Here is a 72,089-nt window from a genome sequence, read left to right as displayed (position 1 = left end):
ATCTGTTGAACAAAAGGGAATGTGCCTTCAAAGAAGAAGCTACCAAACTAAAAGCTCAACTAGAGGAAGGAAACAAGGTAAGGAAGTTATTTAAGGACAAGGAAGATCAATGTCAAAAGTTGCAGGATGAAGTGACATCATTAAGAAATGAAGTCATTGAAAGAAGCACAACAATCAAGAAACCCAGAGATAGATCCAGTTACTATGAAAGTATTGAAGCTACGATCCTCTCACTAAAAGAAGATCTTGAAGAATCAAAAAGGCAGAATAAAGAACTACTCCAAGCTCTTGAAAAACAATAAAACGAATTTCTTGAACTAAGACATCAGTTGGAAGAAGGAAGAAAAGCTGAAGAAAACATGAAGAAGTAGTATCATGAAAAGGAGGAGCAACATCAGGTTGAGGTAAATATTCTTAAAGATAACTTAGAAGAAAAGGATAAGCTCTTACAATTTCAAGAAAGTACTAAGATCTTGGATGATATTCTTAGTAGTCAAAGGTCTCCTGCTACCAAAATGGGTCTTGGTTTTCATGAATCTGTTGAAGGAGAATCTAGTTCACAAAGTAAGACAAGGGACTCTAATGTAAAATCTGAAATGCTCGATAAGGAGATGAGAGGTCAATCCCATAAACAACCAAGGAAAGAAATTCTTTTATTCCTAACTATGGAGATAATAGTCGGTCAATTCCTCAAATGAATAATGTTGAATGTTATGTATGTCATAATCTTGGACATATTGCAGCCAGATGCAAAAGAAGAATGGTTCAAGACTATCACTCAGAAAGATCATCACGTTCCAGGTACTTTAAGGGATATTGTTTTTCGTGCAATATGTTTGGTCATAGATTCATTGATTGCTATAGAAGGAATATGGAACATGTAAGATGTTATGCATGTAACAAGCTTGGACATATAGCAAAGGAATTCAGGAACAAATTACAGGCACCATACCAAAAGGAGAAAACATCATCACACTTGAAGATATGGAAGAAGAAGGAAGTACAGTCAGAAATATGTGGCACAACACAATATATAGACATAACAGACTCAGAGGGACCTGAAAGTGCAAAACTGCAGTGTCCTAAATCTCATACACAAGTTTCATAAAGGGAAGTCGGGTATATACACGAGTTGGTTACTACACAGTCGCGCATATGTTAGTTTGAGGCAAATCAGTGGGATAGGCTCACGAAAAGGGGTCTGATATGATTTAGTCCATTATTTGCTCTGTTTCATAATGGTTACAATCTATTGATGTTGTGTGGAAATGTCTTGATACTTGTAAGATGTTTAGGGATGATTTGATCTTAACTTGTGGATGATGATACTTCTTGCTGATATATGCATGATCAGATCTGACAGTAAGCAAGATGGCACAGGTTCAGGGAGAGCATATGCTTTTAATAATACATTGTTGGCATTATGGTGCTTACATGGTGATCTTCATAAGGATAAGGAGAAGTACAAAGCTTGAATGCACTTGATGATGAGTCACTCATATGCTACTGTCGTCATATGCTTAAAGATCATATAATACAATTATGATGCAGGATTCCTATAGTTCTTGGCATTCATGTGGATGAGGATTTTTGTTGTTGATGATATCAAGAAGTCTTGACAAATGATCTTGAGCTCACGATACATAGTGCTGGATACATGAATGTTTACTCAAAGTTGCATTGTTGGAGACACGATGATGATAAGTTCTTACCTATATGATGATAGGTTGATACTTACATATATTAATTGATGCAAATGTTCCCATGTGATGGTACTTGGATCATGCAGATCTTGATGTTGATGAGATGGCTATGATGTTTTTCACATATGACGTAATGTGAATGATTCTATATGTCATATGCAGAATTCTATTCAAAAGAACGAGTTGATGCAGAAATACCTTGCTGCTGGTCTAGAGGTTGTTTCCAGATGATTATGAAGAAGATCATACATTGTGTATGATAGTTGTTGATGACTATCATGATCTTAGTTAGATGTTTGTTCTCTGTTATAAATTTCATGTAAAGGTCATATCAAGACTCATGATGTAATAGTTCGTAGTCATTTGATGAATCCCTTTTGGTCAGATGATGTAATTTGTACCCCCTCTATTCATGGGAAGGATGCTATAATAGTTCAGTCATGTATAAACATTTGGTATCTGGCATATCCCCACTTGGTTGGGTGGATGAGTCAATATTGGTATATCCCCACTCGGTTGGGAGATGGATGTATGTATGAGTCCTTGGTGATAGGGAGGTCATTTATGATACAATCATGTTCTTCTTGTAGAACATCGTTTTATAGACCTTGCTTACAGTCAGGGGGAGCATGAACAACACACTTCAGTCGAGTAGAGACTTCAGCATGTACTCAGAGGGACCATGGTTAGATTGGTACACCTTGGCACATATAAAGGGGGAGCTCAATTCGAGATTTCAGCAGGTACTCAGGGGAGCATGGACAGTAGGATGTTTATCAAGGAAAGAGAATATCTTAGTCTTCCCTTTGCCCTTGATGTCAAAGGGGGAGAGTGATTTGGGTTGTTGCCACCATGTCCAAAGGGGGAGATTGTTGGCATTATGATACAAGTGTTGTCCTTGATGGCAACTCACACAGATGACAAATCATAGTGTAGTAGGTTAGTAGCAAAGAATTGAAGATCAGACTACAAAGAATGAAGAAATAAGAGTATATACGCAGGTTCACTATATACCAAGTCGCGTACACATGTAGGTTATACGCAGGTTCACTATGTACCAAGTAGTGTATATATGCAGGTTCGCTATTTACCAAGTAGGGTATACACATAGGTTCACTATATACAAGGGCATGTATACACGCGGGATTGCTGATCAAAAGTCACGTATGCGTATGCACGCACTTTCATGCACGGAAAAGTGCGTACATGTGGGAAAGCTTATTTTTGGGTCCATGGTATTTAGACCTATGGTTTTGGTCCTTGGTATTGCATCCAAAGTGTTGAACCCGGGTATTGGATCCCTAGTATTGGTTCTCAATGGTTTTGGACCATGGTATTGAGTAAGGCCTAAGACTATAAAAGGAGAAGAAGATCATTAGGCAAGGGCAATGAAGAAAGTCTTGAATATCTGATGAAGCATGAGATCTAGTATGCAGGTTATGGGTTCTTGATGCTTTGCTTTATCTGAGCTAAAGAGGAATCTCATCGGTTGATGAAGAACAAGATCTAAAGATAGATTGGGATCTAATGGCATGGAATGAATAATCTCTATACGGTTTGATCATGTTTATACTAGATCTATCTACTGATGCATGTAATGTTCTGATCTGGGTATAAATTAAGTTTGAAATAGTTGCAACTCATGAATGAATATTTACAGATGTATACGCTGGTTGACTTTGACAAAAGCGCATACATACGCAGGTTATATACATCTAAGTAGCGTATACCATATAAGTTATGATATTTGAAGTTATAGGTGGTTCTGGTTGTTGATGAGTTCTGACGACTGTTTACTGGTGTCAGTATTCTACATATTCAGTTTGGTTGATTGTGTTTAGCTTCAGTGCTGATGGATGAGATCTATAATGGATCAGGATCACAATGACTTATCTTTATGTGATCTGATGGACTAGATCTGGTTGCTAAGATATGTATATGTAATGATATGGGTTCGGCTCTTTCAAGTAGCGTATGCACTTTGATGCATGATTTTTGATGATACAGTTAGATCTGAATGTTGTTGTAGAGTTCTGTGTTTTGCTCTGTGTTCTGGTGACTGCAATTTGTTGATAGGGTTTCAGTGATTCAGTATTGGGTGATTCCGAGATTGATGATGCTAGTGTTGATTGGTCATGTGCTTCAATGATATTGATGGGTCCAGTATGAACATTGGATGAAACGTGGCCTTCAGATTATGATGTTGTGTTCCATGAGTATCCAGTCTGAAAATTTATGAAACATGGTACCTGGAGGAAGAAAGAGAAGGTTGTAGTCTTCTGTAGGTCGGCACCTATGTACTAGTACATCAGCTAGTACGAGAACTAAGGGAGTGGTAGCTCCCTTCCAGTAGCAGCTGGAAAATGAGTGAAGGTTGGAGCATTCAGTAGGCCGACACCTACGTACTAGTAAATGGATTGACTAGTAAAAGAGCAGAGGGGGTTGTAGCTCCCTTCCAGGAGAGTCTGGAGAATGAGAGAAGGTTGTAGACTTCTGTAGGTAGAAGCCTGTGTACTGGTATAAGACTTCACCAGTACAAAACTATTGTCAAAAGAAGTTTCTTACTAAAATGAAGATTGAGACAACTTGCAGCAGGTGGTTTTCACCCACTTTGGGTTTCCACCTTACATCATGGTGTTCATGTGTGCTTCTTGTGTGTGATGATCTGTTCTATTTCACTGCTCCTGTTTACTGTTCATATGGTTAATAATGTTCTCATGCACTCATTAAGGATCAACTAACTGAATCATAAGTTTACTGGATATACGCTTGTTGCATTACACACAGTTGCGTATACACGTGGTTTTCCTTAATGGAAGTAGCGTATATGAATCTTAATATGGAAATGAAAAAGTTTTATTGATTTGATAATACTAATTCACCCCCCCTCTCAATATTATTTCCAGCAGGAGGATGGAGAGATGAAAAACTGCCTCGCTGAAGCTTTTATGGATCAGCTCAAAGAAAAAGATTCAAATAATTCAGGTAAGAAATATTTATTTCTTGATGCTTCTTCTGAACAAAACACAAAATCATTTCAAAGGCACCAGTAGGAACCTGATAGAGTAAGATCAGTTACTCTAGGAGAAGTCAGTCGAGAGATTCATAATTTCAAGACAAAAATTTCTGCAATAAAAGCTCAAATTGCAGAAATGAGAAAAGAAAACATGTTGCAAAAGAAGAAGATGATGATTAGCCATGGAATACTACCTCATATGGTAGTAACCAAGAAGTCCAAATTGCTGAGGGTATGAAAGATCCAAATTTTGGATTCAGAGATATGAGACTATTAACTATCTCATACCAACATCACCATGTTCTGATAAATATCTGCATAAAAGGGAAAATGTTTGAAATGATTGCTCTCATTGACTCAGGAGTATATATTAACATTCTAAACATGAAAAATATTCCAGCAAAATATTGTGTGACTGCAGAAAGAGAAGTGGTAGGTTTGGGTAATAAAAAACTCAGATATGAAGAACCCAAAGCATCTATTTGTTTTGATAGCCATTGTATTTATTTGAAAGTTGCAGTAGCTAACATTCCAGTACACTGCATACTTGGTAATGTCTTTCTTGCAGCAGTAGAACCTCATGGGTCACTCAAACTCAAAGGAGGCAAAGATGGATATTTTATTTCTGTCCCCACTTCCAAAGGGACGAGAAAGAAAATTAAACTTCCATATATCTCCAATCCCAGAATTTCTACAATGGTACACACTATGCAAGATCTGGATAGAGCCGAAGCTAGACTAATAGATCTAAAAGATCTTAAATCAACTCTAAGATTAGAAGAACAACTTAAATCGCACCAGGTCAATACCAGAATTTGAGAATTGAAGAAACAATTAGAAGAGGAATGCTGCTCAGAGGAACCTAATGTCTTTTGGCACAGGAAGTAGCACACAGTCGAAATCCCTTACAAGGAAGGATATGTTGGTAAGGCTTGTAAGAGCAAAGCTATCCCAATGAGCCAAGAATATAGAAATCTCTGCGAGAAAGAAATTCGGCAGCTCCTTAACAGAAGATTGATCAGAGAATATGACAGTCCTTGGAACTGTTATGGGTTCTATGTGAACAAAAGAGCTGAAAAAATCATAGGCATACCAAGGTTAGTCATCAATTACAAGCCCCTAAATTCAGTCTTTTCTTATGACAACTATCCAATACCACACAAAGGAGATTTAATCAAAAGGATAGTTGGAGCTAAGATCTTTTCAAAGTTTGACCTGAAAGCAGGATTTTGGCAAGTAGCCATTGCCGAAAAAGATAAATTCAAAATTGACTTCAGTATACCAGCAGGACATTATGATTGGAATGTGATGCCTTTTGGGCTCAAGAATGCACCATAAAAATTTCAAAAGGTAATGGATAGTATTTTCAAGCCATACTTTGACTCGCTGATTGTATATATTGATGATGTATTAATATTTTCCAAGAATATTTAGGAAAATTTTAAACATGTAAATATATTTAAGAATTTAGTTAAGCACAATGGCTTGGTGCTTAGCAAGAAGAATATAGAGGACTTTCAGACCACTATCAAATTTTTGGGTCATACAATCTGCAATGGGCAGATATCTTTGCAAAAACATGCTTTAGAGTTTGTAGACAAGTTTCCAAATGCCATAACAGATAAGAACCAACTGCAAAGGTTTTTAGGCTGCCTCAACTATGTCAGCGATTTTTACTAGGACTGTGCCAGTGAAAGAAGGATACTGAACAAAAGGCTAAAGAAAAATCCTCCACAATGGACAGAAGTCCATACAAGAGCAGTCCAGAACATCAAAGTAAAGGTAAAATCCTTGTCTATATTGTATGTTGCTGATGATCTTGCTTACAAAATTGTTGAACTAGATGCAAGTAATATTGGACGGGGTGGAGTCTTGAAGCAAAAAGTTGGAAAAGATGAACAAGTTGTTCGGTTTGCTTCTGGAGTATGGAACCCAGCCGAATTAAATTACTCCACAATAGAGAAAGAGGTCAAGGTAGCATGGAACTGCATCAGTAAGTTTGAAGTTTATCTTATTAATACACCTTTTTTATTAAGGACTGATGCATCTGCGCTGCAGAAGGCTGGAGAAGCCAAGCTTGCCAGATGGCAAGCTTTGTTTGTAAACTTTGATTTCCAGGTAGAGCATATCAAAGGTAAAGACAATAATCTCCCTGAATTTTTAAGCAAAGAATACAATAAACCAAGGGATCATGTCATGATGATCATCATTGAGTGGGACTAGCTCCAGAAACAAGAAGTCTTAAGGACTATCCCAGACAACCAAGACTGGGAGACATATAAGAGAAACTGGAGAGCCACTTGGTAGCTGAGAAACACAAAAGTCTTGGATGCCAACTTGCAGCCTCATACTGACATTCAACACTTTGTCCCGGAAAGAAAAGTGTACCCTAAAGGAGGCAAGTGGATTCATGATATGATATATGACAAAGCAATACGAGATGCTGACATTGCACAACAGGCATTGGAGCAAAATTTTCATGACATTGCCACTAGTTGGTACCATGGTGGACCCAGCATAGGAATTCATGAAAGATATGTTTGCATATACAGGACAAGAGATCTTTGGAATGAGCTAGAACATATCAGAACACAACCTACTGCTAGATGGCCAAGAAATGTTCCCAAGATCATTTTTCCAGACATAGTGTACAATTTTTCAGAATACAAGTAGCTCTGGTGGGATTTCCTGAATGTCGATGATAAGGTAGGAACCCACTACACCAAATTAAAATTCAGTACCATTGGCCAATATCAAGGATATCAACAATGTAATTGGTTCAGAGACTGGTGGATTGATTATGGTGTAAGTAGGACCACAATGGACCCAATATGGCATGAAAAATATTGTAAGACCCATTGTAATATATGTAATCATCAAAATACAGAATGTATGCAACCTACTTACAATACTGTCAAAGAAATGACAGAAAGAGAATGGACGACCTACAAGTCATCTCCCAATAATAAATCCCTAGAAGAATATATGAGAGAACATATGGAATGGCTTGTATTAACTAAAGTACAATACCAAAGTGTATTAGGGAAACTGATGATTGTCCTCAGGATTTATACAAAATCCTGGGACGAAATGTTGTATAAAACAGGAAGATTCCTTGATTTAACAGTATTTTGATGGTTCTCATGGGCTTTCCAATAAAAGTATCCATATTGTAAACACATGTACCAATCACAAGGGCTCAATTGTGACCATATTTCTCATGGGCTTTGCTATATTAAAGCCTCCACTATGTAAATAATTCAAGCATTATTTTCTCGTGGGCCTTTATGAAAAAGCATCCACTTTTTCTTGTTGGGTTTATCTTTTCTCATGGGCTTTGATAAAAGTATCAACTGTGTTCTGTTAAAATTATTTTCTGTAAGGTTTACTTTTCAGATGAGAATCTATATTCAGATGATGCTCTGGCATTACCCGAAAGTAATCATTCCATCCATTGGACTAGAATCTTTGTGCGGACATTGCCTTAGCACTATCCGAAAAGAAATGATTCCACCATCCACTTTTAGGACAGTTCATGGATGACCTACAATAATGTTTGTCCCCCCTCATTTCCTATAAAAAGAGGGTAAGGCTCATGACCAAGGCATTCACATTTTGAGTCAGTTAGAGTCTTTGTGTGTTTTAAGTCGAGGGCCTCTCCTGCTCTGCATCTACGGACATTCTGTCTGATCTACTTGCAACACGAGAAGAACTCAAGTCCTTAGGTGATTTGGGAGCCTGCGAATCGGTGTGCTCGGCACTAGTGAGAAACTAAAGTGGCTGAATCATTTAGAGAGTCGTCTAGTCTGTAAATGAGTTGTGTCATATTCTAAGGCAGAGCCTATCTATCGCCAGGTATACTTTGGTAATGCTTGTTCCTTGAGAACAACATAAAGTCCGATAAATGCGAAGATAGTCTGTCTCTGTAAAAAATCTCTTTGTAATCAGTTTATCCATTATGAAATAAAATGAGTACACCATTATGCACCTAAATACCTTGTCTGCGCTCTAGCATTGTCTGCTGCGGTAGTAGTTGTCTTTGTGCTTTCATCCGAAGTTTGTAGGAAGTTCACAGGAAGTTCGCCAAAGGAACGAAGGGACGCAAAGGCCGTTGTTAGGCGAGGAAGCCATTGTTGAGGCTGTAAGAGTGTGAAAGTTCTGAGTAGGTTCACCACTGGTTCACCACTGGTTCACAAGGAGTTGGCTATCAGAGCCGAACGAAGAGACACAACAAGTAGCAAGCTCGTGACAGGAGCTCCGTATTCCTAATCAACTCTTTCTTGCAGACTTAAACAACATACTTCAATGTGCTACATTCAATTCTAGAAAGAACACTCCAATTTGAATTCGAATTCCCCCTCACTCTTTTATGGATATTTCAATCAGAAATTGAAGTTCTCATATCATTTAGCCCAAAATTAATTCTCAATTTCAATTTTAATTTCTATAACTTTATTATTTTGTTTACCTTAAAATTAAATAGTTAATCTCCACCAATCCTATTCCTATTTCTATTTCTATAACCCTAAGATTTTGTTTACCTTAAAATTGAATAGTTAATCTCCACCCGTCCTATTGATACAGAGGCTAGTGGTACGAAAGATTATGTAAGGAACTAGCACATAGAGCAAAACGAGAAAAGGAACATAAGGATCCCCACTAACAATTCATACTAGGCTTTTAGTGGACTGTGATATATGTCATTGTTCCTCGTATGCAACAATTGTAAGTCCAATCATCCTTGATTGCCACGAAAGATTATATAAGGAACTAGCACATATAGTGAAACGAGAAAAGGTTCACATAAAGATTCCCATTAACATTACATATTAGGCTTCTATTAGAGTGTGATATATGTCATCGTTCCTCGTATGCAACCATTGCAAGTCCAATCATCATTTTTAATCATGTAAAGTTTGGTGAAACCTTTTAATCGTTTACTTATTATACCAAAAAAAAAAATACTTGTGGGTTTCTAATACACTTTTATATTTTCGTTTGTTCTTGAGTTACCAAGAGAAAGAGTGAGTGCATTTATAGTAAATTGATTCTCGGTAGTAATTTAAATAGTATTTAAGACATCAAATATATAAATATATGAATTAATAATAATTTTTTATTTTAGATGGAAACTTTGAACATTATTTTTTACACTTATGGTTTATTAATGGTTTTTATTCTTTCTAAACATTCATTTATAAATAGGAGATATTTCAAAGACTTTCTAATATAAAACATATTAGGAAAAACATAGTTTTGTGTTTTATTGAACATCTAAATACATATTTTTATTATTTTATATAGTGAATAATTTTTCTTATATATAGAAATCACTTCATGGTCACTTATGATCATCATTAGGGAGAGATTAATTGTAAATTTTCTAGATATACATTAATTAAGGTATACTAGCCACAAACTTCAACAAAAGAAGCCGATAACTACAAGATTACACCAAACATATATTTATATAGAAACTTGATTAAAAATGTCTCATGGGAACACACAATGAGATCAAAGAGATGATATCATATATCTCTACAAAGTATTAACAAAAATAGACTAAGATAATATAAAATAGGTTTTCACGGCCACAACTAAGTTTATAAAATTTATTTGATAGATCAAGCCTTCCAACTTCCATGGCCTATCATAAAATACATATTGCAAGCCTTTGACTGCACAAATTTGTGGATCATAAGTAAGATTTTTTCTTGCACATCAAGAATCTAATATGATCCATGCAAAAAATCATATTGGGTAATAGAATTAATATTCCTTAAAGGGAACCCAGTGTAACACCCTAATTATTAATATCGTATTGATATTATAATGGTAATTAATTATGTTAATGATGTCTATGTGGGAAAGTAAACGTAGATGAGTGAAAATGGCATGGAGTGACTGTATTATTCATCTTTAATAATATATTGTTAAAGATGAAGAAGAGAGAAACCAATATGGACCTCATTGTCTAAGAGAGAAACTACAAGAGGGTTTGGAGAAGTTTCCCATCTAACCTCGAATTAATATGTTTTGATTTATTACCTGGCATTCGACTAGCTAATTGTCCGTAGTTATGAGAAGAATGGGGAAGTAGTACTAGACTTCTCTGTTGGCATTATGATTCAGGTGTTGTACTTGATGGCAAACGCCTTCAGGTGGTAAATCAAGAAGGACGCAGGAAATTTTGTTTAGCAAGCGCGTCCCCGCAGGTATTCCATACAGAACCCGCGTCTAGGGACGCCGGCCAGCCGTTCAGAAGGTGCGTCCGCCCAGTGCACACATTTCAAGGTAGAGAAAAACTCGTGGGGGCTTCTTGTGTGGTATCTAGCCGACGGTTGCGTGTTTCTCTGGTGTCGGCTCGTGGTATTGTTCCACGCTTTGGGGAGAAGCTTGCCTATATAAAGCAAAGGAGTTCATTTGGATTATGCATCATCTTAGTTGATCATCTCTTGGTGTGATCTAGTCCATATCTTTAAGGGTAAATCTTCTAATGGACTACGATCTATATGGCGCATGATCAGATCTGTGGATCTGAGTGTTTGGGTTGGTTCTGAAGTCCTCTTATCTTCTATATCTAAAGGGACGCAGATTCAGTGAAGGGAAAGTGCGCCGGGACGCAGTACAGTAAAGGATCAGGTGCGTCTCTGAAGCGAAGGACGCGGCGCGACTGTGGTATTGGGTGCGTCTCTGAAGCAAAAGACGCGGCGCGATAGTGTTGATGTGTGCGTCGGTCGCAGACAAGCAAAAGGAACAGTGCGTCTGCACGCAGAACAGCATAAGGTATACTGCGTCCAGTCGCAGGCCACAGAAAGAAAATATGCGTCCCTGTCTCAAGATGATCTGTTAACTGTATATTTCTGTTCATAAGATGTTCTGGGTTGTTTCTGTAATTACTGATCTGATATCTGTAGTAGACTGTATCTGTTGTATACTTGTTGATCATTTTGAAAAGAAGTAGGGGGTTGTAGCTCCCTTCCAGGAGAAGTCTGGAAAACAAGAAAGAGTTGTAGCTCTTTGCAGGTTGCAGCCTGCGTGCTGGTAAAGGACTGCACCAGTACAAAATCATTGTAAAAAGAATTTCTTGAAAGAAGATAGAGACATTATTGCAGCAGGTGGTTTTTCTCCCGCATTGGGTTTCCACCTTACATCTTGTGTTCTTTGGTGTGACTGTCTATTTTCTTTATTCATGCTCATTGTTTTATGGTACTGATATGCAAGAATATTTCAAAAGATCAAATAAGGAAGATTTGGTAAATTGCTAGATAATACTGATTCCCCCCCCCTCAGTATTATTTCCAACAATTGGTATCAGAGCAGGTCCTTCAGAACAGCTTGATCGCTTGAAGGTAGATCGTTCATCATGAGCAACTACGAGAGAGAAGCATCAATCAGGCCACCCGTCTTCGATGGAACAAACTTCAATTATTGGAAGGTAAGAGTTACTGCATATCTTCAATCTCTTGGTACAGAAGTTTGGAACATTGTAGAATCAGGCTATGCCTTTCCTTCAGTTACTCCTACAGATCCAGCTGAGAAAAAGCAGTATGAAACAAATGCAAAAGCAGTCAGCACTCTATTAGGAAGTATATCTCAAACAGAGTTCATGAAGGTCATGCACTTCAAATCAGCAAAAGAGATATGGGACAAAATGATCACTAGCTATGAAGGAGATGAACAGGTAAAAGAAGCTAAACTTCAAACTCTCAGGATTCAATATGAGACTCTCAAGATGTATAATGATGAAAGTGTGGCTAATTATTTTCTTCGAGTAGATGAGATTGTTAATTGTATGAAAAATTTGGGTGAAGAAATAAAAGAGACTATAGTAGTTCAAAAGATTCTAAGATCTTTATCTCCCAAGTTTGAATCTAAAGTATCTGCAGTAGAAGAAAAGGAAAATCTCCGTGTTCTCACTATGTCTCAGCTGCATGGAATTCTAACTGCTTATGAAATGAGAAAGGGAGGTCCATCAGATAGAAGGGAAGCTGCTTTTAAAGCATCAGGCAAAGAAGATCACTATGAAGCATGTCATGTTCCAGAAGAAGAGGAAGAAGAATCAAACTTTGTCAGAAATCTTCAAAGGGGTTCTGGAAGGTTCAGAGGTAAGCTACCTTTCAAATGTTTTGCTTGTGGAAGAGTAGGTCATTATGCTGCAAAATGCTCTTATAAGGATAAAGGAAAGGAACCAGTTAGATGGAATAAGAAACAGGGTACAAATAAGAAAAGCTACTACACCCATGAAGATAGCGATGGCTTATCAAACAGTGATGAAGATGAACAAGGTAACAAATATAGATTGTTAATGGCATTTGAAGATGACAATTATGAGGATGCTATAGATGTGGATAACCTTTATGATGAAATTACTAGACTCAAGAGATGTATAGAAGAAAAGAACATGATTATTGATACTCTACAATTTCAGATTGATGAAAAGGAAAAACATCTTGAAAAATTAGAAGGTGAAATTGTTGGTCTTAGAAAAGAAATTGAGAAAACAAAAACTATTAATCTCAAGTTTGTCAAAGGATCTGAAACGTTGAATGAGATTATCAGTGTGCAGCGATCTCCTCTAAATAAGACAGGTCTGGGCTACAATGGAGAAACTTCTCAAGCTTCCACTTCAAAAAGTTATCTTGATGCCGCAAGAAGAAATGAGCAAGAACACAAGGAAGATCATCAGGTAAAGCAGGGACAAACTTCAAACTATCAGGGGCAATCCAGCTTAAGGGTGAACAAAAGCCACAACCAGCCACAGGTAAAACCTTCTCAATTTGGTTCAAAAATAGATGAAAATAGAAATTACAATCAGTCGGCTGGTAGATTCAATAATCGCAGAAACTTCTTCAATGGACAATGCTTTTCTTGCCATAACTTTGGTCACAAAGCAGCCCAATGTGTTGCGTATAAAACAATCATGACTAGGGAAGCTCAAAAACAAAGAAGCATGACAGGGAATACAAAAAGGACCTATAACAATTTTTCAGCTCTTGAAAATGAAGTTGAATGCTCTATTTGCAATAATTTTGGACATGAAGATGTTGAATGCAGAAGCAGGTTTCCGGAAAGAAAGGTACAAGAACAAAAAAGGGAACAAACCTCAGGCACCAAAACATGGAAAATAAAGGAACCTCAAACAGAAAGATGTGGGATAGCATTCTATGCAGAAGGACAAGAAAATCTATGGTACATTGACAGTGGATGTTCAAAGCACATGACAGGTGATAAAGAAAAACTTGAATCTTATTCTAATTTAGAAAAGGGAAAGAAAGTCTCTTTTGGAAATGATACTCCTGCAACTATAAAAGGAAAAGGTATTGCTCCTTTAAAAGAAGATGTTAAGGCTGGAAATGTTTTGTTTGTTGATGGACTAAAGCATAATCTTCTAAGTGTAAGCCAGATGTGTGATCAAAGAACCGAGGTTATATTCAGATCAAATGGATGTCTTGTTCGTGATCTTGATACAGGTAAAACAGTTCTCAAAGGAAAAAGAACTTCAAATAATCTATACATTTTTGATGAAGAACAACAACAATGCTATTTAAGCAAGGATGAAGAGCACTGGTTATGGCATCGAAGATTGGGACATCTAAGTTTCTCACAAATAAGGAAAGCTTGCAAATATCAGGCAGTTCGCGATCTTCCAGATATCAAAATTCCTGACAACACCATGTGCAGATCATGTCAGTTTGGAAAACAGACTAGAACTAACTTTCCAGAGAAAGAAGGATCAGCCAGTATGCCTCTGGAGCTAGTACATACAGATGTATGTGGACCATTCAGAAAAAGAACACCTAGAGGAGAGGAATACTTGATATTATTTATTGACGATTTCTCCAGGTTTGTTTGGTTGGGACTTATGAAGCACAAAGATGAAGCTTTCGAAAAATTCAAATCCTTCAAAGCCTTGGCTGAAAATGAATCAGGTCACAAGATTAAGTGCCTCAGATCCGACAGAGGTGGAGAATTTACTTCAAATGAATTTTTCGATTTCTGTGATGAACATGGAATAAGGAGAGAATTTTCTACAGCTAGAACTCCTCAGCAAAATGGAGTAGTGGAAAGAATGAACAGAACAGTCCAGCAAATGGCTCGTGCTATGCTTGATGAATCAGGAACTCCTGCAACCTTCTGGGGTGAAGCTGCACATGCGGCAGTTATTATTCTCAACAAGACAAATGTTCGAGTGAACAGCACTCAAACTCCTCATGAGCTCTGGAGTGGTAAAACTCCTTCAGTAAAGCACTTCAAAATCTTTGGGAGCAAATGCTATATCAAAAATACTGAGGAGCAGCTTGGCAAACTTGATCCTAGAGCAGATGAAGGAATTCTTCTTGGCTACTCTCCACATAGCAAAGCATACAAATGCTACAATAAAAGACTTGGCAGAATTGTTGAAAGCATTGATGTAGTGGTTGATGAGAAAGGATACATTCCTAGGCAAATACATCGTGAAGACATTGAAGAAGATGAAAGCTACCCTCAAAGACAGAATGATGAAGAAGAAGAACCGCAAGAACAATTTCAAGACGGACCTCACGAAGAAGCAGAAGAAAGAACAAGAATAGAAGAAAAGACTCCATCCAGATATGTTCAAAAGAACCATCCAGAATCTCAGATCATGGGACAAAAGGAAGCAGGTATACAAACTAGAAGAACAGTTGCAGAAGCTTCAAGTTATTTGGCATTACTCTCCTCTACTGAACCACAAAATGTGAAAGAAGCATGCAAAGATGAATGTTGGGTGAAAGCAATGGATGAAGAACTTGAGCAAATCGAAAAGAACAATACTTGGGAGCTGGTTCCTAGACCAAAGGATAAGAATGTTATCGGAACAAAATGGGTGTTCAAAAATAAATTGAATGAAAATGGAGAAGTAATTAGAAACAAAGCCAGACTTGTTTGTAAAGGGTATGCACAGCAAGAAGGAATAGACTTTGAAGAAACTTTTGCTCCTGTTGCAAGACTTGAGGCCATCCGAATGTTTCTTGCTCTCTCAAGTTGTCAGAACTTCAAAGTATTTCAAATGGATGTGAAATCAGCTTTTCTGAATGGAGACTTGGATGAAGAAGTGTACATTGAACAGCCAGATGGTTTCATTCTTGGAAACGATCCAAATCTTGTATGCCGATTAAAAAAGGCTCTCTATGGTCTCAAACAAGCTCCAAGGGCTTGGTACTACCGGTTGGACAAATATCTTCATCAACAAGGTTTCTCAAAAGGTTCAGCAGATAGCAATCTTTATATAAAAGTTGAAAATGACAAATTACTAATACTTGTTGTGTATGTAGATGACATTATTTTTGGCAGTAATGAAGAAGCTATGAGTCAAAGCTTTGCCTCAGTCATGCAGAAAGAATTTGAGATGTCCTTGCTAGGAGAACTGACATACTTTCTTGGTTTGCAAATCCAACAAAAGAAAGGAGGAATCCTTTTATCTCAAACCAAGTATCTCAAGCAGATTTTGAAGAAATATGGCATGGAAGATGCAAAACCAGTATGTACACCCATGGTCACAGGATGTAGTCTCAGTGCAAATGACGAATCTGCAGCAGTTCATCAACCAACCTACAGATCTATGATTGGAAGTCTACTATATTTGACAGGTACCCGACCAGACATCATGCATGCAGTTGGAATAGTTGGAAGGTTTCAGGCAAATCCAAAGGAGACTCATCTTCAAGCAGTAAAGAGAATCTTCAAATATCTTCAAGGGACTCAAAATTATGGCCTATGGTATCCTAGAGATCCAGATCTCACTCTTCATGCTTATACAGATGCAGATTGGGCCGGAAGCGTGGATGACAGGAAAAGCACAAGTGGTGGTGCATTCTTTATGGGTTCTAGACTGGTATCTTGGTTCAGCAAGAAACAGAGTTCAATTGCCTTGTCTACAGCTGAAGCGGAATATGTTGCGGCTGCATCTTGTTGCACCCAACTTCTTTGGATGATGCAGACTTTGCAGGATTATCAAATCACTTGTACACCTCCTATTCCTATCTTATGTGACAACACAAGTGCAATCAGCATCTCAAAGAATCCGGTTATGCATTCAAAAACCAAGCACATACCAATCAAGTACCATTTTCTCCGGGAACAAGTACTTGAACAGAAGGTCAAGTTGGAGTATGTTCCTTCTAAGGAACAAGTTGCTGATATTTTCACCAAACCGTTGCCCAGGGACACTTTTGAATACCTCAGGCAAAAGCTGGGGGTTGTTGATGCATCATCTCACTGTTGACCATCTTCCTATTGATGGTATAGGCTCAGGGGGAGCACATAATGCATTGTTGGCATTATGGAGAAGGAGATCTTGGAAATAGCTGCAATATGTCTCTGTCTTCTTCATGATGGATTTCTGGTTACAATTCTGGAGAAGCATGAGCATAGGGGGAGCATACCCTTTGCTCTTGATGTCAAAGGAGGAGAATGATGAAGCTGAAAGTTTATGTGGTTGCCATCAAGTCCAAAGGGGGAGTTTGTTGGCATTATGATTCAGGTGTTGTACTTGATGGCAAACGCCTTCAGGTGGTAAATCAAGAAGGACGCAGGAAATTTTGTTTAGCAAGCGCGTCCCCGCAGGTATTCCATACAGAACCCGCGTCTAGGGACGCCGGCCAGCCGTTCAGAAGGTGCGTCCGCCCAGTGCACACATTTCAAGGTAGAGAAAAACTCGTGGGGGCTTCTTGTGTGGTATCTAGCCGACGGTTGCGTGTTTCTCTGGTGTCGGCTCGTGGTATTGTTCCACGCTTTGGGGAGAAGCTTGCCTATATAAAGCAAAGGAGTTCATTTGGATTATGCATCATCTTAGTTGATCATCTCTTGGTGTGATCTAGTCCATATCTTTAAGGGTAAATCTTCTAATGGACTACGATCTATATGGCGCATGATCAGATCTGTGGATCTGAGTGTTTGGGTTGGTTCTGAAGTCCTCTTATCTTCTATATCTAAAGGGACGCAGATTCAGTGAAGGGAAAGTGCGCCGGGACGCAGTACAGTAAAGGATCAGGTGCGTCTCTGAAGCGAAGGACGCGGCGCGACTGTGGTATTGGGTGCGTCTCTGAAGCAAAAGACGCGGCGCGATAGTGTTGATGTGTGCGTCGGTCGCAGACAAGCAAAAGGAACAGTGCGTCTGCACGCAGAACAGCATAAGGTATACTGCGTCCAGTCGCAGGCCACAGAAAGAAAATATGCGTCCCTGTCTCAAGATGATCTGTTAACTGTATATTTCTGTTCATAAGATGTTCTGGGTTGTTTCTGTAATTACTGATCTGATATCTGTAGTAGACTGTATCTGTTGTATACTTGTTGATCATTTTGAAAAGAAGTAGGGGGTTGTAGCTCCCTTCCAGGAGAAGTCTGGAAAACAAGAAAGAGTTGTAGCTCTTTGCAGGTTGCAGCCTGCGTGCTGGTAAAGGACTGCACCAGTACAAAATCATTGTAAAAAGAATTTGTTGAAAGAAGATAGAGACATTATTGCAGCAGGTGGTTTTTCTCCCGCATTGGGTTTCCACCTTACATCTTGTGTTCTTTGGTGTGACTGTCTATTTTCTTTATTCATGCTCATTGTTTTATGGTACTGATATGCAAGAATATTTCAAAAGATCAAATAAGGAAGATTTGGTAAATTGCTAGATAATACTGATTCCCCCCCCCCTCAGTATTATTTCCAACATTCTCTAGGGTAGGGGACATGTACCCATTCTAGAGAATTCAAATTGACCATGTAGGCCTAGGGAAGGACCCTGAATTCTCATGAATGGTTGTGTGAGGTTGAGAGAAGAATTAGTGAGGGTGCAAGAATAGAGGAAATGGATGGAAAATTGAAGAATGTGTGTGGGTGAGAAAATATATTAGAGAGATCAAGTAGGAACAAAAAATGGCTACATATAGTGAAATGTTATCATGTATGAACTTGAGTACCATGAAGTGAACTAGAATGAAACAAAGTTCTAAGATTAAGGATCTAAATAGAAGGTGACAGAAAAATGTGACACGTATTGTGCCGATTTATGGGTTACCAAATTTGTTAGGGGAGTTAGTTTTGAAGCCATCAACTTGAGCTAGAGGGTTAATTGGAATTACTAAAAGATATTGTTGCATATATGCAAAAAAACCATTATAAAGGGAAGAAATAAGGGACTAGTGGCTTAGAGAAAGGATCTCTTTGTGCCAGGCAATCAACATGGCAATAATTTGAAAAATAATAGGCTTTGTATTAGTGGTTGAAAGGAAGCATACTAAATCACTATGTATGAGGGATAGTAGCCTTCATGACATCTACCTTGATTTGAACCTTATTAAACTCTGAATGATACTTCCTCTAAAGATATTTGGCTTATGGGTGGCCAAATGCAAGAGAGACTGTAATGTCGATGAGCCTATGGTTGGGTAGAGAATGGCTCTCCCTTCTTTAGTTTCTAGCAAAACTTAAAGAGATGAAGGTAAGTGTATTTATTTCTCTTTGATAAAATGGTTTTGTTTATTCGAAGTTTCATGAATGTTGTCATGTTGGGTTACTGATTATGTATTAATGATGAATTGGAAGTATTCTTTAAATTATGTCACCTATGATAGTTTTGAGATGTATCATTCTCATTATATAAGTTAGAAACAAAATCTAGCTCTAAGGATATATATATATATATATATATATATATATGACTTGGAAGGTATGACATGATTAGATACATTGAAAAGGTGTGGAAACTGCCTTGTTTTGGATAGCTTTGAAAGTCAATTCGTAAATATGTTATATGTGTGTGTGTACACACTTATCCTTATATGAATCTAAACGAGCTCACTGACAAGAGTAAGTGAGAAATTTGTTTTCTCTTAAGACGAGCCAAAGTTTTTCCCTCTCTATTTGTAAAATTTTGTAATTTGAATTGCAAAGTTTTCAAACCTAAATGACTGAGAAGAAATTCATTCATCTGGGTGAAGTTGTGGATTTGGCTATTGGCCATCCCTTTGGTTTCCTTGAGTAGTCTATTTATTGGTAGGGTTTATTTTCAATGCCTCTATTAGTTGGTGAATATCTCCATAACTTCATAAGCCTTAAGGGAAATTCAATAACTTTTATAAGTCCCTTTATGTCCTTAGAGTAGGTTGAGATATTTCTTTGTAAGCTTTTCTTTCCTAGAGAAATTTGGGGACTAAATTTAGAAATTGCGAGATGGAAGCCTTTTAACCCTAGCTCCCAGTCATATGCTTTGGTAGGATCTAAGACCTAGAGTTATTTGAGAAAGATCTTAAGTTTAGAAATATGATATTGGGATATCACAATTCTAAGTGTTGGGTATTATATTGGATATCCTTGGAACTTCATCATAAACTCTTGATATTAATACATATCGATATGTTAGTCTAACAACACATATCTTTATTCTTGTTGTCATTTGTTGTTAGTTTGGTAAAGAAGTTATGAAGCCTTATGGAATATCAAGAATTTGAGGATTGGAAGCTTTAGCCCTAAACCATAGTCATATGTTTTGTTAGGGGGCCATGACCAAGAGATTAGGAGGGATGTGCTTAAGTCTAATAGGCAGGATATCTAGTTCTTGGAGTGTCGAGAGTTGAGTATCAAGAAGTACTTCACTCAATATATGATGTGAGCCATTGATACTGACATGGGAACTTTTCATTTAAACTAAAAATTAAAAAGGACATAATTACCTTTCAAAGAAATCTCAACATTCTAGCCTAGATACTACTATAATATTTTGAGAACTTATAAACTTATAATTGGCATTGTCTAACTATTCTATGCCTTGGAAATTTTGGGTGTAATACAGTGAAACAATTTTTGGTCAAATCATGATACTTGTTTTTCAAAATGTGTTTTTGACTGCATATATAGATTCAACACCTTGAAAATCCCTTGGGGTAGTCATATGGTGGAGACATGACCACTCAAATTTGTGATTTGAACAAATCCCTGCTGAATTCTACACAAATTCTTCTAGAATATGATGAACTATGGTTGGTTTTGTTGAATATGATGACTATGGATGAATATGGTGAACCATGTCACATTTGTTTTCAATTGTGACATTGAGATTGTGACCATGCTTGACTATGTTAACTATAATTAACCATGTTTGAACATGTTTGCCAATGAAGATGATGTTATACTATATTTGGCCATAGTTGACTATATATGAACATTATGACATCATTACACTATTACACTAGGATTTGGTTGTAAAATTGTGGGATAATTTTTTTATTTATCACCTCATGATGTTGATTTTTTGTCATTATGTTGCGACATTCATTTTTGTTCATAAAATTGCAACGTCAATTTTTGTTCATCATATTGTGACATTGTTATTGGTTTGTGACACTACAACATCATTTCTAGTTTTTCCCATAGTGACATTGGTTTTAGTTTATTGCATTGTGCGATTAATTTTTATTTGTCATATTGCAATGTTGATTTTTGTTCATCACATTGCGATACTATTTTTTTTATCATGTACAATAGGGCCATAGAAAACTTTAAGGATGGAAATTGATCTTAAAGATTAGAAACCTTGAGAATCTTACTAGTGATTAATATGTAAAGTGTAAAGTGTTTAGTGATATACTTGTAAAAATACTCAAATTCATAATGATCTTATATATAGTATTTATAAAAATTTGAGTGATTTTTAAGGTTAGTTAGTTTCATACTATAAAATTTGGGTGAATCATTTCAAAACAAATGGAAATTGACGAATATTTTTTTTGGACAAAAGGCATCATCCTATTGAACTTACACACAATGTTTTTATTATGGGTATTCCTAACCAATTCATAGCTATAGTAGTGGCTTTGGTAGACCACCAATCATTTTCAAACATCTATTAGTTGTTTTAGTTTACCACTAACCATTTTTGCTCATCAATGTACCCCCATTAAGTTGTAAGAGAGTTGTAAGAGAGTACCAATTGGGGGTCTATTTCAATTCAAGATGACATTTATAAATGGGCCCTGATCATGCCAAAATAGTTATTTGGAATAGTCTAGTGAAAGCCTTACTTTTATTTTTACCTATATTTTAACTAGATGCCAAGACATACACAACTTATGGACTAGTTAATTCCACTACTGAGAATTTATCCAATCGTATTAAAGTGTTTGTTTCTAAACCATCTTCCTCTTTTAACATTTGTTTGAAATAGTATTTGTCTTCCCACAATGAAGACAATGATGGAGATCGATACACCAATGGTCCATGTCACCAAATCAATGATAATGTCAACATTTATTAGAATTTTTGTATGGAAAATATTATTAGAGTCGAAAAGAAAATTGAAACTTACAAACTAAATTGGTTTGGAGTATTTGCAATTATGAAGGTTGATTTATTTTTCATATCCCAAGTAATGTAAATTATTGTTGAATTGTAATTCTTCCCAAGGCCAAATAATAGTTTGGAAACATTATTCTTTTCTTTTTTGTTATCTTTCATACATTCATGAATGTTTTCTTTTCTTACGTTACATTAGAATATAATCTAGGTCAATTTCATTCTTTTTTATCGATATTCTCTTTTGCATCCTACTATTCATTATTAATTATTTGATTTCCTTGAACTACATGATGGGGAGGATTGATCCCATACAAGGATTGTCTTGAAGAAACACTATTTCATACTTAACAACTCCCTAATTTTTAGATATTCTTAACTTGGTATTCAAGAGTTGAAATATAATTTTTATCATGTTAAACTTTTCTTGCATGATTGATAAACATGAAAGAGATTTTTTCAATGTACTAGTTGGAATTACGATTGAAGTGCTTTCTATTATGGGAAATAATTCTATGACTATATTCATCACACTTGTTTGTTTTCATGTCCTGCATTAAATTTACTTTAAGCATGTTGAGTATGTCATGTACTAATGATCATGCACACTATATTTTGTTTTGATAGTGACCTACTTATTCCAATTTCAATAAAATCCTTTCTTTAGAATAAGGAATCTTGTAACTCTGCCAATTCTACAATTTGATGGCATGATTCAATCATTTTCTTTAATTTTACAATTAAGTGATTCTACTAGCTCCTTACTCAAAGAGACACTTTAACTCAAGCATATGTATCAAATCGCTCATGCAAACAAGCTAGACATGGGTCACATTTTTACATAGTGGAATTTTACAAATTTATGAGTTTTAAACGTTTGAATTTGGTAGTTTTTCTAGAAACAACTCATTGATGCCTAGCTTAGGAGTTTCAAAATGAAGAATTGAGGATGAGACTAACTTATACATTAACTCTTTCTAAATTGAGTGTATAATTTCTCAGCGTTATAATTGAGATGGGAATTATTTTAACTTGTAACTCCCTATATACTCATAACATCTTTAACTGTATTATTTTCTTTTAGAATCAATTATGAATGTAAATTTTTGGGACTGCTTTTATAAATTAGATGTCACAAGCTTTTAAGTAGTTTCTAAAGATTGTTTTCTTTACATAAGGTTAAATTGTAATCAAATACTATGTAAACATTTTGCGACTTTCAAATTTCCCTTCTGCTTAATTAAAATAACTGCTCACTTTTTATCATAGTATCTTGAGCGAGATGCCCTAATCATCTACTTTTGCCCAAGGTTTTCTTCTTTACAACAACATTTCATATTTTAAGAAAAAAATTAATAGATATAAATAAACCTCACAAATTTAAAATATTGCAAGCCTTTAATTAAACATTTAAGTCTCAAATAATGTTTTATAGAATGATGTTTTACTTTTCACAAAAATATATTTGGAAATTTTGGAAAGATAGAATTTTTCGTTAATAAATATATGTTCAAGTGGATTATTTAATCAATTGGTAGGAAAATCAACTTTCTGGTTGGTTCAAGTGGCTTCCATCCCTATATTTTGAGTATATGAAGGATTTTGTTTATGTCATGATGTAACCCATTAGCGAACAATGAAAATACTAAAGCGGACCTATGACTTGTAATTTTCTTTTATCTTATCATAGACAAACATGGAGGACAGAATATTGTATAATAGACAAAATAAAATCATCAATCCAAAGGTTATTGATGTGCTTTCTTTTAAAGTGGTGAAGATGTATCAGATTCTCATGATCATTCAAATTAGTGATAGGAAAATATGTAGAAAAGGTTGCTATAAATTATTGAAAATATGATCTATAAAGGATTATTTGGAACAAAACGCTTCAAACCATAAGTGGTTTCGCTCAGTTAACCCTGGTGGCTACATAGCCCTCCACTCTGACAATTAAGAGTTTGCATGTGAAAGCAACCTCCAATGGTTAGTTAACTCGGCAGTTCCGGCCACAACTCCATGATGGTTAACATGTGAACATGACGGACGTAACACCTAACGGTTAGCTTTGACTGTTCTGACAAACCATACCCATGGCGATTAATACGATGCTAACCACCGCATGTGAACAATCCACCACTACCACTGAAGGTCACGATTTACATTAGCGCTAATCTCGTTTTAACTCTAATTAAGTGCAGTTTATATTAATTAACTGCAAGTTTATTTTTTTGGTAAGTTTGGTGGTGCCCACAAATTCGGGCTCGCCACCAAAATTAGTAGCACTAACTGGAGATGTCCTAGAATTAGAGGATAAAATGTAGGAAAAGACTAATTAAGCTTTAGAGAAGTCAATTTTCGACCAAATTGAGCTCAGAAAGAGGTGTTCTTGGATATTTTGGACATTCTGAACACATTGGTGCAGGTATCAGGAGTCATAGAGATTTGTAAAACAAATTTTTTCCACATTGATCTAATATAGAGGCCCAAGCCATGGATGCTAGACCAAGGAGATGTAGCCTAGGAGGGGTGAACTCCTTCATCAAAACATTGTGTTAATGTGTCTCTTTGCTGGTTTGCTGCACTATGAAGGTTTATTGTTCAGTATTGTTTTCTGAAGCTATTTTTCTCATGAATGTCTTTTTAAACTTAAGGAAATTTACCTAATTTTATGCACAAATAGCTAATGAAACCTTAGCACAAGAAGAAATAAGCAAGCACATATTTATAAATATGTAATTTTTATTACCACAACAAAACTGACTACCAAAAAATAGATCAAGTTGGTATGTGAGTAAGGTTGAATTTCTTGATTGCTTGAATTTCTGCAATTAGGGTTTTAATGGTTGCAAAATTGTGATGCTTACAAGGATAAAGTTGCAGAAAGGAGAAGGGAAGCTATTGGTTGCAACTCCTGAGGTAATGCCTAGAAGAAGGATAGCCACAAGGCCACAATCTCCACCACCCAAAATTCCAATTCCAGCTGCACTTGAAACTCCTCAAGTTTTTCCTTCAACTAAGATTGAAGAGGTACAAGCAAAATCAATTTCTGAGCCTGAATCCATAGCCATTATGTCTAGAGGAAGGGAGCCTCAAGGTCCCTCTTCAGAAGAGGAAGAATTCAAGAAATATTTCTATACTTTGACTGAGATGGTTAAAGTGCTCTATGAAGAGAGGAACATTAGAATGGTTGGAGAGAGTTCTAAACCTCCACATGGAGAAGGAAGCTCAGAAGAAAAAAAAGATGAGAAGAAGGATTCCAAAGGGAATGGTAGAAATTCATCTCCTTCTCCATCATCCTCATCATCTCCATCATCTCACATAGCATCATCTTCCACTACCACCACTAAAAATGCCCATACTCACTCAAAAACCCCGAAACGAAAGACTCCATTACTAAAATTGGACATAAAATTTGAACTTCCAATGTACAATGGAGAGGTGAACGAAAAATAGTTGAACAGCCAGATTCGACAGTTGGAGGTATACGATAGAATTTAGAACCTTCGAGAAGATGATATAAAGATCCAGTTCGCTTCATTGTGGCTAGAAGGAGTTGCACTAGTTTGGTGGGAAGTAAAGACTGAAGAGGAAATGAGAATCCATGGTAAGATATCCATCACTTGGGTTGAATTTGTTTATAAAATTAAAGGATAGTTTTATCCTTTAGCCTATATGCAAAAAGCAATTATGAGTTGGCATAATTTTAGGCAGCATAAAGGCCAGACAGTCTAAGATTATACATAGGCATTTAGGAAAAGGGATTTGTTATTAGGGGTGAATTTGAATTCCCAAGATACATTGCTGAAATATATTGGGGTTTCACATTTGTATTTGAGACATACTATCCTTATGTTTAATCCAAACAATTTAGATGAGTTATGTGTGCAAGCCACACATCTTGAATCTAGAGGAAAGAACAATCAAGAAGAGGTAGTAAGAGGAATCCATTCAAGGGTAAGGATAAGTAGAAGGGCGGAAAAGGGAAGGGAAATAAAAATGCAAGTGTGAAGAAAGAAGGGGAGAAAGTAACATGCAAACATTGTTCCAAAGAGGGGCATGATGAAGCCCATTTCTAGAAATTACATCTCGAATTAAGGCCTAACAAACAAAAAAAATAGGGAAAACAAAAGATGACCGCTACCACACAACATGACCTTGGTTCAAATTTTGGTGGTGAGACCAAGATTTCAACCATGGTTACAAAAGGAAAAGAAACTATCGCAAGCACTAGTTCATCACATAGTCAAAACAAAACTCCAAATGAACAGTCAAGAATAGAGTTGTTTCATGTTAGAGTGATTTCAAATCATACAAAGATTGATGCATTATTTGATGGTGGGTCACAATCAAGATTGATTTCAAAAGACTTTGTTAAAAAACTAAAGGTTGAAACTATACCTCATCATAAGCCATATACATTGGGTTGGAGAGTAAACAATGCAAACTTACAGGTTACAAGGAAGTGTTTATTCAAGTTCGCCATTACTGAAAAGTTGATTGATGAAGCTGAGTTAGATGTAGTTCCAGTTGAAATCTCAAGAATCATTTTGGGTAGTCCTTATTTGTATGATATAAAAGCAATATTTTATCACCATGGCAACAAATACATATTTTTCAAGAATGGGGTGGAGTACATAGTGAGAGCCCATCCCAAAAAGCTGAACATTTCTTTGGTTAATGCAAGGCAGATGAAGAGACTAGTAAATGCAAGTAAAAACTTTGTGCTTATCATGATCAAGAAAAAGAATGATATTGATTAGGAATCCTTTGAAGGTTGTGATGATAAATTGAAATCTGATTTGTTTGATGTGGTAAGAAAGCATGGCGAGATGTTTCAGGAACCAAAGGGGTTATCTCCCAAGAGGGGAATTCAACATTTCAGTGGCAACAGGATGTTTGACTTCCAAACATTGGCATGTATCACATTTATATTATGGAGAGCTTGGAAATCAAAAAGAAAATTCAATAATTGCTAAGCAAATATATCATATGCCCATCTACTTCGCCATGTGGTGCATCCATTGTCTTGGTGCCAAAGAAGGATGGAACTTGGCGCATGTGTGTGGATTTCCGTACATTAAATAAAATCACAGTAAAGAATTGTTATCCACTCCCAAGAATTGATGATTTGATTGATCATTTGAGGTATGCAAAGTATTTCATTAAGTCATATTTACGAAGTGGTTATCATCAAGTTAGGATAGCTGAAGAAAACATTTGGAAAACTGCATTTAAGACTAAACAAGGATTGTTTGAGTGGCTTGTTATGCCTTTCGGCCTTACAAATTCTCTAGCTACATTCATGAGGGTAATGAATGATGCATTAAGACCATTTCTAGATGATTTTTTCATTGTCTACTTAGATGATATCCTCATATTTAGCAAGCCAAGAGATGAACATGTCATGCATGTAAACAACGTACTGAATGTCTTGAGAAAATAATAGTTGTTTTTACAGATGTCGAAGTGTGAGTTTGGAAGGACATCTTTAGTGTATTTGGGACACACTGTTGGAGGAGGTGAGCAGAAGATATAACCCTCTAAGGTTGAGGTAATTCTGAATTGACCCAAGCCCAATATAGTTACAAATGGAAGAAGCTTTCTAGGGGTAGCACAATATTGGAGAAAGTTTATTTCTAATTTTTCTTCCATTGTGGCTCCATTACATGCATTGGCAATTGTCAAGAAAGTCTTCCATTAGGGAGATGTACATCAAAAAGAATTTGATGCTTTGAAGCAAAAGATAAGTTCAGCACTAGTATTGGCACTTACGAATCTTAGACAACCATTTGAGATTCAAACAGATGCAAGTGATTATGCCATGGGAGCAGTTCTATTGCAACATGGTAAGCCCACTTCATTTCATTCTGAAATATTTAATGGAGTTGTAACTAACTAGCCCACATATAAAAAAAAACTTTATGCATTGGTACAAAGTGTTAAGAAATGGAAGCACTATTTGATGGGGAAGGAGACCATCATCCATACCAACCATCAACCATTGCAGTATTTACGGTCACAATCAAAGTTGCAGCAATCACCACATTTCAGATGGATGGGTTTTCTACAACAATTTCATTTGGTTATCAGGTATGAAAAGGGAATCTACAATAAGGTAGTTGATATGCTTTGAAGGCCTATTGTAAATTCATTTGTTATACTCAAGCATAATTCTATTTTTCATGAAAGTTACATAGAAAAATATGCAAATGATAGTGACTTTCAAGAAGTATATGCAAGCTTGAGTCAAGGAAATTTGAAGAGTTGGATTATCATGTACATAACAGTTTGTTGTATCACTTGAGAAATTTTTGTATTCCACAGGGAGAAAGAAACAATATCATAAGGGAGGCGCACACTTCATTGATTTCTGGACACTTTGGTGTAGGTAAGACAGTAATGAATCTTCAAAGGTATTGTTATTGGCCATGCATGTTGGACACTATTTCTCGTTTCATAAGAGGATTTTCTTTGTAATACAAGTAAGCCTAGCAATAGGAAAATTGGTTTATACACCCCACTTTCGATACCTTCATGTCCATGAGACAATATCTCAATGGATTTTGCAGGAGGTCTTCTATTGTCAAGGAAAGGTCATGATTACTTGTATGTAGTTGTAGATAGATTCAACAAAATGTTCATGCTAACACCATGTAAAAGGAAAATTACAGCTGAAAAAGCAACTCATCTTTTCTTCCAAAACATTTGGGTTCATTTTGGTGTTCCTACTTCTATTGTAAGTGATCAATATTCTCAATTTGTTCGGAATTTCTGTTCAAATTTGTGGGACATGCTGGACACAAAGTTAAAGAAGAGCGCAGTCTTTCATCCACAAATAGATGGAAAAACCAAGGTGGTCAATAGAATAGTTATTCATCTCCTTAGAGGATATTGTAGAAAACATCCCAAGTTGTGGGGTGAACAATTACATTATATACAACATGCATACAACAGGGCAACACATTATTTCACAAACACATCACCATTTAAGGCATGTTATGGGTACTCGCCAATATCGCCATTGGACTTCATATTTGAGAAATATGTCACCATCGAAGGTTACAATGACATCGATAAGGCAAGGAATTTCATAGAACAAATTCAGTTGATACAACATACAATGCAGGAATAACTTGAGAAAAAATAAAGCAGCTACAAGGCAAGGCATGACAAACACCAGGTTGATCACAAATTTCAAGTTGGCGATAAAGTTTGGTTATATATTAGCAAAGAGAGACTTCAAGGAAATGGTAAAAATCTTAAACCAATCCATTTCGTCCCTTTAAAATTCTGGAAAAGATTGGTAACAATGCATTTAAGCTTGATTTGCCTCCTTATATTCAAATATACTCTGTTGTTAATGTTGAGAAATTGATATTATTTGAGCCTCATTTGATTGATGCTCAAGGAGATCATGTTTATCTACCATCATTAGATGATTTCTCGCCAAAATATCTAGATGAGCTTTAGCAAGATCTCATACTTGACAAGAGAACCAGAATTTCAAAGAGAGGGGATGTTTAATACTTTAGAGTGGGACTCAAGGGACAAAGCCTTCTCAAGCCAAAGGGTTACAAACCGAGAAGGTGAGGGAGTTGCACCCTCACTTTCTAAACAACTGATAGTATCTTTTGGGGTCCAAAAGGATTCTAGTGGGTAGGAATGATCAGGTGCTCAGTATTTAGCTAAAAAATAAAAGTTCTCAAAGTCGCTCGAAACCTTAACGACCACATCCATCTCAGAAAAATGATCCTAACGCAACTCATTTCATCAAAAACCGAGTTATTATGAGAAAGTTATTGTGTTTTGATTTCTTTCCTAAACAGGTGAAATTTGCAAAAAAAAATACCTAGTCACTGCACAGTCAGTAGTCCGTACCACTGACGTGGCAGGTGACTAGGCATGGTTAATGTTGGTCAATGGTGAATTAATATTGGACAAGTGTCATCATTTGGTTGGGTTGTGCAGTGGTGATTTGGCACATTTTTTATTGGTTTGATTTTAGACCAGTGAACGAATGCCATGTGGCAAGCTCAGAGGCCACACATGGCACCTCCCAAGGGTCAGATTGGTGTCTAACTATGGAGAAAAATTTATTGGCAGTAGTCAGGGTGGAACCCACGACTTACCGCACGTAGACCATATGCCTTACCAGCTATGATATTGGGTAGTTCTTACCTAATGTATTCATCACATATATTTGAGTTGTAACAAATTGGAGGCTAGTGGTTAGGGAAGGACCAGCCTGCAGGCTAGCCCTCCCACCATGTGAACACAATACTTCAAACCACAATTGTTTCTGCTCTCTTAACCTTGGCAGCTACATAACCCCTCGCTTTGATGGTTAAGAGTTCGCATGTGAATGCAACCTCCAACGGTTAGTTAACATGACGGTTCTGGCCAGAACTCCGTAATGGTTAACATGTGAACAAGACGAACATAACGCCTAACGTTTATCTCCAACAATTTGGATGGAACATAACCATGTCGGTTAATGCGATGCTAACCATCGCATGTGAAAAATCCACCATTGTCGCTGAAGTTCACTGTTTAAGTTAGCGCTAATCTCATTTTAACTCTAATTAAGTGCAATTTATATTAATTAATTGCAAGTTTGTTCTAGCGGTAAGTTTGGTGGTGCCCGAAAATTCGGGCCTGCCACCAAAATTAGTGGCACTAACTAGATATGTCCCAGAATTAGAGGAGAAAACATAGGGAAATATTGACTGAGCTCTAGAGAAGTCAATTTTCGACCAAATTGAGCTTAGAAAGAGGTGTTCTTGGCTAATTTCGACATTTTGAATAGATTTGTGCCAGGAGCCATAGAACTTTGTAAAACAACATTATTCCACATTGAGATAATACAGAGGCCCAAGCCATGGAAGTTGGACCAAGGAGATGTATCCCACGAGGGGTGAACTCCTTCACGAAAACAATGTGTTAATGTGTTTCTTTGATGGTTTGTTGCACTGTGAATGTTTACTATTTAGTATTGTTTTCTAAAGCTATTTTTCTCATGAATGTCTTTTTAAAGTTAAGAAAATCTACCTGATTGTATGCACAAACAGCTAATGAACTCTCAGCACAAGAAGCAATAACCAAACACATATTTATAAATCTGTAATTGTTATTAGCACACCAAACTAGTCATACAAAAAAATATCATATACGCTGGTATGATCTCTATATATATGATTTTATGTTCATACTCTTGTATATCTTTAATTCATTTTTCATATTAGCTATTTATGCTTGTGTTAGCTCACTAGTATATTTTCTACCATATTGATATCTATAGTTTATATGGTTGTTTATATTCATTTATTTTATGTATGGATTATGTTTTATTTATGACAGGGTTGCTATTGCTTAGAATCAATAATTGAGAAGGTTGAGAAGAGCTTCAAGAGTTCCATTCACCACTCTTATTGGTGGAAAATTCGCCAACCATTTTGACAACGTTTTCACTTAGCGTTATATTTATCATCACCATAGTTAAACTTTTAGTCATTTATTGCTTCCTTTACGTATATCAATTATTTGGGTGCATACGAGTTAAAATATATGAGTGGAAGACTATAAGTGATTACTCATTTTCACTCTCATAAATGGGGAAGGAAACAGTGCATTCTCATCTTCTCACTTGGTGTTTGGTAAAAGTATGTAGATTAACTAAAGGACTACTAGAGTGTCCACTTGCTTCTATTAGTATGAGAGGCCTACTTAGTTACCAATATATCAAACTAAAACCCCTTTTATCATTGTTTTGATTTTAGTAATTAGCAAACATTTGAGTGTGAAAAATAAGACATTCTTGAACATGATTTCATAGAATACTATGACATGTGCGAGACGTTTCAATGCATGCCTAGTCCAAAGTGTTCATGATTGAAGCATGTGTGCTTTACATGTGTAATTAGATTAATTTTGTTTTCATGCTTTCTTAGCTTAACCCTTCAACTTTTGTTACAATAGAATTGTAACACCCTCCTCCCACATCTACCAAAGTAACTGGCCAACTCAGGCAAACATGCAATGATAGGCCACTCTGATATGATTCAAAATCATAAGTTATGTTTAGGAAGTGGAAACAATAGAAACACACCATACAACCCTTGAACATCAGCATTAGGACAATTTGGATCCATCCCAACCTTTCTGCTAACTAGCCCCTAGGTCCCACTGTGATTTCTAACCACTTGAACCCTGGACACTCCCATGCTATAGGCTTGCTAGCATCCAAGAGGCTCTGGACACTCTCATGACAAGGCATGCTAGCATCCAGGGACTATTTTTCTTAGTTTTGTGCCAATGTTCCCAACATTTGAGCTACTTTTTCAGGCCTAAAGCCCGGGTCACTACCTATGAATGACACCTTCAAAATAGTAAGAGAATAGGGAAATGATAGTACAAAAGAAGTTACTTGAATAAGAACATGATTGGTCCCCTACTAACCATGATGGGAATTTCGTCAAACATGTCACGAATATGTAATCTACATGTGTAAATAACAGATTTGAGCATAAGGGTCTCATACTTAGCTGAGAATCGCTAAGAGGCATTTATGCCTCAACATATTAGTTTCCATTCAGTTGTAGATACATTTTTCATTCATTTACAAGTAAAAAAATGATGAGATCCATACCCAGATACTGTCATAAAAAATATACACAACCAACATAATAAAAATAGAAATACCAACGCAATCACGACCATATAACCCATATGTAAACTAGTATAATACTCATAGAAATACAAGGAGAAATAAACTCATATTGATGATGGAAAATACAAATCCAAGATGGGACTTCCACATTCCACCCAACCATAGAATGGTTGAACCAAATATCTCTTCAGCCAGGCACCCCCATGCCATATTCCAAGCATGAATGTGGGATCTCATATAACACATCAACCAAGAACCATCCAGGGCTTCTAAAGGCCAACCACCTCAACTGATCAAACACTGATCCACCTCACCATTGGACGTCACAAACCATCATTAGATTGGTCTCTATCAAAGCTTTCCAGGGCTCCAGATCATTTGTTCCAACCAAGGCTCCAGGACTAGTAACTCAACCCACATCTTGTACCGGGCTCAGAGCATTTGTCCAACCAAGGCTCCAGGACTAGTAACTCAACCCACCAAGGGATCCAGAGTGTTATTCCAACCAAGGATTGAGGCCTAGTAACTAAACCAAAGGTGATACAAGGCTCTAAAGAATTTTTCCAACCAAGGCTCTAGGAACTAGTAGCTCAAACCAAGCTAAGGAAACATGTGAACCAACCCAAAACAAAAAAAGGGAATAGATCCAAAATCACAATGGTTATCCAATAAATGGCAAGGCTAGGAAAATTCATTGTCAATACTAGCCATCCTCCATGCCAATGACAAATCATGGCCAATAAACGACATGCATATGCCATGCATGCCAAGAATAGTGAGTAAAACATACATTCAACTTGGTACCTGCAAGAAAAATCCACTGTAGTTGTTGATCGTGATGTCCTCTTGCTCTTTCCTTCTCTTCCTTTTCCTTCTTGCTCCAAAATTCCAAGTATGCCACACTCTCCAAGGGTTCTCCAAGAAACTCTAAGTATCCAAGGATGAGAGAGAGAGAGAGAATAATGAGATAGCTTCATAAATGAACTAACAAAAATTTGTTTACTGATCCTCATAATCATTTTTATGAATGAGGCCTCTATTTTCTTCATTTTCCATTATTTCCATTCATATTCCTTCTCACATGCAACCTGTTACCTTTCACCTTCCCTTTCTCCTAATTTCCATTATTTTCATAGGTAAATGTGCCAAAAATTCCTTTTTTCCTTTCCAAAACCTTAGCCATTACCTTTGAAAATTTCCTTAGCCATTAATAGCAAAATGAACACCCACAGTAGGATGCCTTGCCCAAAATTCAACTTGGAATAAGTGTCCCATTAACCGTGGTTATTATTTTGTCTTTATTAACTTTATTACATGGAATTTTCACCAGCATTGTTAGAGAACCCTCCCCCTTGGGGGAACGCCATCCTCGATGTTCAACAAAATGTATAACCAAAAGGCTACTGTAAGAAAAATATATTTCTGATGGATAATTATAACTTAGCTCAATTTAGTATTTACAATGATCAACCTGTTGAGAAGTAAACCAACATGAAAACATAACAAACATAACATCATAATGACATGACACCCATACTGCTTATTGGATCTTTATAACATATCTCATGGTGGTATTTAAATCCTTATACATATGTACATATACCAAACATCACCAAAACATGTACCAAAACATACATCGAGACATATACCAAAACACCGTACCAAAACTGCTTTGCCTCAACTGGAAAACAGGGAAGGATACATAGCCCACATTTGATCTGCCATCTCCCATGTCACTTCTTTGGGCCCAAAGTGCTTCTAGTTCACCTTAACCTACTTAATTTTTTGGTTTTGAAACATGAGCACCTTTTTCTACAATATAATTGAGGCTCTGGCTAGAATTATCCATCTAGTTCCTCTAGCAACATAGACTAGTCAATCAGATGATAAACATATTTAACATACTTCTTAACCAATGACACATGGAAAACATCATGGAATTTCACTATCAGAGGCAGTGTAAGTCGATAGGCTACTTGTGCAATCCTCTCAATCATACTGAAGGGTCCATAAAATCATGGTGCCAGCTTGGCACATGATATAATCCGTAAGGAGCTCGTCTCTAGTTTGATGCATAAGTACATTTGTTCCCCAACTCGAAAATCCTTGAACAACCTCTTCCAATATATATAACTCTTCTTCCTATCATGTGCTACCTTTAGATTCTTCTTGATTACCTTAATTTCCTGCTCCATCTCTGCCAACATGTCTGGTCCAATGAACACCATGTTAACTAGACCACTCTAACTGATAGGAGTATTGTAACTCCACTCATACAATGCCTCAAATAGATTCATCTTCAAATATTCTTGATACCTATTGTTTTAAGAAAACTATACCAGTGGAAGATCCTCTTCCCACTTTGATTGTTGATGCATCACATACATACTCAACATATCCTCCAATATCTTGTTGGCCCTCTCTATCTGTGCATCTGTTTGCGAATGATAATTTGTACTGAAGGCCAACTCTGTGGCCAAACTTGCAAACAACTGCTTCCAAAAATTGGAAGTGAACTTTGCATCTCTATCTAACACGATCTTCTTTGGAACACCATGCAATGTGACCACATCTCTGATGAATACCTGTGCTACATCACTAGCTGAGAATGTAGACTTGAATGGAATGAAGTGCTCAACCTTTGTCAACCTGTCCACAATAACCATGATGGAATCATCTTGTCTCATTGTCCTCGGTAAACCTATGATGAATTCCATGGAAATGATCTCCAATTTCCATTATGGAATCACAATCGGATATGGAAATCCACCTGCATGTTTACACTCTGCCTTCACACGCTAACAATGCAGACAACTACCTAGAAGTTCTACTACATCCTTCTTCAGATTCGTCCAATAATAAAACTTGTTTATTGTGGTCAATGTCTTCTAATAACCAGGGTGACTTGAATATGGTGTCACATGAAACTACCTCAAGATCACCTTCTTGAGCTCAGTACTATCTAACACACATATCCTTTCTTTGAATCTAACAAATCCATCTGTTGTAAGGAAATAGTCCACATCTTATGCACCTACACCTATACCTATACATTTACTACTACCTATACCTGTACCTATACTCTGCTACAACTTGTGCATAATCTCCATATACATGAAATCCTACTAACCTTTCTACAAAATCATATCATGTACGTCTGTCCCATAGGAGCTCATAACTTCTAAATGATTTACCTGTATCTTCCTGCTGAGAACATCTGCCACGTTGTTCTCTTTACCTTTGATGTACTTGATATAAAAATCGAACTCACTGATCATGGCCAACTACCGACCCTGCTTGCCATTCTGATTCATTTGGTAAAATAGATATCACAACCCATTGTGATTACTCATCAATATAAACCTCCTGCCCAAAAGATAGTGTCTTCGCACCATCAATGCATGTATGATCTCTGCCAACTCAAGATCATGTGTAGGGTATTTTTGCTTGTGCTGATTCAGTTTTCATGACTTATAACATACCACCTATCCATCCTGCATAAGGACTCCACCAAGTCCTTTCTTGCAAGCATCTATGCATACTACAGACATTTTGTCCATATCTTCACTTTTTAACACTAGTGCATTTGTCACCAACTTCTTAAGATGCTCAAAACTAGCCTCACACTCCTCTACTCATTCAAACTTCTTACCTTTTCTCTGTAATGATGTGATAGGATAAGAAATTTGTGACATTTTCCTAATGAACCTCTTGTCAAACCTACCAACCCCATGAAATACCTCACCTCCTCTACATTCCTGCGAGCTACCTACTCCATGATGGCCCTTATCTTTTCTGGATCTATTGAAATTCCCTTGTTGGAGACAAAATGCCCCATGTAATGTACCTCAATTTCAAAGAAAATATTCATGTTGAGCTTAGCATACAACTGATGCTCTCTCAACAATATCAACACTGCTGCTAAATGCTCGACATGCTCTTCCTCATTTTTAGAATATACCAATATGTCATCAAAGAACACAATAACAAGCTTATCTAAATATGGATGCAACACACTATTCATTAAGAACATAAATGTAGCTGGTGCATTAGTCAAACTGAATGGAACTACAACAAACTCATAATGCCCATACCTAGTCCAGAAAGTTGTCTTGTAAATGTTCTCCTCGTTGATGTGTAACTGGTGATATTCGAATCTCATATCAATCTTTGAGAACATTGTTTCTCCCTTCAATTTATTGAACAAGCCATTAATCATCAACGATAGATACATGTTCTTGATGGTTACTTTGTTCAACTTCTTGTAGTCAATGCATAATCTAAGAGTACCATATTTATTCTTTACAATCAAAGCTGGTACACCCCATGGTGATATGCTTTTCCTAACGTATCCCTTGTCCAACATTTCCATCAATTGTAGCTTCAACTCTACCAATTCAAGTGTACTCATCCTATACGGTGCTTTTGATGCCAGCGCTGCCCCTGACACTAACTCAATAGAAAAGTATACTTCCCTGTGTGGTGGCAGCTCTTTAATGTCCTCAAGAAATATGTCCTAAAACTACTGTAGAATTGGGTACCTGCTCAAAAAAATTTCATCCTCAACTTCCTTACCTTCATCAATAGAAATTTGCACTACAAATAACATACACCCTTTCCTGTGACTGAGCTTTTCTTGCATAGTTGTTACCATCCTAACTGATGTGGCTTTCTTCTTGCCCTGAAAGACTCTTGGTTCTCCATTTTCATCCAAGCACTCAATGGCCTTATCATAAAATCCCACCTTGGTTCTATGAAGGTACAACCAATCAATGCCCAACAACATATTATATGATCCCAATAGTAATACATTCAAATATGTTTCACTAGGCATACCATTCAAATCAAATGCACAAGCTCTTACCCAATGATGAACTTGCTTCTTTGTACTTGTATCCAACTACACTAACCAAGGTTTTGCATGCAATTCCTTACTTAAACCAAACTTATCCACCAAGTCAGGACTAACATAGCTATAATTAGATCTAGGGTCAATCAAAATAGAAATAACTTGATCACAAAGCTTGCCATCCATCTCAAGGATAGATGCCTAATGGTCTACATATTCGTTATACAATGTTGCATAAATACGAGGAATGCTCTAACCAACATCCCCAACAGGTTGTGCCTCCTATGCACTATATATTTGAGGCCTACCACCCTGATACTGTGGGTAATCTCTCCTGCATTGATCCCCTCCACAAGTTCAACACCGCATGAGCTCCTTATTGTGCTCCTCAAATTGATTTTCCTTTCCTCTATTAGATGCACTAAACCTCTTAGGTGGTGAAAAATTCTCTTTATTACTCGAATCCTGTGGTTTTACTCACTTCCTATCCCATTTTCGCTTGTTCATTGCATTACCTTTCCAGTATGGCTTAGTCTCATACTTGCACTTTGATTGTTCGTAGCAATGATTTAGATTTCAAATGGCCTCCTCCAATGATCTATGCTCATTGAACTTAATCCTATCTTTGAATGCCATTAATATCCCACTAGTGAATCTCTGAATCTTGGTCTTCTCCTCCTTGAGGTAAGGCACATACCTTAGTAGCCCCAAGAACTTGCTAGTCTACTCCTCATCTATCATTGATTCCATCTTTAGCTCATAGAATTCCTTTTCCCTACCATCAATGTATCTGTCTAATTGATACTTATTCTTGAATCGTTTCTCAAACTCACTCCAAGTCAAGTATTCCTCACATATACCTCTAACATTATTCACATCTTCACACCAAATCTTTGCTTTACCTTTGAGACTGAATGTAGCTAGTCTGGCTTTCATGTTCTCTGAATAGTCATGCAACATGAAGAACTTCCTCGTAACAAGAAACCATGCCTCTACGTCTTGTGATTTCATCATCTCTTCATCAAATGTTGGTGGATTTTCTTTCTTAAACTCATCTGGAAAGTATCCCCTATCACTCCCCTTGTAAGGATGATAAAGATATCGATCATTATGCCTATTACAACCAGAACTAGAATGGTACCTGTGTCTATAACCTATCCTATCTGGAGTGTCCAACAATCTGCCATCTCTCACTGTGTCATCTCTATTTGACCTATGACCACCATGTGACCTACTGCCATATGCTCGATTAGTGTTATCCTTTTGCTCATGGTTGATCTAAAGTGGTCCACATCGTTGAAAATCTGACAAACTCTAAAGTATCAATTCATTTACCTCTGCTAGCTTCTCTTGCCCCTGTATGATTATGTCATTATCCTCCTTACAAATCTTTATTTCTTCCTTTAAGATTTTTAGTGTATCTACCAAATTGGAAGAATTTCCAACACCATACTAGTCGTTTGCTTCATAAGGAGAGTATTTATAGTCTACCATCTTTCTAGTGATTGGATATTTCTTCTACAAGGTATATCATTTCAGCTAAACCAAACAGTAATGAACCAACATACTATAGTATATCTCGAGGAGGATACCTTGTCTACAAGATCAACAAATCAATGTGATACATGTATAACATAATCATTACAACATATAGAACACAACAGATAAGCATATAACCATGCAACCATCATTCTAGCTAGGGTCCTATCATCAATGCATGACCTTATCAATGATGCATTCCATGACCTCATGTATGATAACGACCATTACATCATTGTACACTTGACCACATGAAAACATTAACATGCATAAGCAATGCGTAGTCCACCACACACACACATACACATATATAATCAAGCATAAATGAACAATACTTGTAACGAAGCCTACAAGAATGGTACATGTAACCAAACATACAAAAATGTAACCAAGAATACTAGAATGGTACATCTAAGTGACATATAATGAAATGTAACCAATCATACACTCATGATGATGCATCCCACAACAACACCATCAACTTCCGCATGATGACATCACTATAGCCATGATCAACACCATGCAAATGCAACAAGTGCATGGAATACAAGAATAAGAGAGACACATGCAACCAACATGAATGCATGAACAACACACACAACCCATCCAGTCCAAGGGGTGAACCATGCTCCGATACCACTTTGTAACACCTTCCTCCCACATCTACCCAAGTAACTGGCCAACCAGGGTAAACATGCGACGAGAGACCACTACGATATCATTCGACATCCTAAGTTACATGAAGGAAGTGGAACTGATGGAAACGCACCATATAGACATTAAACATTAGCATTAGGACACTTGGAACCATCCCAACCTTTCTTCCAACCAACCCTTGGGTCCCACTGAGATTTTAGACCACTTGATCCTCGAACGCTCCCATGTTATAGGCCTACCAGTATTGAGGAGGCTCTAGACGCTCCCATGACAAGGCAGGCCAAAAAACAGGGAATATTTTTCTTAGTGCCGTGCTAATTTCCCCGAGATTTGAGCCACTCTTTTAGGCCTAGAGCCTAGGTCGTTGCCCAGAATTGAATGACACCTTCATAACAATAAGATAACAGGGGAATGATAGTAAAAATACAGTTACTTTAATAAAACCTTGATTGGACCCCTAGTAGCCATCACTGGCATTTCGTCCAACATTTCACTAATATGTAATCTATAGGTGTAAATAACAGATATGAGCATAGTGGTATCATACTTAGTTGATAATTGCTAAGAAGAATTGATGCCTCAACAAATTATCTGCCATTTCATTCATTTCATGATAGATACATTGTTCGTTCATTTACAAGTAAAAACATGATGAGGGCCATACATAGCTATTATGATAAAACATATACATAACCAACATAATAGCAACAGAAATACCAAGGAAATCATGGCCATATAACCCACATATAAACTAGTATAATACTCATAGAAATAAAAGAAGAAATAGCATCATATTGTTGATGCAAAATCCAAACCCGAGATGGGACTTCCACATTCCACCCGCCCATATAATGATTGAGCCAAATCTATCATCAACCATTTAACCCCATGCCATATTCCAAGCATGAATGCGGGATCTCGTAGAAAATATCAATCTAGGACCATAAAGGCTTCTAAAGGCCAGCCAACTCAATCCATTAAAAAAGTTTTTCCACTGCATAGTCATACATCACAAAACCATCATGATATTGGTGTCTATCTAAGCCTTGCAAGGCTCCAAAGTGTTTTTTCCAACCAATCCTCCAATAGTAGTAACTCAACCCACAAATTATACCACGATCCAGAACGTTTGTCCAACCAAGGCTCCAGGACTAGTAACTCAACCCACCAAGGGCTCTAGAGAATTTTTCCAACCAAGGCTCTAGGACTAGTAACTCAACCCAAGATGATATAGGGCTCCAAAGCATTTTTCCAACCAAGGCTCCAAGAACTAGTAACTCAATGCAAGCTAAGGAAATATAAGAACCAACCAAAAATACAAAAGGGAATAAATAGACAATCACCATGGTTATCCAAGAAATTTCAAGGATAGACAAATACACTATCAATCCCGACCATCCTCCATGCTAATGACAGATCACGAACAACAAACCACATGCATATTTCATTAATGCCCAAACTAGTGAGGAAAACATACATACAACTCAGTACCTAGAAGAAAAACCCACTGTAGTTGTTGATTTTGATGTCCTCTTGCAATTTCTTACTCTTCCTTTTCCTTCTTGTTCCTAAAATACAAGTATGCCACACTCTCCAAGAGTGCTCTAAGAAACTCTAAGTATCCAAGAATTAGAGAGAGAGAGAGAGAGCTCCAAAACTGAACTGACAAAAGTCTGTGTACTGATCCTCAGGATCTTTTTTATGAATGAGGCCTCTATTTTCTTCATTTTCCTTCTCACATGTAACATGTGACCTTTCACCTTCCTAAGTTTCTCCTAATTACCATTATTTTCATATGTAAATGTGCCAAAAATTCCATTTTGCCTTTCCAAAGACTTAGCCATCGCATTTGCCAATTTCCTTAGCCATTAATAACCAAATGAATAGCCACACTAGGATGTCTTGCCCAAAATTCAGCTTGGAATAAGTGTCTCATTAACCATGGTTATTATTTTTCCTTTATTAAATTTTATTACATGGAATTTTCACGAGGGTTGTTGCAATAATTTTAGAGCTTGGCCTTCATTAGCTTACTGTAGTACTTAATTTAGACATGACAACTAATACAGAGTAGGTATTTTTATATTGTATTTCACTTCTAAGTATATAAACACCTAGATTAACATAAATAGTATGTCATAATTTAGGCATCCAAATATTCCTGAAAATATATTTCATTGTGTATGTATTAACCACTTCTATTAGGTTACTTGTGTCATAAGAATTATGACAAACTAGTTGTATTTCATGTTTTGAATTTTCCTGTTTAACATTACTTATTCTTTTTTTCTTGAATGTTTGTTTGAATTATTATATTAATTTATTAATCATATTATTTTTCCTCTAAGGATAAGAAAGGAACCCAACAAGTTAGATATGATATTTGTTCTTCTAATTCACATCCACATGCTGTGCTTGCCACTTTAATATTTTTATGTGATTTTTTTTATCTATTTATTTATTTCTAGTGATGTAGCCACAAATTCAATAGTATTACATTGGGATCAATGATGTTCATTTAATTTACTTTCTTTTCAAAAGAAAAATTGTTACTTTCACTTGAGTTATTTTCAAGTACCACAGTTTCTATAATTTTGATGTCATGCTTTTCAAAAGCTAAAACTGGACCGGTATTAAGCAATGATTAACGATGTTCATTTTGTTAGATCTGAGACTTTTGTGAACCATATTGTAGATAATTGACTTTCGGATTAATCACATCATTAGGATTTGGTCAACGTTTTGAACCAACTAATGTCGTCCATCCTCAAGACAAGCTGAGCAAATGATACAATCTTCATGTGTAAATAGCAAGGATGCATCATGGTCCAAGGTCAGTTGATAAAAACTAGCCATTGGAAATTAGTTAGACAAGTAGATAATTTATTTATTTATATTTTTTATTATATTTAATTTAGTAAAAAATTATTAAATCATATAAACGATTGAAAAATAGATGTTATGAGTACTAATAATAGTAATAAATATATTGATAAGAAAATTAATCGGTGGGGTCAAGAATAATTATTAATAAAAATAATAAAGCTATAAGATGAAAACTAGCCATTGGAAATTAGTTAGATAAGTAAATAATTTGTTTATTTATATTTTTTAATAGATTTAATTTAGTTAAAAAATATTAAATAATCTAAATAGTTGAAAAATAGAAGTTATGAGTACTCATAATAGTAGTAAATATATTGATAAGAAAACTAATCCGCGAAGTTATGAATATTTCTTAATAGAAATAGTGTTTATTTAATAATAATAAAGCTATAAGTAATGGATACTAGAAAAGTTCTTAGGCAATATAAATCCACGGGGTTAAGAATAAGCTATTAATAGAAAAAGGGATTGTTAAATAATAGTAAAGCTATAAGTTATAGATACTAAAACTTTTTGTTATGCAATATTAAATAATAACCATGATTAGTTCCTTTTATTTCCATTGCTTTTCGAAAGCCAAATATGTTCGTTTGAATTTCCTTATTTTCAAAAACTATGATTTCAACAATATTGATGTCATGCTTTTAAAAATACTAAACTTCAATAATATTACGAAAATTTTTATGTCATGCTTTTTAAAACCACAATTTCAACAATATGCCATCATGGTCAACCATAGTTCCTTTCACTTCATTGTTCAAAATACACCACTTTATTTTTCTTTCATTTCCATATTCAAAAGCCAATAATTCATGTTCCTCTCACTTCACTGTTCAAAATTCACCCCTGGAATAGTTTTGATGTTTTATTTGGGAAAATATTTTTATTTTCAAAGTCACCTCTTTTTCCTTATTCAAAAGCCATTTTATCATGTCCTTTTCACTTCCCTATTAAAAATAAACTATTTCAACAAAATATACCTCTTATCCCTCATTCATAATTGACCACTTAACCACCACTTTCCTTACTTTTATATTGAATGCATTTCCGCAAAAAACTATTAAAAACATATAATTTTAATAATTTTAATATTCTGCCGAAGGAAATCCATAACATAGTTAATAATGCACTCTACGTATTTCATTCTATCAAAAACAATGGAAAATAGAAATTTTAAGACTCAAAAAGTATCTCTATAAAATATTGATAATGTGTTGAGCTCAAAATACATAATGCATAACTCATTTTATATAGAGCAATGAAAAAATTTCATTTCACTTCTCTAGTTTTTCAAATGCTACGAATAACCATTTTTAATTCACTTCCCTTTATTAATTAAACAATTTCAATGTGATCATTGATTATGTTCTTTCCATTTTCACTTCTATGGCTTTCCAAAAGCCATGACAAACTATTTTGAATTAATTTCCCTTCCTTAGTTCGATAATTTTATGCGATTATTGATAATGTTCCTTCCACTTCTCTTGCTTTATCTACAACTTCAACAATGATTTTCTTTTTGAAAGTAAAAATTCTAACAATTTCACTTTCACTTCCCTTTAGCCTGAGCTTCGAGTAGGTTAGGGGCATTATGACTAATTGAACACTCTCTATATTTACCTAAATTATGCATAGTCCCTCCTTCCTAGTATCTCTATGGATATTTATTCCATGGATCTCAACTTGTCCTTCAATTATTTCAATTTATATGGACCTTTGTAATGGCCTAGAATTCAAAACATACAAACTAATTACATCAAATAATGGTATTAATAATTGACACGAATATTTACGTGTAGACTGAAGGTATGTATTATTGTTGATTATGCAGTCGTGGTGCTACTCTAATCCCGCTGACCACAACATATTTTTGGGGACGTCTCTCCACCCAGCCAAGGCTCAGCTACATAGATTCTTTCTATATGTAGACACCACTAAGCCCTAAATCAACTACTACTACCATTGATTCCTTTATCTCTCATCAATATCCTCCCCAAATAATCGATGTTTCTCATCTCCTTTTTCAACCATTGGATAGAACCAAATTTTCGAAAAATGGAAGGGGATTGTAAAGGGATTTGCATGCATAAAATTGATGTGTTAACATGCCAACTTATATTTTTTTGTCTTAAGTTTTACATAACTAAATTTTTTTTCTTAATTTTAACTCTTTCTTATTTTATTCATTTTTTTTTTGTAAAGTTTAATTATTCTTAATATTTTTATAGCTTATTTTTATATATTTATTTTGAACTTCAATTTATTATTTATCATTTTATTTATTTTTTATCTATTGATTAACTTATTTATATATTAATATTATTTATTCCACTATTATTATTATTAAGGGGCATTGCATACTCCCCCTCTTTAATGAAATTTGTCCCAAAGTTAAGTTTAATAATTTACTTATTTATTTATTACCCCATATTTTCCCAACGCCTTATGTTAATCTAGTATATCGACAGGCATCGAAAGTTAGATCACACGTTGGGGAAATCACAAGGAATATCAAGTCCTTTTTCTCAACTTTCAAAACCAACATAGAGAGTCATTTTTTTGTACCATATCCCCAAGGCTTAGATCTCATCTTCACCATGGCAGACATCTGACCCAGTACTCTAGGAAGTAGAACTCCATGCATCTCTAAAGGTTCGCACAACTCCCTCCACAAATAACTGAGGTGAACAACCATAGGAATTAGAGTCCTACACACACTTCTAGATTTCAGAATCCCAATCCAATAGTATGTAGTAGACCTCCTCAAGATGGTCCAATATCCATTTAAGAGCTATCCATCAAGAGTCATACAAGGAAAAAGAACCACTTGCATATGTAGTGTTGATTAGGTATGTCTCCACCTCATATGGATTTCTTGTCAATCACCATATCTTAATATGCAATCAATTTTTTATTCATAGTCATAATATCATTCAAAATAATCCATATGCCCTATCTAGCATACCATATCTATCATCAAAAGTAAACATCCTTATCATAACAAAATAAATAATTAAGCAAAAAATATTCATGACATCATTAACCTCTCATCAAGACTATGTCCTATTGCCACATACCATCAAATCATGAAACATGATCACAACATTGTAGTTCAACATTCCTATGTTGACATAACAAATAATTGAAGCCATAAGCTCATACATAGTAACACCTTTTTTAAATAATTTCCATATATGGTAGGTATCTATCTAATCTAAGTTATGCAATCCTATTAGTTTCACCAAAAATTAATAAAAAAGATAAGGAAAGTCACAATGGAGAAAAGGAAATCAAATAATCTTTATATATGCATAAATAATGATCATGAACCATTTCATATAGTTTCAATCATTCATATCAACAATAAATTTCCATTTCATATGTCAAATCATTATCTCTAATTGTCATTTTGAAATCCCATCAACATTGTTATGTTTCCATTTCATCTGTTTTTCACATCAATATTTCCTTACATATGTGTACACCTCAATCGATTATCCAAATCAGCAATGACATATTGATTAAATATCATACCACTCAATTAATATATATTAAACTATATGTAACGCCCTCCTCCCACATATACCTAAGTAACTGACCAACCGAGGTAAACATGTGACTAGAAGTTACTACGATATGATTTGACTCCCTATGTGTTAGTTAAGGAAGTGGAACCAAGGAACACATGACACAGACCTTCCACATCAACAAAAAAACTTCAAGGAGCTATCCCAACCACTCAGGTAACTCACTCCTAAGACCAACTAAGGTTTTAACGCATCAAACCCCTGGATGCACCCTCGACATGACAAGGGCACATCGAGGAGGCTATGGACGCTCCCACAACAAGGGCATGGGTGCATCTAGGGACTTTTTTCCCAGTTTTGTTCTTGCGTCTTTGGGATTTGTGACACTTTTCAAGCCCAAAATCCAGGTTATTGCCCAGAATCTGGGTTGCTGCCCAATAACCCATGTAGCTTAAGAAATCCATAATTTACATAATGATGAGACTTATAAATCAAAAACTGACTCTGGGACTATGCCTGACCATCCCTAGCTGAGGCTGACATTCTATCAAACACTTGGAATCAATGCAATCTACAGGAAATGAATATAACTAAAAGCGTGAATGACTGATAACTCAATGAGGCTTGACAATAAGGATCACCACCCTGTTCCTTTAATTGTCTTTTACATGAATTAGGTATTGCATCCATTATCCTTTCAGTTATAAGTAAATACATGAAATAACCATAACAATAACCAATTATATAACCATGCTTATAACCAGCGTTAAACCATGTAAATAACAATGAAATAACATATATTAAGGCCACATAATAACAAGTACAAAAGCAAGATACTTAGCTTTAATTAAACATAGGCAGGATCTGACCAAGTTCAGGACTTCAACATAACGCCCAACCATATACATGGTTGAACCAAATATTTCTTTCAGCTAGTCACCCTCGTGCCATATTCCAAGCATGAACGTGGGATCTCATTGATAAACCAATCCAAAAATCACCATGGGAATCGACAGGTTAAACCACCTCCACCCTCACCAAACCATGATCTCACCAAATTGGTACTGAGATCATAAAACCAAACTGAGCTAGGAATGCCTCTGGACTCCATCACTATCCTTAAGGAATTTTTTGTCTCGTTGTCTCTCAAGGGTTACGACAATCCACACTCGATCACTAGGCCCTTAACTAAGACTCTAGTCTCTCAGAATTTACCAAAATCCACACCGAATCACTGGGCCCTAAACTGAGACTCCACCCTCAAGATTTATTGTGTATCTCGCCAAAACTAGTTATAAGGGATTGCTAGGCCTTTGGGGATTTTCCTGAGATCACCTCAACTCTAGATTCTGAAACCATCTAGCAGTTCCAAAGCTCAAAACTGAGAAAAAAACCCCATCACACCATTTCTTCCTAGAAAAAGGGAAGGCAATTCTTCCATTGTCATAACCCAAAAAAACCATGCCACCAACAACAAGAGAACAATATACCAATATGAAAATCCATGCATGTCAAAATTAGCTAGGAAATGGCACATGTAACATTTTACCTTCAAGTATTCCTACCGAAGTCTCTTGATCCTGCTCTTCCTTGCTTGATCTTTGCTTTTCGTTCCTTTCCTTGTCCTTCCTTTTCTTGCTTTTCCCTTCCTTCCTCCAATGCTGAGAAAAATATTAACACTGACAAAATCTTTCCAACTGATCCTCATAAGCCTTTTTATCAATGAGGCCTCTATCTTCTTCATTTTCCATCATTTTCCTTGGAATATTTGTCCCTTAATCGTGGTCTTATTTTTTCGTTTATTAACTTTTATTACATGAAATTTCAACCAAGGGTTGTTACAGACCCCTCCCCCTTGGGGAACACCATCCTCAGTGTTAAACGACACCAAGACCTCAATAAAACATTGAAAAGAAAGCATACTACCCATGGAGCTTTATAACTCAACTTGTTGTAGTATCTACATTGAGTGACCTACTAAAAAGAAAAAAATGATGACAACATGACAACATACATCATATTGGAGCTTTATAACACAGCTCATTACGGTATTTATAATAACCAAATATACACATATGAAAGTTTTCAAAACCATAAAATAAAAGGATACGATGCCCGTATCAATCGACAAGGGAATCCACCTTCAAAATACGACTAGGATTCACCTCCTTCCTAGGAATTCGAGAATCCACTAGAAGATCAAAACTGCATCTAATGTCCAATGGTATAATCTTCCACCACTTTTCCTCTCAGTGAATAGTTACCGACTCATTGTTCCAGTGCGTACTCCCAATGTGCATCTGATTCCATCTAGAAATTCTAATGACGAAAACAAATATATCCTCGACATTCCCTTCTCTGCTACATAGTCCCTCGGGCTATCTGCTCACCCCCCCTTCATGCAGTCACTCATTTTACAAGTTCCCCGACATCCCCTATCCTGGATGATCCATCCCTTGGCAAGTCTTACTTGCATTAGAAGGTCAACAACTAAGATATATACTTGCCTCAAAACCATCATACCTATCATAACATGCTCATGGAAATCAATGGACACTATTCGGCACCAGTGTCCCACAATGGCCCTTCTCCCGAATGCTTTACCAACATACAGTTGCTTGTTCCAGTTTCTTCGCTACTATTGCTAATGCTTGTTGTCACTTTTGACCACCCAACAAGGCAGCTCATGCTTTCCTGTACCAAGCACATATTTTCCATTAGATTCAAAATAAATTGAAATAACTTCAAATCATACCTCATTGGTTTCTCTTCAACAAGGTTGTTATGAAACCAGCTCAAGAAAAGATAGCAGAGATAGATCAACGCCTTAGAATTCAGCCTCTTCGAGGGGGCAACCTCCTTTACATTACATAAATGAACAATTCTTGGATGATACAAATGAAAAGACCTCCTTTCTATATATAGGAGTCTAAAGGGGTCATAACATAATCAGAGCCGACATAACAATAATAATGTAAGGGCACAATAATAACAATAGTGGGCTTCTATGGGGCACAATAGTAACAATATGGGCACTACATGGGTACATCAATATAATAAGTGGGTTATACTAATAAAAATAAGGGGTTACACTAGTAGTATAGGGGTCTAACATGCCCCTCTCCTTCAAAAAGCATTGTCCTCAACGCTTGAGTAGTTCTTGATGCTTCTGTATAAAATTCTTGTCCTCCCATGTGGAATATTCAGCGGGTAAGTTCTTCCACTTGATGAGATACTCTGAAATTGATCGATTTCGTAGCTGTCGGGTTCTTGTTTCTGTGACTGCTCCAGGTTCCAATATGATTTTTCCTTCTCTTTAATTTCCGGAAATATTGTTTGAATTGGGATCTCTTGCAACTTTTGAATAAGTGGCCATACTTCTTCGTCCTTCTTCCATTCATCCCTTGCTTCATTTATCCAATCTGGTTGGATAATATAAATAGCACAAAATAATGCTTCCACATCCTCATCCTTGAAGAGTCTTCCCATTCAATAAGGTCGCCATTTTTTAAGTGCCTATTGTTTCGTTTGATTTTTCACCGAAGTGGCGTTATCCTTTAAAAGTTGTAGAATTTGTTTTTGATGCTCGATGTGATCTTTCACTGCTTGAACCTTTTTCTTCTTGATATGTCCTTCTATCTCTAGAGTTTGAGGAGTGGTAATTTCTTCCAATCCTTTACAAGATATGGTTGGATTTATTTCTTGATGCTCGATGTGATATTTCACTTCTTGAACATTTTTCTTCTTTATATGTCCTCATATCTTGATAGTTTGAGGAGTGGTAATTTCGAACAATGAATTACAAGATATGGTTGGATTCATTTCTTCTTTCTCGATGTGATATTTAACTTCTTGCACCTTTTTCTTCTTGATATGTCCTTCTATCTTGAGAGTTTGAGTGGTAATTCTTGCCAATGCTTTACAAGATATGGTCTGATTCATTTCTTCTTTCTCTGGGGTGGGGTCCTGGTGTATATCTTCTTCTTTTGTTGTTTCTTGATCCTTTTCTTCCTCCTCTTCATATTCTATGTAAAATAATTTCTTCTGAGCACACTTATGACCTTTAGTGCATTTGCTATCACAATTGTAACAAAGCCCTTTTTCTCTTTTTTCTTCCAATTGTTGTGGTGTAACCCTTGTAGGTTGTGGAAGGCTAGGAGAAACAACACTTCCATCTTTATAGTTGTGAGGGGTACACTTCCTAGTTTCCATAATTTTGATTTCCACTATGTCACAAAGCCCTTTTACTCTTTCCAATTGTTGTTGTGTTGCTTTAAAGAAGGTGTTGCTCTTTGTATCGTCATAATGTGCTATCATTTCCTCCATGAAAATTGACCATGTAACAAGTTGTTTACGAGAACAAAGCCCTTTGTACCATAAAAATTGATCTGGTTCTAAATATGAAGATGCAATACATACCTTTTGTAATAGTTGTACACCATGTATATCAAAATATTGCTCCATCTGAAGTATCCAATCTACCGGATCTTTGCCATCAAACTTCCTCATCTTGCTTTTTCTTTATTTTAGGAGCTCTAGCTTGAAATGACTGTAACTCTGTACTTTCGGATCTTTAAGCTCTAAAATTGTGACCTGTAGTAGCCCTCTGTGTCCTCTTTCCAATGCCACCAGTCTGATCCAAATTGGATTCTCCAAGAAAGAGTTATGCACAATCTCCCAAGATGACCTAATTATAGACTAGTTCAGTAGAGCGAACTTGTATGATGTGCCACAAGTCACTGTTTCAAACTTTGGATCTGAAAAATGCATACAAGAAACTACAGTCCGTCCTCTCTCTGTACCTTCTTACAAAATTTTAATCCAATCCCCAGAGAGAAAGTTATGATGATTTTCCCCAGGTCACCTATTTTGAATGTAATTCAGGAGTCTGGAAATAGACCAGCTTCCTCAGATCATATCTCCGCAAATATGGCGCGAAAAGCTCTGACATTCGGACCCAAGGTTCAGCGCTATCTCTTTTCAAATGGGGTTTTTTTGCGATTTCTGAAATGTCACAGAAAAAGATTTATAGCGACAATTCCACGATGCCCTGTTTGGAGCAGCGAAACCCTAGAATCCAAAGCTCCGATACCAAATGTTATGAAACTAGCTCAAGAAAAGATAGAAAAGATAGATCAACGCCTTAGAATTCAGCCTCTTCAAGGGGGCAACCTCCTTTACATTACATAAATGAACAATTCTTGGATGATACAAATGAAGAGACCTCCTTTCTATATATAGGAGTCTAAGGGGTCATAACATAATCAGAGCTGACATAACAATAATAATGTAAGGGCACAATAATAACAATAGTGGGCTTCTATAGGGCACAATAGTAACAATATGGGCACTACATGGGTACATCAATATAATAAGTGGGTTATACTAATAACAATAAGGGGTTACACTAGTAGTATAGGGGCCTAGAAGATCAAAACTGCATCTAATGTCCAATGGTATAATCTTGCACCACTTTTCCTCTTAGTGAATAGTTACCGACTCATTGTTCCAGTGCGCACTCCCAATGTGCATCTGATTCCATCTAGAAATTCTAATGACGAAAACAAATATATCCCCGACATTCCCTTCTCTGCTACATAGTCCCTCAGGCTATCTGCTCACCCCCCTTTCATGTAGTCCTCATTTTCCAAGTTCCCCGACATCCCCTATCCTGGATGATCCATCCCTTGGCAAGTCTTCCTTGCATTAGAAGGTCAACAACCAAGATATATACTTTCCTCAAAACCATCATACCTATCATAACATGCTCATGGAAATCAATGGACACTATTTGGCACCAGTGTCCCACAATGGACCTTCTCCCGAATGCTTTACCAACATAGGGTTGCTTGTTCCAGTTTCTTTGCTACTATTGCTAATGCTTGTCGTCACTTTTGACCTTCCAACGAGGCAGCTCATGCTTTCCTGTACCAAGCACATATTTTCCATTAGATTCAAAATAAATTGAAATAACTTCAAACCATACCTCATTGGTTGCTCTTCAAAAAGGTACACTTTCAATCCTGTTTACTTCCTATCACAAAAGGTCAAACTAGAATATTTGATCAAATCATCATGTATAAACATAACACATTAGGTTAGCTAAAAACACAACCATCATAGATAAAAATCATAAATAACATGTAACCATCATAAACCAGAATCATAGATCACACGTAATCATCACATGCATAGCAAAACTAAAAAAAAATATTGGTACTTATCCTTCAGTCAACTGATAGCTTCTACATTTGTCCTTATTTTGTATGCACACCAGATTAGTTTCCACACCTGGAAAACACCCAGTTCCTTCTCCTCAACCATGTGCACATATACATAGAGTGCATCACACACATATAACCACACATGACATAAAACACCCTATAATACATGCACTTACACCTGACATACCACACATACATCTACACCCAATGTCAAACACAACACAAAACATACTACTACATCTGGGGTATAGCACAACACAATACATACACCAACACCTGGTGTACAATGCAATACATATACGTACATCGAGTACAACATAATGAGAAGACATGTCAAAATACCACGAATACACAATGCACATACATAGTACTACATGCTCACAACACAACATGTACGACATGCACACAATACCACATGTACATAGTACCACCTGTACACAGCACCACCTGCATGACATGTGCACAACATCACATGTATACAACACCACGTGAACAATGTGTACACAATTCCACATGTACACAACACCACCTATACAATGTGTACACAACACCACATGTACACATTACAACATGCATGACATGTACACGACACCACATGTACACAGCGCCACATGCATGACATGTACACCACACCACCTCCACACAATGCCACTTGCACAAGATGTACACAACAACACATGCACACAACACCACTTGTACAATCATGCACACAACACCATATGTACATAGTACCACATCTACAACATGTACTCAATGACACATGTACATAGCACTGCATATCCAACATGCACATAGCATCATTTGTACACAACACTTCATATCCAACATTCACACAACACCATATGCCAACAAAGCCACATATCCATCATGCACGTGGTACAATATGTACACAACACCTCATATCCAACATGTACATAGCACTATCTATATGCAACAATACATATGCAATATGAAAACCACACCATATATACAACAAGTAGACAATCATCATTGTACACAATACTACAAATATTACATGTACACATAACCATAGGTACAATCATTGAATATACAACATTCACAAAATATACACAACAATAGTACCACACATCCAAAAAAAATTGTCTCTACTAGGAAACCTTGCTTTCAATCTCTCTCTGCCATCCATGCTTATCCTAGCATACCTTAGGCCTCATTGCTTACATTTAGCTGATGTATCCCTTAAAGATACCTGTCATAACATAAACATAGGCATAACACAAGCGTACAATATCATTTCATATCCACATGATACTAACCTCATATATTCATCATGACTACTCTCCCCACTTGATTCCCCATAAGGCTAGGAAACTCATCATGCCACTCACCTGCACAAGAAATCTTTCCTCCATAAGAAGGTCCCTAACAACCCTATTGGACAATGATATAAATAAATAGATAGATAGATACATATACATAAACATCGTCATAATCATGAGCATAATGTAATTACCAAATACCATAAGGTCAAGGTTAAGAGAAGTCCCTTTATCTGTGCACACCATCAACATTGAGAACAAGCGTTCCCAACATATCCAAGGAATTTGATGCCTTAGATTCATTTACATCACCTTTCTTGTTACCTTTCTCACGACTGTACTGACACTGTCCATTTACACCAATGGACTTAACCAATCTAGCCAATTCTCAATGCTCATATTCTTACCTTCAATTTCCCTTACTCATGCACCGATATTCATTTGGGTCTTACATTACCTGCTAGGTTTCATTTCGGTCTCCGTGAGATCCATTATATTTCATCTTTCCCAACCAATTTCAAATACTGCTAAACATAAAATACAAAAATAAGAAACAAACAAGAAAAAACATGAATAACAAATAATGGTATGACACCACAACCAAAGTGGCATAGAATCTAGATATGCACCAAACATAAACAAGTCGCAATCAAACACAACAAATCACAAAATACCAAAAGCACAAGACTAACAATACAAGCCATGACTCAATCCCCATGGTTCCTAATGCTTCCAAGGAAAATCTCAACCTGAGCCTTTTCATAATATCATGGTATTTTCCTTGGCATGCAATCCCTTGCATCATATTGTCATAAACACATAATTGTTAGTATATAAATAAATACAATATACTAGTTATCTTACCTTTTCAAAATAATTCCAAGAATGTTCCCTCCAACTACTCACACATGTCAAGCACATGTTCTAAATATCAAGACAGTCATATCTATCAATTTGAAATCAACCTTTACCAACACTAACAATCATGTCATAATCCATAGTCAACTCATAGTCATTATACATAATACTACAACTGTCACCTACTTACACTCAAGTACATATCAACTATCTCAAGACATATGTGCGAGTAAAACCATCTTAAAACAAGGTCCTTCCTTCAAGCAATCTTACATACACATAGTCATATTATGCAATTCGTCAAACATTCAACAAACTTGCAAACATACCATGTTAAATAAATCAACTAGATGACATAATCAAACATTAAAGCATAAAGTAGAGGACATACGAAATTCATACCTTGATGTATCTCATGGGAGGATATCTTGTCTACATAATCAATTTATATTAGCACTATATAACTTCACAACATATCAACTCAACCATAAATAAGGTCATGATATCCATAACAGTAACTAGCTAACATGTTCACATCATAAACTCATAAACAATTGTCATATGTGCCTAAATATCACATATGCATAGTCAGTCTAGATTAGTACAAAACCATATCACAAATATGTTGGCTCATACCTGAATATCATAACCATAACCATCTGCATAGGCCAATCCAATTTAGCATGACACACATAATATCAATATCTTAATGCAATAACCCTAATCATAAACTAACATATAGCAACAACAAGTTAACATATAACGTGGTTATGAACAACATATAACATAATCGTCAAGTTAATTATCCTAAAACAATAATAGAAATGCATACAACCATAGGTTCTATCACTCATCACTATCTAACACATGTGTGTATCACTACACTAATCAACTAGCATCTATCATTTATGTAACCATAACATCAATAGAATGAAATGCATACACATTACCATAATGCATATAACAAGCCTTAACCTACATACTTGCATTCCATACAAACCCATATGACGACATTCTCTTTCCTGGATGTCCAATGCTGCAACTTCACTTTGATGGTTTGCATCTCCTACACTACCTCATGCAGCACATTAGCATCATAACATAACAATATTATCATGATGACCTAATTGCATACAATGACCTCACAATGCATGTATGACCTACCATACATTCATAACCATAACCATGACAATGCATGCATAACAACATATAGACACTCACATGCATAGGAAATTCATATACAACCATACACTCATGACAACACATTCCACAATGACACCATCAACTTCCCATGACCACTTTACTGCAACCATAACACATACCATACAAATAGAACAAGCACGTGGTATTACAAAATAATAAATACATATGAAACTAACATGAATGCATGACCAACACACAACCCATCCAGTCCAAGAGGTGAACCATGCTCTTATACCACTCTGTAATGCCCTCCTCCCATATATACCCAAGTAACCAACCAACCAAGGTAAACATGTGACGAGAAATTACTATGATATGATTTGACTCGGTATGTGTCTGTTAAGGAAGTGGAACCAACATAAGACATGAGACAAACCTTCCACATCAACAACAGAACTCCCAGCATCTATCCTAACCACTCAGGTAACTAGTCCCTGAGACCAGTTGAGGTTTAATTGCATAAAACCCCTAGATTCTCCCTTGACATGGACAAGGGTTTTCTTGGGAGGCTCTGGATGATCCCATAGTAAGGGAATGGGTGTGGCTCGGGACCTTTGTCCCCAGTGTTGTGTTTGCATCTCGAGGATTTGTGCCACTTTTCAAACCCAAAATATGAGTCATTACCTAGAAATCCCTATAGCTTTCAGGAATCCTTAACTTACATAATGACAGGACTTACAAATCAAAAATTGACTCGAGGACCAGGCCTGACCATCCCCAACTAGGACTGACATTCTGTCAAACACTTGCCATGAATGCAATCTATAGGAAATGAATAGAAGACATAGAATAAATGGCTGATAACTTGTATGAGACTTGACAAGAAGGATCACCACCCTCTTCCTTTAACTATTTTTGATATCAATTAGGTCTTGCATCCATTATCCTTTCAGTTACAAGTAAATACATGAAATAACCAGTCATATAACCATGCTTATAACCAACATTAAACCATGTAAATTACAATGAGATAAAAACTATAAAGGCCACATAATAACAATTACAAAAGCAAGAGAACTTATCTTTTCTTAAACATATGCAAGAGCCGACCAAGTTTGGGAGTTCCACGTACCACCCGACCATAGACATGGCTGAACCAAATATTTCTTTCAGTCAATCACCATCATGCCATATTCCAAGCATGAATATGGGATATCATGAATAAACCAATCCAAAAACAACCAAGGGAATCCAGAGGCTGAACCACCTCCACCCTCACCAACCACAATCTCACCAAACCGACACCAAGATCACAAAACCAAACCAAGCTAGGAACGCCTCCAGACTCCATCACTATCCTTGAGGAATTTTCCATCTCCTTGTCTCTTGGGCTTTACCGCAATCCACATCAGATCACTAAGCCCTAAACCAAGACATTAGTCTCTTAAGATTTACAATAATCCACACGAGATCACTAGGCCCTAAACCTAGTCTCCACCCTAAGGATTTACCATGTATCCCATCGAAACCAATAAAGGGATTCCTAGGGCTTTCAGAATTTTCCTCAGACCACCTTTGCCTCAGATTCCGAAACCATCCAGCAGTTCCAAAGCAAAAAAAAAAGAAAACGATCCCATCACAAGGTGGATATCTGGAAAAAGGCAAGGCAAGGCTGAAAACCACAATCATAACCCAGCAAAATCGTGCCACTGATAGAAAGATAACTATATACCAACATGCAAAGCCATCCATGTCAAAATCAGCTAGGAAATCACACATGAAATATGTTACCTGCAGGTATTTCAGCTGAAGCCACTTGATCCTACTCTTCATTGCTTGATCTTTGCTTTCGTTTCCTTTCATTGTACTTCCTTTCCTTACATTTCCCTTCATTGCCCTAAAGCTGAGAAAAATCTTAACACTTTCAAAAGATTGCGAACTAATCCTCAGTAACCTTTTTATCAATGAGCTCTCTATTTTCTTCATTTTCCATTATTTTCCTTCAATTTCCTCCTGACATGTAACCTGTGACCTTTCACCTCCCTTTTCTCCTAGTTTCCATTATTTTCATAAATAAATGTGGCAAAATAACTTTTTACCTTTCTAATGCCTTAGCCATTCCCTTTGCCAATTTCCTTAGCCATAATAAACTGATTAAACACCCACACTAGGATGACTTGCCCAACATTCATCTTGGAATTTATGTCCCTTAACCGTCGTCTTACGTTTCCTTTATTAACTTTTATTACATGAACTTTTAACCAGGGGCTATTACAATATATTACTTAAATTTTTATAATTTTTTGATTACCATAATTTCAAAAGAAAAATATTGGGAAGAAGATTAATGTACTTAGAAAAATGAAATTCTAGGGAGAGATTGCAATAGGCGAATGATGGCTCATTTACATGTTACCAATGAATTCCTTATCATTTCCAAATTCTTAAAATCCCCAGGGTAGTAATTTTCATAAAATCCCTAGGATAGTAATTTTCATAAAATCCCCATGTCAATAAACAAATAAGCAACTAAAGTTTAAAAACATTACTTTCAAGCTTGAAAATTCACTCCAAGAATGAGTATCAACTTATTACAAATTTCCAAGAACAAACAAGATACATGTGGATAAAAACACTATGACTAAACATCAAATGATTTATATCATAACCCTTCTTTCTTTGCTTTTCTTTTCAATGGGCATGTACGATATACCTATTTCTAGTTTGAATCAGTATATGGCGTTGTAAGAAACAACTATGTGGATCAATGGGAAACCTGTGAAAACCCCCTTTTTTTACCTTACCAACCACTTAACTATTTTTAAATTAATCCTTTTTAATACTAATCTTAAAACCCCCCTAAAAGAATCCAAAGCAAAAAATATCCTTAAATAAGAATACACACACACATAATCTATTTTTATTTTTTAAATATGAACTAATGAAAAACAATAAATATTAAGAGGCTTTGGCCTTTCAATAAAGATTTCCAGGGAAGGCACAAAATCCACACTTGTTAAATTAATAATTTGTATATCTCTTTTATTCATTTGAATTTCAGACCCTAACAAAAATCCTTTAAACCCTTGTGCTACATGATTAAAAATATTGTTCACAATGATGATAGTGTTGGTGGCAGCTACTCACTGTGGTAATGATGGTGGTTGGAAATGGGAAAACTCCCTTAGGCAAGCAGCAGGTCCTCTCTTTCCAAAAAACTATGTCTTATCTTCTTTTGAGCAGTGGATACTGTATATTATGATGGAGGCACTCTACACAGTGCGAGGCTTCACATTCAAATTTTGTATGTAATTAACAAAAGTTCTTTTCCTCCCGATACAATGACTTTCCATGCTAGTGGCAAATCAAGGCTTCTAAATAGTCACTAACAAAACTCTGCATATCAACTCTCTTTTACGCTAATAAGGGTTGTTTAGATTTAACTTCGTATGAAGTTTTTATTTTTTTTCTTTTCATGCATTTCAATTTGTTAAATCTTAGTAAAATTGTTTTTTTAGTTTAAGCGAAAAATGCAGTATGAGGAATTCTAATTTCATAAAAATTACATCAATATAATTTATTAACTGTAATTTCACTTAATTTGTAATGATGATAGCAATATCAATAAAAAAGGATCTATGGTTTTTAATAATTTACCTACTTATTACATAACTACAAAATATAATGAAATAATATTTACTTTGTCTTCATTTAACTTCTTAAAATAGCATATATTAAAACATCCCCAACCATAACTCTATATATAACTGAGATGAAAAAAATTGTGTTTCTCTATATCAATAAAGAAACAAAAAACACAAAAAAACTACTTAACAAGTAGTTACAACTCAAAAAATAGCAGTTGTAAATAACAGATATGAGCATAGGGGTCCCATACATAATTGAGAATTGCTAAGAAGAATTGATGCCTTAACACATTATCTTCCATTTCATTCATTTCATGATAGATACATTGTTCATTCATTTACAAGTAAAAACATGATGAGATCCATACATAGATACTATCATAAAACATATACATAACCAACATAATAGCAATAGAAATACCAAGGAAATCATGGCCATATAACCAACATATAAACTGCTATAATACTCATAGAGATAAAAGTGGAAATAACCTCATTTTGATGATGCAAAATCCAAACTTGGGTCTGATAGGAGGATGGGTCTTGGTACGGGATAGTGTTTACTTGTAAGACCTAGGGTTTATAGGAAAAATCAAGCATTGGAAGCCATGGAGGGGCGTAAGGGGGGGAGTACCACTCCCTCCTACAGTCAAGCAATATAGTCACGGTAAGAAACCATTGGAGGATGACAAAGGTTTTTTAGGAGGAGGAAAATAAGACAATAGAACACATAGGGGTAGAACAATAGGCGGGAAGATGCCAGAAGAGAGAAAGGAGTAGAGGAAAAAAATCAGAATGCAGAAACCAAAAACCAAAATGGGTGATGTAAGCCTAAGGCTACTATCACACCCAAAGTGGTGTTAAGTGATCTAGCGCTATAGGAGCATAGGGATCATATGACGACTTATGCTATCATTTGCAAATTCATGGGGTTATGGCCAACGGAGAAGGTGCTATAGGGATGGATAAAAAATCATTGGAAACTCGAAGGGGATATAGACCTACACCTTCGATCAAAGGGTTTCTTTACTGTAGTTTTCACTAACATTTAGGATAAAGATAGGGTGTTTGAAAGAGGGCCCTACTTCTATGCAGCTGTAGGCTTCTATATGTGGCCTTGGATGATGAATTTTGTCCCGGAGTGAGAGACTTTCACTTCGGTCCCGATTTGGGTATGACTCTACTCCCTATCTCTAGATTATTGGCAATCAGAATCATTATCAACAATAGGAAATAAACTAGGGTGTTTTGTTAAGATATCTGAGGCCACTAGAAGGGGAAAGTACACTTCCTTTGCCCATATATGTGTGGAGATGGATCCCTCTGGAGCTCTACGAGATGAAGTGATCCTAGAAGTTTTTGATGAAGAATAGGTACAAGCGATAGACTATGAATGTGTTCCTTTCAGATGCCGCAAATTCCATGAACATGGGCATCTTTTCAGGGAATGCCCTCGCAACAATACAGAGAGCAGAATTAAAGTCACAACAGGGAAAGAAACTGATAGCTTTCACAAGGTTGGAAATAGAGGTAGAGGAGGGAAAAGGTTACAAAAAGAAAAATAATGAGGAAAATCAGACAAGCCAGAACAGGTACAAGGTACTAGAAGAAGAAGAGGAGTTAGAAGAGGCAAATCAGACTATGGAGGATAGCCCATGGGAGAAAGAAAAGGAAGAAAAAATGGAGGAGTTCAACAGAGTACAACAGCTATTTCTGTGGAGAACTCAAACAAAACGGTGAGGAGGTAAAAGAAACCTCGAGAGTTAGGACAAAGAAGGGGTGAAAACCATGAAAACCACATCAAGACTCGCTCCCAGAAATCCAGGTAGGAAAAGGCGTAGAAAGAAAAAAAACAAGTAACTGATTGAATGTGGAAAATTGATGATAGATTCAGGTAAGATGAAAGATCTATCCAGCTACTCTTTTACAAATCTTTCTGAATGAAGATCACATCTTGGAATATTAGAGGTCTAGGAAGTAAAAGGAAACAAAGGAATCTTAACAATAGAGTGAAAGAAGAGAAACCTGATTCGATTTTCATCCAGGAAACTAAATTCTCAATAGAAGAAATAAGAGACATACATAACAAATGGCTTAATAGATATGAATTTCTAGAAGTCAAAGCAGACAAAATAGTGGGAGGTATCCTAACACTTTCGAACCCTCAAAGAATAGATGTAGTGGATGATGAATCATGTAGGAATTATTTATCTGTGGTTATTCAACCTTTGGGAGACAGGGAAATTTATTTAATCACAAACGTTTATGGTCCACAGAAGCCTGATGACAAACTCAGATTGCTTGACTTACTAGAGGATCTAAGAGACAAACATTCAAGAATACCATGGATTTTGGGAGGGGACATCAACATGATCAGATCCCTGTTTGAAACAAGGGTGGGACCAGAACACTAGGCAGAGACTCTATATCATTTCAGAATTTTATAAACAATATGAAGCTAGTCAACACAGATACAAGTAATGGCCTCTTTACCTGGAACAACAAAAGAGGTGGAGAGTCTCAAGTAGCCTCAAAGCTTGACAGATTCATAATCTCAGAGTACCTTATGCTCACAGGCCTTGATATGACAGCAAGGATTCTCCCCTTTGGTGGCTCAGACCATTGGCCTATTCAACTTGAGGCGTCCTATATAGGAACCCAAAAAAACAGACCTTTTTTGTTTGAAAATATCTGGCTCACCCATCCAAACTCTATTAGCAACATTGAAAAATGGTGGAAAGAAGATTTGCAAATTTAGGGAATGAAATGTTTCTATTGCAAAAAAGATTGAAACATATCAAAATCAGGCTCAAAGATTGGAATAAGAATGAGTTTGGCAACATTTTTGAAGCTAAAAAAGTTGTTGAAAGGAAAATACAAGAAATCAATCAAACCCTAATCACTGATGGCTTTGATCGGGAAAGAAATGAACAAGTTAACAATCATCAACAGGAGTGGCGGGACTTATGAAAACAAGAGGAAATATTTTGGAGGAAAAAATCAAGAGTTCAATGGCTAAAAGAAGGATATAGAAATAAAAGGTTTTTCCACAGATCTACCATGGAGCAAAAATCTCACAATAGGATCTCATCTATCAAGGATTCCAGAGGCAATCAGCTCAACACCCACAAAGATAGAAGTTGTGCTGGTTCAACATTTTCAAGGCATATCAGAGGAACCTCTCTTAGAAAGATCTCATTTTATCAGTAACTTCACAAAGCACATTCCTAAGCTATTAACAAGAGAAGAAAATTATAATATCAATAGGCTGGTGTATGAAGAGGAGGTAAGTGAAGTCATCAAAGAAATGTAGAATGGAAAAGCACTAGGCCCGGACAGTTTTAATGTAAATTTCTTTAAGGCATGTTGGGGTATTGTCAAGCAAGGTATACTTAATGTGGTGGAGGAATCCAGGAAAAATAGAATTGTATTAAAGGCATTCAATACATCCTTCATCTCCTTGATTCCAAAACAGGGCAATGCTATGACACCAGATATATTCAGACCTATAACCTTATGCAATGTAGTGTATAAAATAATTTCTAAGATAATAGCCAACAGGCTTAAACCCCTTCTACCAACTCTAGCTTTTGTGTAGCAAACAAGATATGTGGAGGGCAAACAAATTCTCAACAATATCATTCAAGCTCATGAGGTGGTTCACTCTCTGATAAGCAAGAGGCAGGCACGAATGATTATGCAATTGGACCTAGAAAAGGCTTATGATAAGTTAAATTGGGCCTACATTAGGAAAGTCCTTCTAGCTTATGGATTTGACCATAATTAGGTGAGATGGGTAATGGCCCTTATTACTACCTCTAGTTTTTCAATTCTGGTAAATGGTTCTCCTTCAAAGATCTTTAATCCTTCAAGACGCCTCAGGTAGGGATACCCTCTCCCCCCCTTTCTCTTTATTCTTATGATGGAAGGACTAGGTTGAGCGATCCAGTCTGCCAAAGAAAAAGGTAAAATCCAGAGTCTCAAAATATCCGACAACGGACATGCTTTAACCCATCAAAAACAAATTGTAGATGATACCATGTTATAGGGAATTCCCACGGTCAAGGAAGTGCTAGCCTACAAACAAATCCTGCGAGACTTTGCTATGGTTGCGGATACAGAGGTGAGCCTCTCCAAATCAAAGATTTCTTCTTCAACACTATCATTGCTATTCAAAGAAATATTTCCAAAATTCTAGGCTTTCGAAAGGATATGCTACCATCCAAATATTTGGGAGTACCGCTCAAAGAAAAACCTTTGAGCAAGAAAGTTTGGGAGCCTATGATTAATAAGTTACAGGACAAGACACGAAAATGGACAAGAAGGTCTTTGAACTTGGCAGGAAGGCTGGTGCTTGCAAAAGCAGTCCTTCAATCAATCCCCATATTCATGTTTTCAGCCCTTCTAGCTACAAAAGGAGTTATGCAACAATGCAAAAATATCCAAAGAGATTTTCTTTGGGGCAAAGGGGAAGAAAAGAAAAAATGGGCCTTGGTAGCTTGGGAAAAGATATGCAAACCTAAAACACATGGAGGTTTAGGACTAGATGATCTTGAAGTGCTAAACAAAGTTTTGGGTGCAAAATCATGGTGGAGATGGTTAAAAGATTTAGATGCACCTTGGGCACAAATTTGGAACCAGAAATATGCTAATAATTGGTAAGACAAGGACCACATAAGAATGTCTAGAATCATAAAAGGCTCCCACATCTAGAACAAAGCTTGGGAAAATAGAGGCATAGTTCAGAAAAATAGTTTCTGGGAAATTAGAGCTGGAGACCTTGCATGGTTTTGGGAGGATAAATGGCAACAGGAACCTAGGCTGGTAAGAGAAGTCTTTGCAAATCTCAAGAATGACACTGACCCCAAAGTGCTACTCTGAGTAAATTATTTTGGGATCAGACAAATAGTCGAGGAAAATGGAGAATTTGGAAGGAAATGGAGTACAGGGATATTTCCCCCTTGAAAGCATTGGCTGAGGCTCTAATAGCCATTCTGGATCAAAGAAGGATCCTGATATCAGCTGATTTTGACCAACTAAGATGGGGCAATAACAATGAAGGAAACTTCAACCTCAAAGAGGCAAAGTGAATAGCCCTTGAGCTTGATTCTACAAAACCGGATTGGGTTTGGAAGAAACTATGGAAGAACCAACGATGGATGAAAACCAAACTATTCAAGTGGTTAGTGCATCATAGAAAATTCTGACATGGGAAAACATCCGGAAAAGAGGTGTTTTTGGCTCATCCAGATGCTAGCTGTGTGAATCACAAGAGGAAACTATGGTGCACCTTCTCAACCTTTGTATATTTACTTCCTCGTTGTGGGATGGCATAGCCTCAATATTCAAACAAAGTGATAGGGACAGAGGAAGCATTACCAATACCCTAAGGAATTGGAGGAGAAACCTCTCTGATTATGAAATAGTAAACAAAGCTTGGACTTTAGCTCCAAGCTTCCTAACATGGGATATCTGGAAATAATGAAACAATAGAATTTTCAAAGATAAAAAGAATTCCTCCCAAATCATCATGGAACAAATTTTATGACAGCTCAAGGAGACGGTTGAGACATTAATGCAAACACCCCCTAAGAACCTCCCTTCAGATGCTGACTTGTAGATACTTCTCAAGTTGGGTATGCAAGGGCTTATTCCTCAAGGCAATAATAGATCAGTAGATCAACTAGTCACTAATAAAGACTTCTGGCATCCTCCCCCTTAGGGGTATATGAAATGTAATGTAGATGGGGCCTCAAAAGGAAACCTAGGCATGGTGGGTTATGGGGGAGTGATAAGGGATGAAAAGGGTTGCATACAATACATTTTTCACAGTAATTTGGGAAGAGCCACAAACAATATGGCGGAGCTAATGGCCCTAGAGCAATGTTTAGAAATCATGAAGAATTACAATTCTCACAACATCATAATTGAAGCAGACTTTGAGTTGATTATCAATTCGGTTAAGAGAATCTACAATGGTTTAGCTCCAGGAAAAGTCTCAAAACATTGGAGGCTTCTTCAGGTATATCAAAGGATCCATTCCCACCTTTAGAACATGAGGACCTTAAGTTTCATACATGTGCATCGGACCGCCAATAAATTGGTAGATATATTAGCCAATAAAGGTGCTCTTTGTGCTAAGAAAAATAGTAAATATAGATGGCATGAGGTTCCCCACGGCAGATTGAGGGATGATTGTATAAACCAAGTGAATGTGGATCGAGAAATCTATCAGAATAGGGGATTCTAGTAGATCACAGAGGTTGGGGTTTAGCAGATATACAATCAACATGAAGAGGTTGTACAGGATGAATTTTGAAAACGACATTAGACCCAGAACAACTCAAACCCAGGGTTCTAGGGTGGGTGCAGATTTACTACAAGAGGATTGATATAAAATATCTACATCACATATTAACTTCGCCTTGCTCTGCAGGGAGATGGGGTGGAGAGCTTCTAGTCAGGAGAAATAGGGGAAAGTTCATGTCACCCTACCAATCGGATGGAAAGGGGTGCAGCGAATTGGTGGTATTTTGATTCATACCATGGACAAGATGGTTTACAGGTTTTCGAAAGGCCTCAATAACTGAAGCAGTTTTCTAGAATTGAGCCTGATGCCACTCATTTATCAACACATGTATCAAGAAGGAGAGATAATATCACCTTTATCGAGCAGGTATATCTCTTGATTCTCTTCAACTCGATATCCCTCTCAACTGTTGGATCAAGCAACAAAGGATCAATGGCCGAGAATCATTATGCATGTTAGTTGGTCCGGGTTACACTTGTGACTTCCTCAGTGGACCCAAAATCTTCTTTATATATGATCTATTGCATCTTTAGGTCCACCACTATTCATTCTTTACCACCTTTAAGATGGTATCCAGTTTATCAGATGCCCTCAACTCTGGAAGTGGTTTCATGGAAATGAGCCTGATGCCACTCATCCTTCAACACGTGGCTCACGTAGGAGAGAGAATACTGCCCTCATCGGGCAGGTATTCTCACGACATCTTTTCCACCCGATATTCCTCTCAACCATTGGATCTAGCAGTGGAGGATCAATGGCCTAGGTTCACTATGTATGTTGGTGGGTTCGGGTCAGATTCTAGGCTTCCTTAGTGGGCCCAGAATCTTCATTTTGTGGGCCGTTTCTCCTCTTCAATTATATTGTTTGTTGGGCAAGGGACACATTTTTTTTTGAGCCATTTTTTTTTGCTCAGTGGATCTTAGAGGTAGGGTCAAGTGGTTTAGCAATCTCTTGGCTTAGATCACAAGCCGTCGGCCCTTGGCCCATGGCGCCTAGAGATAGCCTTATCTCTGGCCTTTTTCTACCATGGGTTTTATGTATTTTATGTAATATATTTTATACAGATTAATGAAAAGAAGGATCGACTCTTGCTTAAGAAAATAAAATAAAATAGGATGATGCAAAATCCAAACCCAGGATGGGACTTCCACATTCCACCTCACCATAGAATGATTGAGCCAAATGTCTCTTCAACCACTCACCTCCATGCCACATTCCAAGAATGAATATGGGATCTCATAGAACGTATCAATCTAGAACCACTCAGGGCTTCCAAAGTCCAACCACCTCAATCCATTAAACAATTATTCCACCTCATGGTCATACATCACAAAACCATGATCATATTGGTCTCTATCGAAGCCTTCCAAGGCTCCAGAGTGTTTGTTCCAACCAAGCCTCCAATACTAGTAAGTCAACCCACCAATTATACCAGGCTCCAGAGCGTTTGTCCAACCAAGGCTCCACAGAATTTATCTAACCAAGACTCCAGGACTAGTAACTCAACCCAAGATGATATAGGGCTCCATATAGTTTGTCCAACCAAGGCTCGAGGAAATAGTAACTCAACAGAAGCTAAGTAAATATGAGAAACAACCCAAACCAAAAAATGGGAATAAATAGACAATCACCATGGCTATCTAAGAAATGGCAAGGATAAGAAAATCCACTATCAATCTCGACCATCCTCCATGCTAATGACATATCACGACCAACAAACCACATGCATATTTCATTCATGCCCAAACTAGTGAGGAAAACATACATACAACTAGGTACCTGCAAGAAAAACCCACTGTAGTTGTTGATCTCGATGTTCTCTTGCACTTTCCTGCTCTTCCTTTGCCTTCTTTATCCTAAAATCCAAGTATGCCACACTCTCCAAGAGTGCTCCAAGAAACTCTAAGTATCCAAAAATGAGAGAGAGAGAGAGAAAGAGAGAATAGTGAGAGAGCTCCAAAAATGAACTGACAAAAGTCTATGTACCAATCCTCAAAATCCTTTTGATGAATGAGGCCTCTTTTTTCTTCATTTTCCATTATTTTCCTTCATTTTCCTCCTCACATGTAACCTGTGACCTTTCACCTTCCTAAATTTCTCATAATTCCCATTATTTTCATATGTAAATGTGCCAAAAATTCCATTTTGCCTTTCCAAAGACTTATCCATCGTATGTTCGAATTTCCTCAGTAATTAATGACCAAATGAACACCCACACTTGGATGTCTTGCCCAACATTCAGCTTGGAATAAGTGTCTCATAAACCGTGGTTATCATTTTTCCTTTATTGACTTTTATTACATGGAATTTTCATGAGTGTTGTTACAAGAATTTTAGAGCTTGGCCTTCATTAGCTTACTCTAGTACTTAATTTAGACATGACAACTAATACAGAGTATGTATTTTTATATTGTATTGCATTTATATGTCCATAACAACTAGATTAATATAAATAGCATGTCATTATTTAGGCATCCAAATTATCCTGACAATATATTTAATTGTGTATGTACTAACCACTTGTATTAGGTTACTTGTGTCATAAGAATTATTAAAAACTAGTTCTATTTCATGTTCCTAATTTTCATTTTTAACATTACTTATTCCTTTTTTATCAAATGTTTGGTTGAATAATTTTATTAATTTATTATTCATATTATTCTTCCTCTATGGATAAGCAAGCAACCCAACAAGTGAGATATGATATTTGTTCTTCTAGTTCACATCCACGTTGTGTGCTTAGCACTTCAATATTTTTATGTGAATTTATCTATCTATTGATTTATTTCTGGTGATGTAGCCAGAATTTCAATAGTATTACATCAGGATCAACGATGTTCATTGAATTTACTTTCTTTTCAAAAGAAAATATGTTACTTTCACTTGAGTTGTTTTCAAGTACCATAGTTTCAACAATTTTGATGTCATGCTTTTCAAAAGCCAAAACTGGAACAATATTAAGTAATGATTAACGATGTTCATTTTGTTAGAACTGCGACTTTTGTGATCCATATTGTAGATAAATGTCTTTCACATTAATCACATCATTAGAATTTGGTTGATGTTTCGAACCAACTGATGTGGTTCGTCCTCAGGACAAGGTGAGCAAATGATAAAATCTTAAAGTATAAATAGCAAGGAAGCATCATGGCCCAAGGTCAGCTGATAAAAACTAGCCATTGGAAATTAGTTAGACAAGTAGATAAATTATTTATTTATATTTTATACTATATTTAATTTAGTTAAAAATTGTTAAATAATCTAAATGGTTGAAGAATAGATGTTATGAGTACTAATAATAGTAATAAATATATTGATAAGAAAACTAATCAACGGGGTCAAGAATAATTGTTAATAAAAACAATAAATCTATAAGATGAAAACTAGCCGTTGGAAATTAGTTAGGTAAGTAAATAATTTGTTTATTAATATATTTTTAATATATTTAATTTAGTTAAATATTATTAAATAATGTAAATGGTTGAAAAATAAGAGTTATGAGTACTCATAATAGTAGTAAATATATTGATAAGAAAACTAATCAACGAGGTTAAGAATAATTCTTAATAAAAATAGCATTTATTAAATAATAATAAATCTATAAGTAATGGATACTAGAAAAAGTTGTTAGGCAATGTAAATCCATGAAGATTAAGATTAATCTATTAATAGAAAAAGGGATTGTTAAATGATAATAAAGCTATAAGTTATAGATACTAAAACTTTTTGTTATGCAATATTAAATAATAACCATGATTAGTTCATTTTATTGCCATCGCTTTTCAAAAGCCAAATATGTTCCTTTGAATTTCCTTATTTTCAAAAACCACAATTTCAACAATCTTGATGTCATACTTCTAAAAATCCTAAACTTTAATAATATTAAAACAATATTTATGTCATGCTTTTCAAAAGCCACAATTTCAACAATATTACATCATGGTCAACAATAGTTCCTTTCACTTCATTTTTCAAAACACACCACTTCATTTTCCTTTCACTTCCATATTCATAAGTCAATACTTCATGTTCCTCTCACTTCACTGTTCAAAAGCCACCTCTTGAATAGTTTTGATGTTCTATTTGGGAAATTATATTTATTTTCAAAGTCACCTCTTTTTCCTTATTCAAAAGCCAATTTATCATGTCCTTTTCACTTCCCTATTAAAAATAAATCATTTCCAAAAAATACACCACTTATTCCTCATTCATAATTAACCACTTAACCACCACTTTCCTTAATTTTATATTGAATGCATTTCCTCAAACAAATATTAAAAATATATAACTTAAATAATTTTAATGTTGTGGTGGAAGAAAATCCATAACATAGTTAATAATGCACTCTACATATTTCATTCTATGAAGAACAATGGAAAATACAAATTTTGAGACTCAAAAAATATCTCTATATCATGATTTGATTAATCACGTTCCTTTCATTTTCTTTTCCAAAAACACAATTTCAACAATTTTAACTTTGTTTTTCTTTTAAATTCTTTTAAAACTATTAAATGAAAGGCTAATTGATCAATCTGATGTGAATAACTAAGCATCAAATATTAAAATATTGATAATGTGTTGAGCTCAAAATACATAATGCATAACTCATTTTATACAGAGCAATGAAAAAATTTCATTTCACTTCTCTAGTTTCACAAATGATATGAATAACCATTCCGAATTTATTTCCCTTGATTAATTAAACAATTTCGATGTGATGATTGATTATCTTCTTTCCATTTTCACTTCTATGGCTCTTCAAAAGCCATGACTAACTATTTTGAATTCACTTCCCTTCCTTAGTTCGATAATTTTATGTGGTTATTGATCATGTTCCTTCCACTTCTCTTGCTTTTCTACAACTTCAACAATTTTTTTCTTTTCAACAGTAAAAATTCTAACAATTTCACTTTCACTTCCCTTTAGCCTAAGCTTCAAGTAGGTTAGGCGGATTATCACTAATTGGAACACTCGCTATATTTACCTAAATTATGCATAGTCCTTCCTTGCTAGTATCTCTATGGATATTTATTCCATGGATCTCAACTTGTCTTTCAATTGTTTCAATTTATATGGACCATTGTAATAGCCTAGGATTCAAAACATACAAACTAATTACATCAAATAATGCCATTAATAATTGACACGAATACTTACTTGTAGACTGAATGTATGTATTATTTTAGATTATGGAGTCGTGGTGTTACTTTAATCTAGCTGACCACAACAAATTTTTGGGGACATCTCTCCACCCATCCAAGGCTCAGCTTCATAGAGTATTTCTATAGGTAGACACTACTAAGCCTTAAATAAACTATTACTACCAGTGGTTCCTTTATCTCTCATCAATATCCTCCCCAAAGAATCGATGTTTCACGTCTCCCTTTTCAACCATTGAATAGAACCAACTTTTCCAAAAATGGAAGGGGATTGTAAAGGGATTTGCATGCACACAATCAATGTGTCAACATGCCAACTTTTATTTTTTTGTCTTAAGTTTTACTTAACTCAATTTTTTCCTTAATTTTAACTTTTTCTTATTTTATTCATTTTTATTTTTTGTTAATTTTACTTATCCTTAATATTTTTATAGCTTATTTTTATATATTTATTTGGAACTTCAATTTATTTATTATCATTTTATTTATTTACTATTTTTTTTTCTTTTTTATCTATTGTTTGACCTATTTATATCTTAATATTATTTATTCTATTATTATTATTATTATTATAGGGTGTTACATACTCACCCTCTTTAATGAAACTTGTCCCGAAGTTAAGTTTAATCATTTACTTATTTATTTATTACCCCGTATTTTCCCAACACCTTATGTTAATCTAGTATACCAATAGGCATTGAAAGTTACATCACAGACTAGGTAAATCACAAGGAATATGAAATCCCTTTTCTCAACTTTCATAACCAGGCATAGAGAGTCATTTGTTTGTACCATATCCCCATGGCTTAGACCTCATCTTCACCAAGGCAGATATCTAACCCAATACTCTAGGAAGTAGAACTCCATGCATCTCTAAAGGTTCGGACAACTCCCTCCACAAATTATTAAGGTGAACAACCCTATGAATCCGAGTCCTACAAACTTCTGGAATTCATAATCCCAATACAATATTAGGTAGTAGGGCTCCTCAATATGGTACAATATCCCTTTAAGAGCTATCCATAAAGATTCATACAAGGAAAAGGAACCACTTGCATATGTAGTGTTGATTGGGTATGTCCCCAGCTCCTATGGATTGTTTTCCAACCATCACATCTTAATATGCAATAAATGTTTTATTTATATTCATAATATCATTCAAAACAATCCATATGCCCTATCTGGCATACCATATCTATCATGAAAAATAAACATCCTTATCATAACAAAATAAATAATTAAGCAACACATATGCATGACATCATTAACCTCTCATCAAGACTATGTCCTATTGTCACATACCATCAAATCATGAAACAT

Source organism: Pinus tabuliformis, chromosome 8 (assembly GCF_031772625.1).
Source record: "Pinus tabuliformis cultivar Carrire ecotype Pingquan chromosome 8, CPIR1, whole genome shotgun sequence".
In the NCBI taxonomy this organism is placed as follows: Eukaryota; Viridiplantae; Streptophyta; class Pinopsida; order Pinales; family Pinaceae; genus Pinus; species Pinus tabuliformis.
Note: the sequence above shows the minus strand (reverse complement) of the source record.